Source organism: Camellia sinensis, chromosome 4 (genome assembly GCF_055761805.1).
Source record: "Camellia sinensis isolate YWXY chromosome 4, ASM5576180v1, whole genome shotgun sequence".
NCBI classification, from domain to species: domain Eukaryota; kingdom Viridiplantae; phylum Streptophyta; class Magnoliopsida; order Ericales; family Theaceae; genus Camellia; species Camellia sinensis.
Window position 1 is genome coordinate 50,376,721 of NC_138964.1, and position 72,089 is coordinate 50,448,809.

At 35.3% G+C, this 72,089-nt stretch overlaps 2 protein-coding genes and 2 pseudogenes across 2 annotated transcripts; 1 reads left to right on the forward strand and 3 right to left on the reverse strand.

The window, feature by feature from the left end:
- The first annotated feature begins 17,803 nt into the window (after positions 1-17,803).
- Positions 17,804-23,048, forward strand: LOC145824626 (BTB/POZ domain-containing protein At2g24240-like). The gene is made up of 2 exons (XM_082924839.1): positions 17,804-18,534; positions 21,730-23,048. The coding sequence occupies exons 1-2, from the start codon at positions 18,372-18,374 to the stop codon at positions 22,890-22,892; spliced, it is 1,326 nt and encodes a 441-aa protein (XP_082780965.1). The 5' UTR covers positions 17,804-18,371; the 3' UTR covers positions 22,893-23,048.
- An 8,027-nt stretch (positions 23,049-31,075) lies between these two features.
- Positions 31,076-32,617, reverse strand: LOC114295931 (BTB/POZ domain-containing protein At2g24240 pseudogene; annotated as a pseudogene).
- Positions 32,618-34,889: 2,272 nt separating this feature from the next.
- Positions 34,890-35,315, reverse strand: LOC145823746 (uncharacterized). The gene is made up of 2 exons (XM_082923269.1): positions 35,222-35,315; positions 34,890-35,101 (listed from the first exon to the last, which is right to left on the reverse strand). The coding sequence occupies exons 1-2, from the start codon at positions 35,313-35,315 to the stop codon at positions 34,890-34,892; spliced, it is 306 nt and encodes a 101-aa protein (XP_082779395.1).
- A 21,074-nt stretch (positions 35,316-56,389) lies between these two features.
- Positions 56,390-58,158, reverse strand: LOC114322238 (BTB/POZ domain-containing protein At2g24240 pseudogene; annotated as a pseudogene).
- Positions 58,159-72,089: the final 13,931 nt, after the last annotated feature.

The following is a 72,089-nucleotide window of genomic DNA, read 5'->3' on the forward strand; positions in this document are numbered from 1 at the left end:
TACACACACACATATATATATATATATATATATATGTATATACACACATAAATTTGTGTATGATGATGATGTGTTGTTGAAATTTTTTTTCAGATTCTACAAAAAAAAAATTTCTGATGATGCAAGAAAAAAAAAATTGTTGATGATTGTTGGTTGTTGTTGATGATGATGTGTTGTTGAAATTTTTTCAAATTCTACATTTTTTTTTTGGTGTGATTGTTGGTTGTTGTTGATGATAATGTGTTGTTGTTGTTGTATCTCTCTCTCTCTCGGTTCCCCCTCCCTCTTCTCTCTTTCTTCTCTCCCCTCTCTGTTTCAGAGAGAAAAGAAAAAAAAAATTCAAAAACAACGTCGTTTTTGAATTTGAGCCATTTCGGGCCAGCTCTGTTTTGAGTTACATAACAACGCTGAAGAATAAGTGACATATATAATATTGTCTTTGGGCCAAATTTAGGGACAATTTGGGAAGCTAACTAAAAATTAGTTTTTAGCTTTTAACTCATTTTGGATCATATTATCTCTCACATTTTTTACACACAAAAATATATTAAAAAAAAAGCAAAAAAAATAAACTTTTAACCAACTTCCCAAATCACCCCTTAGTTAGGACTGTAAACAAATTGAACTATTCATAAACAGTTCGAACTCGGCTTGTTTGAGCTCGATTTATTTACAATAAACGAGTTCGAGCTAAATTTTTAAACTCGTTTATTAATCAAGCTAAGCATGAGTGGCCTTAAATTTGGCTCGATAAGGCTTGTGAACACAAAGAAAATAAATTTGTATTTATTAGTAATAATATATCTGGTAAATTTTTATTAATTTATTTTATTTTTATATTTGTATTTGGTGTTTGTGTAATTTTATATATTTAATTGATGAAATTTATTATTAATATTCTTGTCTATTTTGCTTTTTTTTTTTTTTTTTATAATCTTATTAAGTAAATTGATAAGTTTAATTTTCTTTTTTTTCAAACTTAAGCTCGAGCTCAAACTCAGCTCATTTATATATTCTAGCTAGCTTGAGCCGAGCTTAAATTTCTCAAATATTTGACAAGCTGAACTCGAACTCAATTATTATGACGACCGAGTCTTTCCTTTCTTCTCTTTCCCTCCTTTCATCTCTTTGTCCTTCTTTATTTTCGTTTGGACTTGGAACGCTCGGAAACTGTTTTCAAAAAATTAAAGTCCTTGTCCTTGTTCTTGTTCTTCGCTCGGTGTTGAGTTTCAGTTGTTTCGAAGGGTGCGCGGTCAGGTCCGGAGTGCCCGTAAGCGAAGTGTAAAATTTCTGGGCTACTGGGCCAGGGCCGTACGTGCGGGGCTTTGGGCTGCACGTGCGGGATGGAGGCCGCACGTGCGGGAATGAACGAGTTGGGGAAGTTGCACATTGCCTAAAAGGCACGTGTGGAAGGAGGTGCGGGAAGAGCCCCACATGTGGGGGGATGAAGGCCACATGTGCGGGAAGGGGCGCTCCGCACGTGCGGGGTTGGGTGCTGCACGTGCAGCATTCTGGGCAGTCCGAGCTCTGTTTTTTTTTTAACCTTTTGGTCCGAATAGAACATCCATTATACACTTTTCCCTCTCACTCTAAACCCTATTTCTCTCCTCCTTCTCTCTAGAAAACTTTCTCAAGCTTCAAAACACTTTGATTTTTGCAAATTTTTCGGTCAAGATCTTATCATCTTCCTCTAAATCTTAAAAATCCAAAGTTAGGGCTTCACTTGGGGTGGTGGAAATCCAAGGTTTCTCTCATCTTTGAGGCTAGGGTTTCATCTCACCTTTCATCAACAAGCTTGAGGTAGGGACATTTTTGAGTTATATATACAAGTTTTGCTCTTTTGTTGATGATTTAAGAGTTTCCTTCTAGTTTTGATGATTTCAACGTTGTGGTTTTAAAAAAAAAAAATGTAGAGATTTTTTTAAAAATGAGTTTTTTTTTTTTTAAACTTTCAAATTTTTTGGTCAATCTTTGAGGGTATCATCTTGTTAATCTAAAAAAGATGTTTGATTAGGGTTTTCACCAAGAAATGAGAAAAGTATTTTGTATGTGATGAAGAACCCTAGAAATTTGGGGATTTTGAAAGACAAGAATGATGCTTAAGAAATTTCTTTTTATCTTGTGTCAATAAGGATGAATGAGGAAGTGTAAATTTTAATATGTGCTTTTATCAAATTGCAAACCTCTTGATATATGAGCCATGAGAATTATTTTGACATTGTTACTAGATCATTGTGCATGATTGGGAATTGTTGTTGTGTGTTGGAGACACATGGTTATTTTGTGAAGTAGTGTTGAGGTTAAGAAATGAGAAAGGTAATTGCGTTGTTATTGTTGTTAAGACATTTGAAATTTGAGATGTGTTATGAGATATGGAAAGGTCATGGCATTGCATATTCGTTTAATTATTATTTTTGCATTGTAAATTTCGATTAAATATATTTATTTCATGAAAGAAAATGATGTTATGATAAGAACTATGGAAATGTGGTATGGGGTAAATACGGTGGTAAATCTGGTTAGGGGGTGTAGATGAATTTGATAAGTTGGGCTGAGTGTCCATGGTGAAAGACCAGAAAACCGCGCAGATAGGTGTCGAGCCTTCCGGTTAATACCGGTAAAAATAACAGTTTGGTAGTACTCATAGAGTCTACTTGCAGACACCAGCCTAGGGATTACCAGTGTCGTATTTACTGCCTCTATTGATTAAAATTGAAAGTTTTGAAATGTGTTGAGATTGCTAACTTTTATTGAAATGGAAATTTTAAGAAGAGCATGGAAATGAAATTTTCTTTAAGTGAACATGGCATAGCATGAACATCTACATTTTCTTGAGATTTGGCATAACTGTATATACTTTGTTAGAATTCTCTATTGGGCTCTATGCTCACCCCTATGAGATTTGGTGCAGGTAAAGATGTGGTGATCCCGCCAAGTTGAGGGCGTGGATATGTTTTGTGAAGAGTAGATTACTCTTTTATTTTGTTGTAAATTTTTGTAAAGCCAAGGGCTATTTTTGTATGGGTCCGAGAGACCATTTTGTGTAACCGGGCTATTGCCTTGGAAGATGTCAGCCCTTAAGGGCATTTTATTGTTTTGAGATTAGATGTCTCACATGCTATAGATTCATGTGATTCTTTTATTGTTGAATGTATATCTGCACGTGAACTTTTGTATAAACTCTCTTATGGATTATGAAAAGATGGAAGATTTATTGTTGTGGTCTAGTGAAAGTTAATTAATGTGGGTCGTTCTTGTTGGATTATTTTCGTGGCGTTACAATTATTTAAGAGCATGAACACTCAAAAGTTCAGCTCCATTTGGCTCATTTACAAATCTAAATTTAGTAGACCAGTTCAAGCTAGTGTATTAGTTCAACTCATAAGTATTATAAATAAGTAAAAGACCCTACATAGTTAAAAATCTTATTTATTTATTTATTTATTTATTTAAATTTTTTTTTGTTGTCTTTGAAAAGTGGACGTCAATTCTTCTGGTGAATTTCTTTTATAGGGGTAAGGTAATTATCTATAGTATTTTCTTATTTATTATCTACAATGGCTACTTTCTTGCCATTATTTAGTATTACATGACGGATTTCGTTTATAATTTCTAATTGATCGTCTTTAAAATCTTTGTTAAGTTATTTTTATAAATAAATTAATGTATTATTTTATTCTATCATTATCTGTTATTATGTAACGCCCTCAAAATATAATATAAATCAACCATTCATAAAATCTATAGACATAATAGAAATGTTATATTTTCATTCATCAGAGTCTATATTACAAAAGATATTACATGCATTACACTTTCATAAATGTTCATCTTGAAACTATAGCATGTAACTCTAATTGATAACAACAAAATAAATGCCCTACGGGCTTACATCTTCCCAAGTTATCACTTGGTTACAACAAAAGAAAAGTCCTAGCTCTATACATATAAAGCCCTCGGCCTGAATTTACATTAAACACAAAACAAAATATGCAAAATGGAGCCTTCAGCCCCTAAAGCTCCTAAGATAAGACCTTGGAGGCGGCATGTCACCTGTACCTGAAAATGGTTTCCTAAGTAGGGTGAGCCAAAGCCTAGTAGAGATACGCTAAATAATATATGAGATTTAACTAAAATATTAGCATAAGATAAATGTGCAATATTCTTAACCAACACATATTCTTTACAAGGCCATTCAATACAGATAACTAATACTTCAATTCATTTCCATTTCATCCATTTTGAGTAAATCTATCAACCAAATTCATTATTATCAAAACAACCAAAATGAGACAACAACTCAATAATTCACAATTCAATACATTCATCAATCCAACACTTCTATTTCTTGCCATTTTACGGAATCACATCCAAGGGAACCGACACCCATAAATATATAAGATTTCGGGACTTTCACCCAGGACACTCCGGCCAACTTAATTCTCAATGGAGTACATCTCCTATCTCCTACCACACAATGTAGTACATCCCATATCTCCTCCCAAATAATGATACATATACAATGTATTTAAACACGTTGTCATAGACAATGACTAATCAAATCACATATTCAATGGTTTAGTCAAACCGTCATATTCAATGACATAGTTCAATGGATTAGTTTCAATCTTCCTAATCCTCATGCAGTTTCTATAACAATCATAACTATCCTCCACCGATAGCCCAAAACAGATATTTCTAAACAGATAAATAAATCTATCAACAGATAATTTATCAAATTCCCGTAAGTGAGTGATTTATCAAATCTAACTACACCATTCAATCACATATTCCCCCAATTTCATAATTCCCAAACCAATTTTGTTATTTATACAAAATAATTATTTAGTTCAAATTAGGGCAATCTTCCCCCTTTCCCAAATATTTCACCCAAGACCAAATTTCACCAATTATATCCAAGCAATATCATGTTCAAGACCTCTCATACACATACGGTACCAAATATGGAAAACCCCATTTTCAAACCTTAAGTTCAAACACTAGTATCACCCAAATGCTTCCAAATCCCATCATTTATACAAAATCACAAATACCTAGGTTAAAACTCATACAAATAGTAGAATATCCCTACCTCAAGGCTAGGAGACCAAAGGAGATGATGAAGAGCTTCAAGAATGCCCCAGATTCGCTTTTTGCTCAGATCAAAGGAAAGCCCTTGAGATGCTCCAACATTTTAACAAAGGGAATAGGGTTGAGAGGTACTTAGATCTAGGGTTATTTATAGAGAGAGAGAGAGAGCATTTTAGAGAGAGAGATAGTCGATCTAGGGTTTTTAAGAGAAAAGAAATCAAAAAGTGAAGCAAAATCACACTGCTACTGTAATAACCCGACCCTCGTTTATGTTTCTAGTATACTTTCGGTCCCTTATTTTGTGCATTTAAATGCTTATTGTGAAATTAAGTTTAATTAAGTGAATCATATGATTATAGGTTCATATCTATTTGATAAGAGAAATATCTGTTACAACTATAATGTTTGGATCAGAAATCGGAAGCCTTAGAGGCTTAATTATCCGAAATTGACTTTATATTTGAGATCAGCATAATTTTTAGGACATAATATGATTTTCTGTAAAAATTTGATTTGGAATGGTTAAACTGATTAATTTTCGTCCTTATTCACATTTTAGATATATATCCATGTTCTTTACTTATTTGGTTGAGAGCCATTATATAAAATATCTCCTGAGAGAGAATTGGAAGAGGAGAGTTTTAGAGGAAGAGGAGAAGTCCAACAAGGAGGAAGATTGGGGGATTTGAGAGGGTTTATGGAAATTTAAGCTCAAGGTATGTAAACTTTACCTTAAACAAACTCTTTCTTGGATTTGTGTAAGCATGCCCTTTTATTTGGGTGAGCTAGGGTTTATGTTTGAGGTGTTGTATGTGATCATTGTTTAATTGGAAAGTAGTACTTACCATGTGGTTGTCTTGAGAACTAAAGTGAGTTAATGAAGAAATTTCATCTTGCTACCTTGTTATTTCATGTGGAAACTCATTTATGGATTGGATTATGTGATTAGATGACTATATATATATATATATATGTATATGTTTAAGTGAACTAAAAAATAATTAGAACTTTAGAGGGAGTGAATTGTGTGCATGGATGTGAGAGTATTGAAGATTTAAAGGAACTTGTGATCCATATTTATGTATTGTTGAACCATATTCTTGCAATAAACTACTCTATTTTGAGCCTTATAAATGCTTACCAATGTTGGAATGTTGCTTGAATTCGGAGGCCACAAAACAGGGCAAATCGCCGCACGTGCGGGGGTCATGGCCGCACGTACGGGAGTTATGGCCTCACATGCGGAAAATAGAGCATTTTGGGTTTTTGGCTACTGGAAAAAAGGCACGTGCGGGAACCACCGCCGCATGTACGGGGCTCACAGCCGTACGTGCGACCCATGCTGAAAAAGTTCATCCGCTCCGTTTTCCCTGTTTAACCCTCTGATATTATTAAAATAATTATTTGATGTTCTTAAGAAGTTTGTAAATTCGTTGAAGCGAAACGAATCAGAAAATGATTAAAAGAGAAAGGAACTAATTTATGAATTGTGCATGTGTGTAGGTCACAACCTGGGAGGAACAACTGCTCCGCTATAGCACAGTGAGTATTAATACTGTAGTTGTACATTTACCTACCGTTAATAATTATTATTATTAATGCTCTGTTTTCGCGAGTTAATCACGCTAATATTTGTTAATGACTGGAAAATCGGCACACATTGGTACGACTCTGGAATTACTCTGTTCTATTGATATCTGGGCCAGAGGCCAATCTGTAAAATCTGTTGGGCCTAAGGCCAATCTGTAAACTCCATTGGCCTAAGGCCAATCTGTAAACTCTGTTAGGCCTAAGGCCGTTCTGTATGTTACTGGGCTTGAAGCCACTCTGTTTAAAATCTGGGCCCAGGGCCGTTCTGAAAACATTTATGAAATGAGCTTAATCACATAACCTCTGCACTTATATATATTATAATGCAAGTTGATCATTGAACTGTTTAAGTACTAATATTCGCTGAGCTTCGCTCACTCTGTGTTATGTCTGTCTCTATAGGTACTTAGTCCGGAGGTCAGTCCTAGTCCAGCGTGGACCACTGGTCTTTTGCCCATTACAACACGACCAAACATTTAGGTGAAGCTCATTCATTTTTGTGGAGTCCTTGCAGAGCTTTTAGCTTGGTGCACTTATCTTTTGTCCAATGTTATAAAACATAATTAACTTCTCTTGACTTAGTTTTGTTGCATCCTCAGGCTCGGGGATGGGTCTGTATATTTGTGTATATATATAACTACATGTGTGTTTGTTATGCGACAAATTACCTGATATTACGTGTTTGATCCTGGCATGTTAGTATAAGCTCAATGGATGTTATTTTGTATTGTTAAACGCTTCCGTTCAGGCCCCAAATATTATACATATTGAATTTGATGTCCGGTTCTGAAGTGATCATGCCTGAACTTTTAGGGGTGGGCTTGGGGTGTGACAGCTACGAACTGATATACGTGACCTTCGCTCGAGCAAAGGAGTTGTCGCTCGAGCGACCAGACACAACAAGTAACCTCGCTCGAGCGCAAGAAGCGTCGCTCGAGCGCAGAATGCAAAGCTTCAAGTCTTCCATAGACGCAGACGCACGCTCAAGGGCAAGAAGTCTCACTCGAGCGAAGAAATAATTTCACAAGGCTTGCCCGAGCGCAAGAAGCCTCGCTCGAGTGAAGAACTTACATCTTCCCAGAAAAGTTGTGTCTGGGAAAGAAACCTGAAGACCCTCAGTTCTCCCTCGAGCACAAGAAACCTTGCTCGAGCGAAGAGGAAAATTACACAAGGCTCGCTCGAGCGCAAGAAGCCTCGCTCGAGCGAAGAGGCTAAAATCTGGGCAACAACCATTTGAACCAACTAATAACCAACATGTCCCAAACTCGCCCAACAAGTCCCAAAACTCAAATTCAAAGAATCAAAGGAAAGAAACAAGATGTAGACAACAACATAGAGTCATGAAACCCGAGTCCGGAACACAATAAAGGTCGGGGTAAAACCGGGATCGCTATAACCTCCATTCTTAAAGAATTTCGTCCTCGAAATTTTATACAAGTTTCAAACCATGATTTTCCAATTTTCAAAATGATTACAATTCAATTCTCGTTATCATGACCTGCCCACCGGTCATTCCATCCCTTCTTAAGAGATCATTTTCACAAAATATAGCTCAACATATATTACCAATATGCAAATTCTGAAATTTAACAAATTTCAAGTTTTTCCCAAACATATTCAATGCTTATAATATATTTCCATTTCCAAAACTCAAACAACATATATAATGCTCATATTAAACTTGCATTCCCGAAACACATTCAACATTTACAATGCCTTCAAAATCCGAAACATATGCAATGTTTTTACGGTTCATAAACAAAACTAAAATTTGAACATACACTCAAACATCAACAAATAAGTCCGGATATTTCTCACGGACTTCCAATTCACGCTCCCAAGTTACTTTCTCAACCCCGTGATGTTTCCATAGTACTTTGACCAAGGGAATTGTCTTGCCTCGCAAGACTTGATCCCGCCTATCCGAGACTCGCCCTGGTCTCTTCTCATACGAGGCATCCTTATCTACCTCTAAGTCGGTCCAATCCAACACATGTAACGGATCCGACTCATATTTTCGAAGCCTACTAATATGAAACACGTCATGCACTCCGGAAAGTTGCGGAGGCAACGCTAAACAGTATGCAACCTCCCCAATCCGCTCAAGGATCTTAAAAGGACCAATAAATCGAAGGGATAACTTCCCACACTTCCCAAACCTCATCAAACCCTTCCTAGGTAATATTTTCAAAAAGACATGATCACCCACCTCAAATGACAAAGGTCTCCTCCTACGGTCAGCATAACTCTTTTGACGGCTCTGGGCTGTAACCAACCTCTTGCGGATAAGTGCCACTTTCTTCGTCGTTTCCCGAACTAACTCTGGACCTAACAAAGGTGCATCACCCACCTCGGCCCAACACACTGGAGATCTACACGGTTGGCCATACAAGGCCTCAAACGGTGCCATGCCAATACTCGACTGGAAACTGTTATTGTAGGCAAACTCCACTGAGGGTAGGTGTCTCTCCCACGACCCCTTAAATTCAAGGACACAACCTCGAAACATATCCTCAAGGATCTGAATAGTTCGCTTGGACTGCCCGTCAGTCTGAGGATGGTAAGCCGTGCTAAAAGTCAATCTAGTACCCAAGGCACTCTGCAAACTCTGCCATAACCGAGCAATAAAACGCGGGTCTCTATTTGAGACAATCGTCACTGGAACCCCCTGCAACCTCACTGTGTCCTGAATGTATAAGTCAACAAGGTAATCTACCGAATCTCTTACGCGCATAGGAATAAAATGCACTGACTTGGTCAACCGGTCAACTATCACCCAAATGGAATCATTACCCCGTTGAGTCCTCGGAAGGCCCACAACAAAATCCATTGTGACATGCTCCCACTTCTACTCAGCTATAGGCAAGGGTTACAACAAACCCGCTGGCCTTTGATGTTCGGCCTTCACTTGCTGACAAGCAAGGCACTTCGATACAAACACTGCCACATCCTTCTTCATACCCCTCCACTAAAACTGGCGAATCAGATCGTGATACATCTTTGTGCCTCCCGGATGCACCGCAAGGCGTAAATGATGAAACTCTCGGAGTACTTCCTCTCGACAAGACTCCAGTACGAACAAACGATCCCGGTATCTCACACTCAGGTCAAGATACATAGTTAAACCCTTCTTTATCTTCCCACTGGAGATCTTCTCCGGGAGGGTTTCTACCTCAAAGTCACCCTTCTGGGCTTCTAACACTCGGTTCACAAGTGTAGGTTGTGCAACTACAGAAAACAAGGCTGCAAACTCAACAGACTAACCCAGATGCAAATCAAACTCACCAAGAGCACCCAACATCTCCCATTCCCGGATGGCAATATAAGCCACACGGCCGATAGACTTCCTACTTAGGGCATCGGCCACAACATTGGCCTTTCCCGGATGATAATGCAACTCGAAATCATAATCCTCTATGAACTCCATCCACCTTCTCAGCCTCAAGTTCAAGTCCTTCTCTGTAAACAGATACTTCAGACTCTTATGATCAGAAAATACCTCAAATCTCTCACCATACATATAGTGCCTCCAAATTTTCAAGGCAAAAATTACAGCTGCTAACTCTAAATCGTGAGTAGGGTAGTTCATTTCTTGTGTTTTCAACTGCTGTGAGCCATAGGCTACTACTTTCCCTTCTTGCATCAATACACAACCCAAACCCTCTCATGAGGCATCACAATACACTGAATAGCCCAAACCCCTCTGCAGAATAATCAAGACTAGAGCAGTGGTAAGTCTAACTTTAAGCTCTTGGAACGACTTCTCACAAGTCTCACTCCACACAAATTTGACCCCTTTCCACGTCAATCTAGTCAAAGGCAAAGCTAGTCTGGAGAAATCTTTCACAAACCAATGGAAATACTCAGCCAATCCCAAAAAACTACGGATTTCAAATGCATTCTTAGGCTGTGCCTAATCTTGCACTGCCTCAATTTTGGATGAATCTACAGTCACCCCTTCCCCGGACAACACATGGCCTAAGAACTTAACCTCTTTCAACCAAAACCCACACTTCCCGAACTTAGCATACAGCTTATGGGTTCTAAGCAACTCAAGCACCACTCGCAAGTATTCCTCGTGCTTTTCCTCAGAGGGTGAGTAAATCAGAATGTCATCCACAAAGACGACCATAAAGCGATCTAAGAACTCCTGGAAGATCTGGTTCATCAAGTCCATAAACACAACTGGTGCATTGGTTAGCCCAAAAGGCATCACCAGAAACCCATTATGGCCATACCGCGTACGGAATGCCGTCTTCGGGATATCCTCCTCCCTTACCCTCAACTGGTGGTAACCCGATCTGAAGTCTAACTTAGAGAAACAACAGGATCCTTTTAACTGGTCAAATAGATCATCTATAGGAGGCATTGGATACTTGTTCTTAACCGTAACCCGGTTCAACTTTCGATAGTCAATACAAAGTCTCAAGGCCCCATCTTTCTTCTTAGCAAAGAGGGCTAGTGCTCCCCAAGACGAAGAACTAGGGCGAATAAAACCCTTATCTAGTAAATCCTGGAGTTGATTCTTCAACTCGCTCAACTCAGCTGATGCAAAATGATACGGTGCCATGGATATCGGTGTCGTGCCAGGCACTAGATCAATAGAGAACTCAATCTCTCGGTGAGGTGGTAAACTAGTAAGGTCCTTGGGAAAGACATCCGAATACTCACAAACCACCCTTGGCAACTCAACCCGGGCCTCATCACACTCACTACTCATAAAGCTAGCAAGACTCTATATACCGACGATAAGACTCTATCTACCCGGTCCCCCAAGAAATAAAAGCAATCACCGCTCAAGGTATATACAGTAACCCTCTGACTGTAGCAATCTATAACAACCCAGTATGACGATAACCAGTCCATACCCAAAATAACATCAAAACTAGACATAACCATCAACAACAAAAAAAAAAAAAAGGAAAGCCGACAATCGGCGACCTCTATATCACAGCCCCGACACCCCTGTTTCAAAACCATCTCACCCCTAATAGGTGACACTACACAAATAGGAGATGCTACTGTGCCAACTCCAATCCCAAAATAGATGCAAATGCAGACGAAATAAATGAATGAGATGCACCCGTATCAATTAACACATTAGCAACCGAGTTGCAAAACAAAAAGGTACCTCTCACAACAGATGGAGCCAGTACAAGATCTGGCGCGGTAACAACTTACATACGCCCCGTTGGTCTCTGATCAACCTGCTCACCTCTCAGAGCATAAGACTACTGATTGAGCTGAAGAAGCTCCCTGATTGGCCCTCGAGGCCTGTACTGACTAAGCTGGCTGGTGACTCTGTGTCTGTCTCAAACCACACACACCAGATGTGCCACCCAACTGTGGGCAAAACCTCTTCAAGTGCCCCGCCTGCCCTCACTGATAACAAGTGAGCGGCTGACCTCTACCCTGACTTTGGCCCTGAGAACAAGCTGAAGATGAAGCTTCTCGTTGCCCTCCTCTCCTCTGTGGGCAAGCTGGAGACTTGTGGCTCAACTGACCACATTTGTAACAAGTGATGTCTCCCTGACCACCTCTCCTAGAACCCAAACTCGGCATTGGAAAGGTAGATCTCGAATGCGCTCCCTGGGACTGCTGAGGGTTAGAACCCCTTTGCCTCTTACTATCCCCCTGACCATCCTGACCCCGCCTGGAGCCCCTCATCCTCTCCTCCTCTACATGCATGATAGTCTCAAGATGGGATGCAGCCTCCACAAGGCGCCCATCAAGATGGGTTGCAGCCTCCACAAGACGTCCATACTCCCTAATCATGGACCCGGCTACTCAAAACATGAGTCCGGTCCTCAATCTCTTCTCAAACTCCAAACAACAGCGTTCCTCAATCGCCACTAACTAAGGTGTAAACCTCAACAAACTAGTGAAGGTGGCCTCAAACTCAGCCACTGGTGTATTCAACTGCATCAACTTCGAGAACTGATCCCTCAACTTCGCCCTCACCGTAGCAGGTAAGTACTTGTCCTGGAAAGCTTCAACAAAGGCCTCCCAAGTCCCTCCAATGCGCGCCCGTACATACTTTCACTACTGACCTGCGTCTCCCTTCAGCTGGAAGGACGCCAAGGTCACCTTCAAACCTCCGTCTTCGATGCCGAGCATCTCAAACATCTTTGTCATCTGTTCTAACCACTCATCAGCCTTCAGTGGCTCCTTAGGGTCACCTAAAAACTTGTCAAGATTCGACCGGAAGAACTCCCTCTTCAGAAAGAACGGCCCAGCTTCAGCTACAGCTACAGCTACTTAGGCCTAGACTTGATTCTCAGCTCTGAGAATGTCCATAGATTCTCTCAATGCTGGCCATTTCACGCGCTAAGGTACCCATGGCCTGTTGACCTACTGGCTTGGCCACATTGGCCTAACCCACTCTTTCCTCATGCGCCGGAATCTCATCCGATATAAGCATCTCATGCCTCCTAGGCTTACCACGCCTACCACCACGACCTCGTCCTAGCACCCTAATCAAGGTAACAAAAAGATTAGCACATTTACAAATGTGCCGAAGCTATCTCATTCGCGTTCTAATACAATGAACAACTTTATTTCACTCCATGTAAGCATATAATCACATAAACACATACGAATTTCATTTCTGGATAATGACCATCCCGTGGCGTTGCTAGAGTTCCAATTAGAAACAGCAGTGATCAAGTGCCTTTCTAACGGGACTCCCAGAAACCCATAGACCTGATCAATATCCTAGAAACTAAATCCCATACGCATATAGTCACATAAACATGTTATCATATAAACACATAACGTCATACCTAAGTCTCTAACAAGCGAGCCAAACCCATTGGGGTACTAACCACTTCCCAAGTACCGAAAGTATTCAAACCCGGTACGCTTTGATACCAAGTTGTAACTCCCTCAAAATATAATATAAATCAACCATTCATAAAATCTATAGACATAATAGAAATGTTATATTTTCATTATTCAGAGTCTATATGACAAAAGATATTACATACATTACACTTTCATAAATGTTTATCTTGAAACTATAGCATGTAACTCTAATTGATAACAACAAAATAAATGCCTTATGGGCTTACATCTTCCCAAGTTATCACTTGGTTACAACAAAAGAAGAGTCCTAGCTCTACACATATAAAGCGCTCGGCTTGAATTTACATTAAACACAAAACAAAATATGCAAAATGGAACCTTCAGCCCCTAAAGCTCCCAAGCTAAGGCCTTGGAGGCGGCATGTCACCTGTACCTGAAAATGGTTTCTCAAGTAGGGTAAGCCCAAGCCTAGTAGAGATATGCTAAACAATATATAAGATTTAACTAAAATATCAGCATCAGATAAGTGTGCAATATTCTTAACCAACACATATTCTTTACAAGGCCGTTCAATACAGATAACAAATACTTCAATTCATTTCCATTTCATCCATTACAGGTAAATCTATCAACCAAATTCATTATTATCAAAACAACCAAAATGAGACTACAACTCAATGGTTCACAATTCAATACATTCATCAATCCAACACTTCTATTTCTTGCCATTTTACGGAATCACATCCAAGGGAACCGGCACCCATAAACATATAAGATTTCGGGACTTTCACCCAGGACACTCCGGCCAACTTAATTCTCAATGGAGTCCATCGCCTATCTCCTCCCACACAATGGAGTACATCTCCTATCTTCTCCTAAACAATGATACATATACAATGTATTTAAACATGTTGTCATATACAATGACTAATCATATCACATATTCAATGATTTAGTCAAACCGTTATATTCAATGACATAGTTCACTTGATTAGTTTCAATCTTCTTAATCCTCATGCAGTTTCTACAACAATCATAATTATCCTCCACCGATAGCCCAAAATAGATATTTCTAAACAGATAAATAAATCTATCAACAGATAATTTATCAAATTCTCGTATGTGGGTGATTTATCAAATCTAACTACACCATTCAATCACATATTCCCCCAATTTCATAATTCCCAAACCAATTTCGTTATTTATACAAAATAATTATTTAGTTCAAATTAGGGCAATCTTCCCCATTTCCCAAATATTTCACCCAAGACCAAATTTCACCAATTATACCCAAGCAATATCATGTTCAAGACCTCTCATATACATACAGTACCAAATATGGAAAGCCCCTCTTTCAAACCTTAAGTTCAAACCCTAGTATCACCCAAATGCTTCCAAATCCCACAATTTATACAAAATCACAAATAACTAGGTTAAAACTCATAAAAAAGAGTAGAATATCCCTACCTCAAGGCAAGGAGACCAAAGGAGATTATGAAGAGCTTCAAGAATGCCCCAAATTCGCTTTTGCTCGGATCAAAGGAAAGCCCTTGAGATGCTCCAACACTTTAACAAAGGGACTAGGGTTGAGAGACACTTAGATCTAGGGTTATTTGTAGAGAGAGAGAGTGTTTTAGAGAGAGAGACAGTTGATCTAGGGTTTTTAGGAGAAAAGAAATCAAAAAGTGAAACAAAATCACACTGCTGCGAATTGATATACGCGACCTTCGCTCAAGCGAAGGAGTTGTCGCTTAAGCGACCAGACACAACAAGTAACCTCGCTCGAGCGCAAGAAGCGTCACTCGAGCGCAGAATGCAAAGCTTCAGGTCTACCATAGACGCAGATGCACGCTCGAGCGCAAGAAGTCTCGCTCGAGTGAAGAAACAATTTCACAAGACTTGCTCAAGCGCAAGAAGCCTCGCTCGAGCGAAGAACTTACATCTTCCCAGAAAAGCTGCGTCTGGGAAAGAAACTTGAAGACCCTCAGTTCTTACTCGAGCGCAAGAAACCTCGCTCGAGCGAAAAGGCAAATTACACAAGGCTCACTCGAGTGCAAGAAGCCTCGCTCGAGCGAAGAGGCCAAAATCTGAGCAACAACCATTTGAACCAACTAACAACCAAACTATTCCAAACTCACCCAACAAGTCTCAAAACTCAAATTCAAAGAATTAAAGGAAAGAAACAAGATGTAGACAACAACATACAGTCACGAAACTCGAGTCCGGAACACAATAAAGGTCGGGGTAAAACCGGGATCACTATATATTATTTAAATTATCTAATATTACTTATTTAGTTTATCTAATACTCGTATAATTTTATTGGCAATGCTAAGAAATCAGAGCTCTACTGCTAATTTAAACATACAGTAAAATAAAACACCTTTTAAAAATAAAATAGAAATTTAGATTTTCTAGGACAAAATATTTATGGAGAAATTACAAAAAATCAAAAAAAAAATTTCGAGTTTAAACCTTATAGCAAAATAAACCCTGAGTTTTTAATTTTCTCATTTAAACCCTAAACTTTTGATTTATTTTTAATCTAAACCATTTTCCTATTTCCATTAAGTAAAATTGATAAAAGAAAAAAAAAGAAAAAAAAGAAGCATTTTAGTTATTAAACTCAATGAAAATTTTATATATTTTATGAATACCTACATTGAGTTTAATGATTAAACCACAATTTTTCTATCAATTTTACTTAATAAAAATAGACAAAAAGTTTAAATTGAAAAGAAATTAAAAGATTAAGGTTTAAATTAATAAAATTAAAAAATAAAAATTTATTTTGTTTGAAGGCTTAAACCTTGAGTTTTTTAGGTAATTGCCCCAATCTTTATTAGATAGTGTCTATTATTAATTTATAATACTTATACTGACATTCTATTTTTGTAATCATTTAAGAGACTAAATAAGTTTGAATTTATTACTTTAGGAATTTAGTAGATTTAATTGATAGTACAGAAAGTAAATAGATTTTGATTTATATATTGATAATTTATACATTAAATAGATAATTTGATAATAGTTTAAACGTAGAAAGAGAAATAAACTCTAAAAACAAAAATAGAAGTGAAGTATAATTTAAAACAAAAATATTTATTTTAAAATAATAAACATAATTAGATAATATAATTATAATTATCAAAGGGGAATTTTTTTTAAGATCCTGATATTAAAATTTTATAAGATAAATGACATTCAATATTTTCATAATAGTTGGGATCCCTCAACATTTTCACAAAGAAAATTCGACACAGTGAAATTTCGCTCCAACATAGAGAAATTTTAATTTTTATAGAGAAATTTATCTGATATGATCACAGAGAATTTCTTTAGTCTGATCACAGAAAAATTTTATCGATGGACTTTAACTAATAAAAAAAAAATTAGATCTTTTCTATTACTTAAAGTTAGAGATGAATGTTTCACTAGTTTTCTATTATAAAATTAATTTGAATTTTTAAGAAAGACAGTGTTTGGAAAGTCAACTTTAGACTTTTTTTTTGGCTAAAATTCATATAAAAGATAAAATAAATTAAAATAGTTAATAAGATAAAATATTATACTAAATCTATAATCACTTTACTTTTTTTTCTCACAAATATCGTATTTAATTATAAAAAAATTTAATTTTTCTTTAAATATAAATATTTTAATCTATTAAAATAATTGAAAACTAAACAGTCATCTTTTAATCAAGGCCAGAATTTGAAAGGAGAATCATCCAATCCAAACAGAGAGGACTATGAATGGCTAAAGTGGAGCCTACCAACGGCATTGATTTTTTAAAAAGCGTAGTTATGTCCGGACCAAAGTAAGACCGAGGAGTGTTTGGGGAAGAAGTTTTTTAAATTTTTTTTAGATAAAATAGTATTAAAAAATAAAATAAATTAAAATAATTAATAAAATAAAATATCATATTAAATTTATAATTATTTTATTTTTTTTCTCATAAATATCACATTTAATTATAAAAAAAATTTAATTATTTTCTTAAACACAAAAATTTTAATATTTTAAAATAATCAAAAAACTAAAATAACCTTATAAGATAACAACTTTCTAAACACTCACCAAGTACTGGTTCTGTTTGGCATTGATTATTTTGATTACTTTAACTATAAAAAATAAAATGTAGTAAAAAATTAATGAAATAAAATATTATATCTAAATTATAATTATTTTATTTTTCTTCTAAAAAAACCTATTTCAAATTATATTTTTTAATCTCAAATTAAAATAATTAAAAAATCAAAAAATAAAAATAAAAACCAACCTCCCAAACGAAGAGGAGAGAGAGAGAGAAAGAAAAGGCAAAGGAAGAAGAGAGGGAAGGTGAGAGAACAAAAAAAGTCATCAATTGTTGTTTTGAAAATTCAACTGCTCCAAATTCTCCAATTCCTTTTCACAAATCCCTCAAGAATAAAAACCCCCCTCCCAAACCCTTCATCCTTCTGTACCCAGATCTCATTTTCATCTGATTTCTATCAAATTGCCTCTGCATCCGATCCATCTCTCATGCCTTTCCAATGGTGTTTTTGGCTTTTTTTGCAACAAGAACAAATCAAATTCTTCACCTGTTTGTATAAAAATCTGCTCTTATCAGTCTTGTTGTAGCCTTTAATTCTTCTCTCTTTCTCTCTCTCACAATTTTCTTCTGATTGTTTTAATTACTCCTTCGTTTCTTTAAAGTCTCCCGGTTCAATTTCAAATTTTCAAACCCATTTCATTAAATTCAGCTCCTTTCACAACCCAACTATTTTCCCACACTTTGCAGGAAAAACAAATAATTTTCTCCACAAGTGGACTCTTCCTGTTTCTCTTAGCCTCCCAACTTCAAATTCCCATCTTGATCTGCCTAACTTGTTGGCAATTGAGCAATGGGAATTCAAAAAGACACAGTTAAATTCAATGTTGGAGGCAAGATCTTCGAAACCACAGCAACAACACTTGCCAATGCCGGCCGAAATTCCCTCTTCGGCACAATGTTCGACGAGAATTGGAACCTCCAAACCCACAATTTCGATGAATACTTCATCGATCGTGATAGAATTCATGTATTATTGATTGATGTATTGATATTTTTCTGTCTATTACAAATGGTTCCTTATATAGATGTAAGTGTAGTGGATGGTGGTGGTAGGTGAGTGTAGTAGGTGAGTGTGTGGTAGGTGATGGTAAGTGTGTGGTAGGTGATGGTAAATTATACAATGTACATTAACAGCCCCCCTCAAACTCAAGGAGGATAGGTACTAGCCAACTTGAGTTTGGAGAGAGTAACAAAACAGAAAAATAAGCTGACAAATAAAATTAAAAATGGGATAGGAGACACTGTATGGTTGTGTCAGACCGTTGTAGAAGACACGGTATGGTCGTGTCGGACCGTTGTAGCAGACAGTTTACGGGGTCATGTCGGACCGTTGTAGCAGACAGTTTACGGGGTCATGTCGGACCGTTGTAGCCGACACTGTGTGGTCGTGTCAGACCGTTGTAGAAGACAGTTTATGGGGTCATGTCGGACCGATGTAGCAGGACAGTTTACGGGGTCATGTCGGACCGTTGTAGAAGACAGTTTACGGGGTCATGTCGGACCGATGTAGCAGGACAGTTTACGGGGTCATGTCGGACCGTTGTAGCAGACACTGTGTGGTCGTGTCAGACCGTTGTAGAAGAGGTTGTGGTGGTGCACAGTGCGCCATAAGCGACTTATACATGATACTGTGTATAACCCCCCCTCAAACTCAAATAGGTGTGAAGATAGAAACCTATTTGAGGTTGAAACAAAGGGATTGATAAAGCTGACCGGTGTAGAAGACACTGTATGAGTGTGTATATAGGCGGCCCAAAAAAAAATATACATGGATGTAGATATCGAGCCCTCAAAAGTCGTGCCCTCAAAAGGTGTGCCCAATCTGTCAAAAGGCGTGCCATCAAAAGGCGTGCCCGATGCATCAAAAGGCGTGCCAGATATGATGGCGAGGCACGTGAGTGCCTTGGCTGGCGTGCCAGGTTTGTCTGGCGTCAAGAGGCGCGCGATGCGCGTGGCTGCCTCGGCTATATAACCAAGACTGAACCTGAGGCTGAGGCAGAGACTGAGACAAAAAACCTGCGAATTTCTCTGAAAAACTCTTCGTTGTGCTGAGAGAGAGAGTCTGTAACACTCTGTTGCGAGAGATAGTCTGTAATACTCTGTTGCCCAGAAAATGGCCTCGTCTTCCCAGAGTCTGCTCACTCTCTTTCCAGATCTCAACGAGTCAACAAGAGAGAAAACTGGTGCGGTGTCCCGTGAACCTCAACCAAACACCACTGGGTTTGCTCCGTTGAACTTTCCGATGCAGTCGGTGGAGCAAAAAATGGCAGTGCAAACGGATGTGGAGGCGAATCAGTATACTTTGAAGGCATGTGTGGAGTCCATGACGGCGGTCACAAACTTGTCGCACCGGCTGCAGAGTAGGACAAATGAGGTGCAGCAATTAAACTCCCAGCTGGCTCTGCTCCAACGCATGTATAAGGATGCGCGAGCAGAGATAAGTGTGCTAAAGGCGGAAAATAAGGAGCTGAAGCGGAAGGCTACCGTGATGTTCCGATTTGGAGGTCCACCAGATGCGGGAGTGGAGGAGCAGAGAGGAGGCAACTGGCTTGGTGGTCGAGGAAGCACAGAGGCAGCACCGGCAAGGGACACCCAAGAGAAAAGCAAGAAGAAGAGACCCGCAGCAGAGTAGAGAAGAAAAATCCCACTGTGGGTGTGGTTGTTTTGTTTGTGTGTCTGTTTTTGTTTTGTTTTTTTTGTTTTGTTTTTTTTTTGTTTGTTTGTTTGTTTTGTTTTGTTTTTTTTTGTTTTTTTTTTTGTTTTTTTGTTTTTTTTTTTTTTTTTTTGTGTAAAATTGGGATCGGGGTGGATCCCTGAGATGAATAAAATATGGGTTGTTGTGTAAATTGGTAAAATTTGTTTTTGTTTTTGTTTTGTTTTTTTTTTTTTTTTTTTGTGTTGAGCATGAGGATGATGAATAGATAAAGATGAATAAAAATAAGAAAGGTGAGAGTGGGATAATAAAAATAATAAAAATAATAATAATAAAAATGTATGAATGGAGGAAGCATGTGCGCGGGTGGGTGGAAAAGGGACCAGAGAGAGAGGAATGTGAGTGGTGTGGGTCGGTGTCGTGTTGTCTGTATTGGGGTGTGAAAGTATGGTGTGTGGGGGTTGTGGAGTCTGACAAAGTAAAAAAAATGAGAATCAGGAGAGGGGTGCGACTTTTGTCTGTGTAGAGAGAGGGTTGGTTGGGAAATAATAAAAATAATAATAATAAAAATATATGAATGGGAAAGCCTGGTGGGAGAGAGATGAGTGGGCACCCCGGTTTTGTTTTCTCTGTGCGTCTTTATTCTCCGCAAGAGAGAGAGAGATGGTGAGGTCCCCCTCTCGCCCGTCTGTACTGTCTTCTCCAATCTGCGTCAGAGCTGTGATTGCCGAAGAGGGCTTCGCGATTCCCTCAGTCGAATCGCTAGCAACGAGAGGAATCTCTGGCACCGACTCGATGCGGTGGCCGCGAGCCATGACGAGGGAGGGAACGGCGGAGCGGTTCTGGTTGATGGTGATGCGGCGGTGCCAGCGGTCGCCAGATCTTCGTCGGAGCGAACATGCGGCCGCCGCGACACATGGTTCCGAAGGCACCTGGGAGACGGCGTAGGGCTGGCGACTGTGCTTGGACATGTTGGTGTGGACGAAGGTGATGATATCGGGGCGGATCGAGGATTGCATGACGTCCGGCAAGGGGAGGGTGTTGGTGGCGCCGTCGGTGACTATGTCGGAGTCGAGGTTGTGGACGGAGACCCGAGGGCGGGCCGCGGCCATTGCTGGTGGCGGAGGCAGGATGGATAGAGGAGGAGGGAGGTGATCTAGGGTTGTTGAGTACAGAAAGCGAGAAGGTGATCTAGGGTTGGTGTGTAGAAAATTCTAGCGGACTAGGTTGAGGTCCGGCGGGCGGCTAAGGCGAGGTTGCCGCCCGCCGGTGAAGCGAAAAAAAATACTAAGTTCTTAACCTTGCTCTGATACCATGATAGAATTCATGTATTATTGATTGATGTATTGATATTTTTCTGTCTATTACAAATGGTTCCTTATATAGATGTAAGTGTAGTGGATGGTGGTGGTAGGTGAGTGTAGTAGGTGAGTGTGTGGTAGGTGATGGTAAGTGTGTGGTAGGTGATGGTAAATTATACAATGTACATTAACAGATCGAAACCCGGATTGCTTTGCAGTCCTCCTAGACCTACTCAGAACAGGGGAGCTCTGTATCCCCTCCAACATCCCTGAAAAGCTCCTCCACAGAGAAGCCCTGTTTTACGGCCTCCTCGACCATGTCCGGACCGCGAAATGGGGCCAATTCGATGGAAACAGGCTCCGGTTTTCGCAGTCTGTGATGGGCCAAGCACCTGGCGACGGCACCGCCATCCGGGCCGGCCCGGATGGCGGGTGCTGTGTAGTACATGGTAGTATGGTACATGTCTATGATTGGATGCTAGAAGAGCACCCCCCAATCAATCTTGACTACCAGAGAGTTAATGATGTCGGTTGGATCGAATCGGAGACTGTCGTGGTCACCGCATGTGAGCGGTTAGGCCGCGGCGGTGGCGGGATGGGTCTGTTTAGTGCAGGAACAGGGGAGCTCAGGCATAGATTTCAAGTAACTCATGATGATCAAGTGAAAAGCTACACTGCTGGTGCTTTGAGTTTTAGCTCAGATTACAAGATTTTTAGTAGTTGTAAAGGTAGGAGCAATGAGTATGGGATTGGTGTTTGGGACCAAATCACTGGAAAACAGATTGATTTTTACTATGAGCCAATTGGGTGGTCACTGGGTGAGGCTGATAGGCTGCAATTTTTACATGGCACTAACTGTTTGTTAGTTGCAACTCTGTTTCCCATGAAGGACAATTGTTACATTAGTCTGTTGGATTTTAGGGATAAAAGTATGGTTTGGTCTTGGTCTGACGTTGGAGCTCCGGCAACTGACGAGAGACGGGTCCGGGACGCCATAGCAATGGAGGAGACCGGATCGATATGCGTGGTGAATGAGTATGAGGATTTGGGGTTCATGGACTTGAGGAGTAGTGGTGGGAGTGTGAGGTGGTGCTCGAGGAGCCGGTTGATGAAGGGGAAGATGCCCGAGGAACCGTGTTACCCTAAACTCGCCTTGCACGATGGGCATCTTTTTTCGTCGATGAATGATAGTATTTCAGTGTTTTGTGGTTCGGATTGGGTGTTAACATCGAGGCTTCGCCAGAGTTATGGTGGCTCAATTTGTGATTTTTCGGTTGGTGGTGATAGGCTTTTTGCTCTTCATAGTGAGGAGAATGTGTTTGACATATGGGAGACGCCACCTGCTCCGATCACTTAATTGCGTGTTTTTTTATTTTGATCTTAATTGGTTTTCTAGCCTTTTTTTTCTTTAAATTTGTAGAAGATGGAGTTGGAGATGATGCTTATAGGTAGTATGTGCTGTGTATAAATGACAAAGTAATGAAACTAATTGCTCAACTATCATAATTTGAAATCTTTGTTTCCCTCCACTAAATGCATTTACAGGTTAAGGATCTACTTACACAGTTGCATTTATTGTCATGTATTTTTCTTCTTTATTTTGCTTTTTTTTGTTTTGTGTAGTACAAGGCACTCTCATTCTCTTTTGGACCTTATTTTCTTTTGACCCCTAGCTTTTACAAAGTTGATTCCTCTTCTTATTCCCGAGAGAGAGAGAGAGAGAGAGAGAGAGAGAGAGCAGTTCAACTGCTTGGGTGGTGAACAGATTTTGAGGTAGCTCACTTGGAAAAAATTTGGTAGGGTTTGCTTTGCTTTCATTCCAGTTTGATGTGTCAGTTTGTGAACTATATGCAAGATCACATATACCTTGAATCTTTCTCTTGAGCGTTTTGGGGGCACCAAATCTGCATATGATCACAACCACATCAACAAATCATGACTGCTTTCTTTTTAATGTCTTTACCATTCAAGCAGTCATCCTTTGTTCAAGGGTACCTTTGCTTTTGTCAATTTTTTATGACACTAAACTAAGAGGACTATCACTTAGGGTTGGCCTAGTAAATAAAATGCTCCCTTATCAGCTGTGATGCTCATATTGGAGTTTGACCACATCACTAAGGGTTAACTTAATAGATGAAGTGCTCTCTTATCAAGTGTGATGCCCAAATTCGAGTCTTATCATTACGTAAATCACTTAGTGCACGAGACTTATACTATAGTGAGATTTGAGAAATATAATATGTACACCATGCTACTTCTAATTTTGGAGAAACTGTGTTATTTTTGTGACTCAAACCCATGTTATGAGTGACGTTAACGACAAGTCTTACTGTTAGGCCAAACTGTCCTTTTGTTATATTTAAAAATAAAAAATAAAAAATTAAAACTAATAGGGCTCCCTCTATCCTTGTGCAACTTTGAAATATTCATCAAACTGCAGTAGATTAAATTATGTTCGAACTCCTACAAAAGGAACAAATCCCAATTTAATCAGAGCCCCATGAAGCAATATAAAACTCATTTTGCATTAAAGCCAGCAGTTTTTCAACTAAACAATAGAAAAACAAGCCTACTCTAGTGAATTTTTAAAAATTTCTGTCATTAATGTTGATAATAAATTATGCTAAAATATGATTGGCTTAGTTCAAGTCAAAAGATTTGTTAGCATTGCACCTATATACAAGTCAATAGCATGAATATTTTAATAAAAAACGAAACTCTGGAAGGAGAAATCATTGTCTCACAGCAAATGGTTCCAAACAATGTATCTTACATTTTGTATATATATAAATTCATAAGCTGAGAGTTCTGACATCAGATCAATGTCTGTAGAAATCAATATTAAAAGCCAACATTTACTGATAATGTCGCGAGAAAGTTTTGTTAATCCAACAAATAATCCACGCTCAATGTGCAAAATTCAGAAGTTGTGCCCGAATCACAACATGAAGCTTCCTACAATGTTTCTTTTCTTTTTTTTTTTTTGAAGCATGCAGTTAATTTGAACAGAAAGGAGAAGAACAGCAGATAAGAAAGAATGAATGGACAACATGAGGCACATCAACGAATCAAGCATAATCAGACATTGTAATTTTGCTCGAAGGCAAGTTCGTTGAAAGGCGATGTAATTTGCTCCTTGTTGTAAGCGTGGCATATCGTCAATATGGTCTTCATTAGACGCCAATTCCAAGTAGGCTCGTTCAGATACTGTTGGTGACAAGAAAAACTAGATAGATGAAAAGAACAAGTTTGTCAGCATCATTAGGGAACTTATGGACACCATTGTGATTATTTGTAATTATTTATTTTTTGTGCGTAGCGCGCATTTGTGTATGGAGAAGGGAGTGCTTCATGATTCATTCAAAGGATGGAATGTGCTTTTTAATGTTGACATAAATAAAAAGGAGCAAGTTCAAACTTGAAATAAAGAAATGGAAATGTAACATAATATTCAGGCATAGAGCTGTATTTTGAGAAAGAATTTCAAGAGATTCATTTGTGTCGAAATATCAAACAAATAAAAAATTTGACAAATTTAAAATTGACACAAATGCGTATAGAAGCATTCAAAATAGACAAGGAAGTAGATTTTTACCCACCCAAAAGTGAAAACCCAACCATGGCATTATCCAGAACTAGATTCATCGTATGATCCCCATCTGATAGACAATCAACAGCGATCCAATGGTGATGAATGCAAAAACACAAGCCAAGATTATCTTCATCCTCTTAACTTCATTTGGCCTGAACTTTGTTTTTGTATTGAAGTGCCATGTCAGCTTATTAACATGCTTAGTAATGTTAATGTAAACATATCATGAAATTGGACTGCTTAAAAAAATCAGTAATGATACACTAGGAGACAAATTGCAATTCTAGTAATATCATAATGCTTCATTCATTTTCTTTAACAGTGAGCTATAGACATCCAAGGCCGAAATGGGACATAGCCACATATAACGGCCTTCTGTAAAACTGGAGATGAATCAAACTCCTCTGTCCAAACAAGTTGCCAAGCTGTAACTTCAAACAACATAGAATGATAAGGGATACAAATGTGAATTTACAGAATGTAGAAGTGAAGATGAATAAAGGATACATGCATAAATGTGCACATGGACTGTATGGATTATACACATTGATGTGCAAGTAAATGTATGTTTCCAAAAACAATCATTTCAGGGAAAGAGAATAACAACCAACGCCTTTGCGTAGCTACTATAACTTCTGATTAAATCCTGCTTTCATCCACATTTTCAAGAATGATTTGTGTGCACAATCATGGCCTATAACAACGAACTTAACAATGGAGAGAAGCAAAAAAAATTTAGAGATTTGGCTGGATGTGCAGAAGGACATATTACTCATGGAAAGCAAAGCGGTGACAATTGCAGTCCCCGTCCATGCCCAAGCTAGAGGTAGTAGAAACCATGGGGCTTTGGAGATCCTGGAAAGCCCCAAGACATTAAGAAGTGGCAGATATTAAAAAAGACTTCCATGCTTTCACATCATCAATCTCAAACACTTTAAACAAATTTTAAGCAGAAAAAAGACTTTAGAAAGCCACAAAAACTAAATACCGATCAGCTTTGCGTTTGCAAACTAGCAAGTACATGAGACGGGTATCTTTTGTAATTTATTTTGGACATGTTCCAAAACTTCTCTGTCAAAATGATGGAAATAACAAAGAACTGAATGAAAGAAAACAACAAATGAGCAATTAAAAGTTTGTTATAGAAACCAACTCTCAGTTTCAACATTCAAGATTTGATTTGGTTTGCTAATAATTAAAGTGAACAAGTCTTTTTAATTTATATGAATTAGAAAACAAAATATTTTGCTGAGGAATGAAATTGACTTAGGGGAAGGATCAAGATTGAATTTTAGCCAAATCAATTTGTGGGAAAGGAAATATAAGCTTTGTATTCACTTCATTTTTTAAAATCAATGAAGATATTACAATGTGACATTATCAACGTGGTGCTCCCAATAAATGAGGAGGCCTAAAACACGCCAAGGTGGGTCATTCTTTGTCACCCAACTATCTAATCAAGGAGATGTAGAACTTTCATGGATTTTTATAGAAATTTTATAATTTTATTTATTTATTTTAATTTATAGTTTGATTAGAATTTTAGTGGGTTTGCGGGCTTTTTTGGCTATTTTAGTCATAACAAACAAAACATCACATCCAACCCATAATCATTACATTCTTCTCTCACAAAAAAACTCAAAAAAGCCAAAAAGCCAAAAAGCCCTTCCCAAACCAAGCTTTTAAGCTCAGGCTAAAAAAGCCAAAAAAGCCAAAAAGCCAAAAAGCCAACCCACTTCCCAAACGGAGGTTTAGTTTCTTACTCTAGGGATTCTAATTACAAAATAATTTTATGATTTAGTTTCCCACTGTGAATTAGTGTTTCTAGCCTATAAATATTAGGTCTTTGCATTGTACTCGTTGACTTTGAATTATTGATATTGAGTATTAGGTTGTGGCAGTTTTTGTTTGGAAAAGTCTGGGAACCCAAACATATCTATCTAGAATTTTCTGATGAAGATTAAATTTGTGTAGTGTAGTGTCTATATGTAAACTAAATTTGAACCACAAGGTAATAATTGTAGATAATTTTTGAACAGTTAAGTTTGGGTTTGTAATATGGTTTTGTTAGGGATGTAGCCTTGTTCTTCTTTTTCCTCTGCTTCTCTCTCTTCTCTTTTCTTAAGGTGTTCTACATGATAAGGTAGGCCAACATTGTCCCATTCGTTAGGTTTTCCGTAATGTCATTGGTTAGGAGCACCATGTGGACAATATCACATGATTCTTTAGGTTTATTGAATAATTACACCTATTATTTTGGCACTATATTTAAGATTTGTTTAAAATGCAACAGTTTGCTCTCTTTAGTGTGATTCAATGAATTCTTCATCCGGATGTTGATAATTATCGTTCGTTTGTTTTGATCATGTTCAATATTTTAGTTCCAATGTGTTTCTGTAACTATTATCAGTTTTGCTTAACCTACTTATTTAGCAGTCCAACATCATTCATTTGATTTTAATATCTTGCAAAATATTTAACTAGAAATCTTAGCCTCTATCTTTCCCTCCAAATCAACATCAACTGGAATAAAATTGTCCATTTACCCATCATGCCATTTTTATTTTAAAATTGTCCAACTCATTTGTAATTTTTTCACAAAAAAAAAAAAAAAAAGGACACCACCAATTGATTTTTCTTGAATAAAAGCTTACTAAACTGTCCATTTTTACCCATCATGCCATTTTTGTCCAAAACATTGTCCACCAAATACCCTATCTCCCTTATCATCCTTTAACTGAAATTGAAAATACATCTACAGTTGTCTTAATCAATAAGCTTATAAGTTGCCAATTAATTTCAATACATCATAGGCCTCTGCAGAAAGATGCAGCATGGCACCCCACATTCAATCCCATTGTGAACTATCTCAATAAAATTGCAGATCCACCTTTCCCATTGTAACACAAAAGGTCACTGTAGTACAACCAATTTGAAACAACTGATACCATAACATAACTACCTTTTTTCTTCAAATTTAAAAACAATCTGATACATGCTAACTAATTGAATACAAAAGCAACTTGAGTAATTTGTTTGAGCAAAAATAGTTCAAATTTCTCCCACTTGCATATAGGTCTTATTCCACGTAAGAATGGCTATATCCCCCCACCCCCACATCTCTCGCCTACCTTGCCCCAATGAAGAAGTAGGGCAGGGGACAAGTTTTGCTTCCCCACCTTGTTCTAACCCACCCTTGCCTTGTTTATATTTACTAAATAAATATATTTATATGTATACAATATATATATATATATATAAATGGGCAAATTACAAACGAAAATCTGGGTTTGATTGAACGAAAATCTGGCTATTTCCACCCACTGATGTTACTTCTGTGTCACAATTTAGCCTCTCCATCCATCTCCGTCTGATTGAACTAACGAAAATCTGGGCAAAATTTTTAGATTCAAACCCATATGTTCAAGCCATTGTATCTCTCTCGTCATAACTCCATTTCGCTTCATTTTTGTATCGTTAGATTCACCTCATGGCATAGTTTTGATTCCACTTGTTCCACCTGTTTTTGCATGTCATTGGAGCTCCGAAAGTTGGCCAAAAATAAGATTTTTCTCTTCTTTTTTTTTAATATTCAAACCCACATGTTTAAGCCCTTGTATCTCCCTCATCAAAACTCCATTTTGTCTCATTTTTGTGTTGTCGGATTCACCTCATGGCCTAGTTTTCATTCCACTTGTTCCACCTCACTTTGCATGTCGTTGGAGCTCCAAAAGTTGGCCACAAATATGATTTTTCTAACTTTTTTTTTAGATTCAAACTTACATGTTCAAGCCATTATATCTCCCTCGTCGAAACTCTGTTTTGCCTCATTGTCGCTTCGTTAGATTCACCTTATGGCTTAGTTTTTATTCCACCCATCATACGCCTTGTTCCATCTCTTTTTACGTGTCATTGAAGCTCCGAAAGTTAGCCAAAAATAAGATTTTTTTTTTTTTTCCGAATTCAAACTTACATGTTCATGCCCTTTTATCTTCCTCATCGTAACTCCATTTCGCCTCATTTTCAAGTCATTTGATTCACCTCATAACCTAGTTTTCGTTTCATCCCTCATACGCCTTATTCTACCTCTTTTTACGTGTCGTCTTAGCTTCGAAAATTTGCCAAAAATAAGATTTTTCTCTTCTTTTTTTTTGTCGCCAAATTTTGGACCTCCAATGGCATACAAAAAGAGATAGAACAAGGCGTATGAAGGGTGGAATGAAAACTAGGCCATGAGATGAATCCAACGATGCAAAAATGAGATGAAACAGAGCTACAACGAGAGAGATACAAGAATTTGAACATATGGGTTTGAATGGGGAAAAAAATGGAGAGAAAATCTTATTTTTGGCCAACTTTTTGAGCTCCGACGACACGCAAAAAGAGGTGGAATAAGGCGTATGAGGGCTCCAACAACACGAAAATGAGATGAAACAGAGTTTTGATGAGGGAGATACAAAGGCTTGAACATGTGGGTTTGAATCTAAAATTTTGTTTAGATTTCCGTTAGTTTAATCAGACGGAGATGGACGGAGGAGGGGCTAAATTGTGACACAGAAACAACATCAACGTTTTAATTGTTAAAATTGAAATCCTTGGATTTAAATTGAAAAACACGTAAAATCCTGAGTTTTTTTTTTTTTTTTTGTAATTTTCCCTATATATATTACTTAATTTTTTATAATATGATAAAATCAAAACTTAAAATATTTTACCTAGTATTGAATTTTACTCATTTATTTTTCATCTTACACATTAGTTTTATTATTTATAAATCACTATCCATAACATATTATATTACCTATCATTTTTATTAATATTTTAATTTTTAAATTATAAAATTAAGAGTTAATACTTAAAAGTCTTATTTACAAATGTTATGATAGTTCAAGTCCTATTTAAGATTTTTTGAACCAATAAGTCCTATTTAATAAAATTGAGAATATTATTAGTTTTTCTAAAATTTTAAAACTAAGAACATTATCAATTTTGCATAGTAATGTTCCAGATAATTGTTTCACTAATTGATGAAAAAAACAGAGTATGATATTAAACGTTTTTGCCCTTCTACTTATTGGTTTGATTCAACTATCTAATAAAACTGACAACATTAATAGTTTTTTTTTTTCCAATTTTAAAACAGAGAACATTATCAATTTTTTATTTTTATTTTTATTTTTAAAGTGTTTTCTTTTTAAGTTTTGCACATCAATGTTCCATCATCGTGCTCTTTTATAGATACAAAATTTCAAATTTTGCACAAAAATAAAATCTGTTTTTTCAATTTTTTTTTTAAAAAAAAACATTAGTTTTTTTTTTTTTTTTTTGCACACAATTTTTTTTTTTTAGTTTTTTCTATTTGAAAGTTGATGTTTTAAAGTTTTGAAAATCAAAATAAATCTTAAATCTTCATATTCCTTTATAGATAATCATAAATGATGAACAATCATTGTTTGAAAGGCAATTCCGATTATTAAAAATTTAATGGGATTTGAAGGTCTAAAAAATCTTAATTAGGACTTAATAGAGTATAAGTTTATAAATTAGAACTTGTGTAAATATTCCTAAAATTAACTTGCCTCCGCCCTGCCCTCGCCATCAGCCAGATTTCCATTTCAACATGTTGAGCCTGATCCATGTTTGTTGGGCTTCTTTTTTTGAGAATTTCTTTATATTAATTATGCACTGTTTTTAATATTCAAACACACAAATGAGTCAAAAAAAATAAAAATAAATAAATAATAATTCTACACAAAAACACCCATGTACGCATCATATGCAACTTCATCTTCTACAAATTTTAAAAAACAAACTGAAAACGAGTTAGATCAAAATGAAAGACACCCAGTTGCAAACTAGAACGCCACTAAGGTATGTTTGAGAACCTACTTAAATTAGTCAAAATAAGTTACTAACAAAAGTTCAAAAAAAAAAAAAAACATAAAGGTTCCTTCCCATTCTCTTTTGGTAAAAAATCAAAAATCATTCCTATACATTTCAATTTTTTTTCACCTCATATTATAGCGAGAAAACTAAAAGCATCACTTCCCAAACAAAGCCTAAGCAAACAACTAGCAGATTGGCTTCTGTGGCGTCTCCCATATATCAAACACATTCTGCTCATAGTGAAGAGCAAAAAACCTATCACCACCAACCGAAAAATCACAGATTGATCCTCCATTGCTTCTGCCAAGCCTGGATGTCGGTACCCAATATGGACCACAATACACCCAAATACTATGATTCATAGACAAGAAGAGCTGCCCATTATGAAATGCCAATTTTGGGTAACATGGTTCCTTCATCTTCAACTTCACTGTGGAGTTGTTTAGGCACCACCTAACACTCATGTCAATACTTCTCAAATCCAAGAACCCAAAATCCCCACATTCATTCACTAGGCATATAGAATTAGTCTCCTCCATAGCTATGGCATCTCTAAACTGCCACTAGGTTGTCGGATAATCATCTTCATTGTCTTCGTTTTTCGACCAATAAGACCAGAGCTGGATCATGTTTTTAACTCTAAAATCCGACAAATTAATGAAAGAGGAGCTCTGCCTCCTAGGTGACAGAGTAGCAACCATCAAACAATTGGTACCATGTAACCATTGCAACCTGTTTGCTTCACCAAGTGACCACCCATATTGGTCATAGTAAAACTCAATCTGCTTGCCAGTTAATTGATCCCAAACACCAATCCCATACTCCTTGTTGTTCTCACCTTTACAACTAGAAAAAATCTTGTAGTCTGAGTTAAAACTTAAAGCACCAGCAGTGTAGCTCTTCACTTGATGATCCTCATTGGTGACCTTAAACCTGTGCCTGAGCTCCCCTGTTACTGCACTGAATAGACCCATCCCACCACCGCCAGCGCTGACAACGATGGTCTCTGAATCGACCCAACCGATGTCATAAACTCTCTGGTAATCAAGATTGATTGGTGGGTGTTCTTCGAGCATCCAATCATAGACGTGTACCATAATATCATGCACTACACAGCAGCCACCATCAGGGCTGCCGCGAATGGCAGTGCCATCGCCGGGTGCTTGGCCCGTCAGGAATGTGTGAAAATTGGAGTCTGTTGCCATCAAATTAGCCACATTTGGCAGAGCAGACGTTGTCGAGGAGGCCGTAGAACAGGGCTTCTCTGTGAAGGAGTTTTTCAGGGATGCTGGAGGGGATATAGAGCTCCCCTGTTTTGAGGAGGTTGAGGAGTACTGCGAAACAATCTGGGTTCCGATCGATGAAGTACTTACCATCATCATCAGCAGAATTATAGGTTTGGAGGTTCCAATTCTTGTCGAACATTTTCCCGAAGAAGGAATTATGGCCGGCGTTGGCGAGGGTGGAGGTGGGGGTTTGGAATATTTTGCCACCAACGTTGAATTTTACTTGTATGTTATTGTGAATTGCCATTGTTGAAACAAGAAAAAAAATTTGGCAGACCCAGATGGGAATTTGAAAACAGGCTCGGCATTAAATTTATATTTTAGTTTGTCCTTTCGAATTCTTGTATCAAGCTTCAACACTTAGCTTCTTGGGATTCTAAATTTTACTGTTTTTTTGAATTCCTATGTCAAACACTTCATCTGTGTTTCCTTATACAGTTTCCCACCAAAAGCCATCACAATTATTGGGGGATCATTACCCCATACTATACATTGACAAGTTGTGCCACAAATTGAACTTCTTCTTGATTTCGGTAAAATAAAATAAAAATAAAAGGGTAAATTAGAAAATACAATTAGCGATGTTGAGGAAAAACATAGTGTTTTTCTGAAATGGCCCAAAAGTCAAGTTGCTTGAAATTACCAAGAGGAAGGTCTCGACGAAAGAAGTCCAGACCCAAAAAAATAACCGTAAACAAAGACTGGGGTGGAGCTTGTGCGCCCTCTGAAATTAGCGAGTGAGGACCACTCTCGGACACGTACCACACGTTCGTCTAGAGATTGAAGATGAGCAACTTTCACCAAAGCCAAAGTGTTTAAATATTATTTGAGGGATAATAAATACAAGGTGTGCCTTTGGCTGAGTAGATGAGACGCTGTAGTTTGTAATTGGTCAGGGGTTCAAAACCCCCCAGCTGCGCCCTAAAAGTTAATATTTTTTAGTGGAATATTATGCAGTGGTGGCGTCAGCGCTGACACAAGTAAACGGTGGCTGACAGGTGAATAGAATATTCCTTTGGTATAAGAGAATATTCCCTGAGTTTCTGAAAATTGCAGAGAGTCCCAAATTTTCAGAAAATTGTGGTGTGACCCAACTTTCGGGAAGTTTTTCAATGAGGGCCCCGGAAGTCCAGCGAAGGTTGGTCCTAGCTAAACAAACCATTGTAGACGCAACCACGAGGTCTGAATTGTAAGATTTTGAAGGGTTTTTTGAAGATTGCCAAAACATGGGAGTTTGTCATCTTTAATAGCCGGAGGAAAGTTATCGGATGTTATGGAACGCTGCAAATTCATTGAAGAGGTTAGAATAGGTAGATTCTGATCGGATTGGACAACCAGATGCAGATCGAGAGATAGATCATTGGAGATCAGGTTTGATCAAGTGGCGGATCAAGGGAAATCATGATTGGTCATGGGTGATTAGAGGATTGATGATTATCTCAGGAGTTGATCAAAAAATCTAGTTCAATTAGAGAGGAAGTCCACTTCATCAACGAACAAATGATTTGGATGAAAGTTTGGGGGAAAAAAATTTTATTTGAAAAAATAAATTTTCAAAGATACACCACCTGATTACATAATCTAAAATACCTCAATCCAAGCGTGTTGTTGTTAGTACAAGTGTATCGCCTCCAAAGTGATTCACCTTGCACCCTCTTGCTTTTGTTTTTGTGTGTGTTTTTCTATAGATCTTAAAAATTCTGATGGGCAATTTTTTGTATCAAATATGTTTGATATATATACACAACACATGATAAAGTTTGTATGCAGGTGGGATCCTTAGGGATCTCTATCTTTTAGTTGTGAGGATAAAATAAAAGATGTATATTTTATCTTGAATTTGTAGGATACAACTTATCCAATTTTTCATTTAATTATCTTTTAAATAGATAATATAGAACTGCCACTAATTGTAATAATGTTCATCAACACATTACAATTAAACCCCTAAAAGTAGAGAATTACAAGTGAGGTTCTTTCTTACAATTGGTCACAAACTTCCTTCCACCAAACTATATTCCACATGAGCTATTAGGTATGGACAAATTTATCACTATCAAAAACCCTAGCTCATGCAGGTGAATTCTAAATTTTTCCTTCTTCTAATTGGACCCCCAAAACATTTTTCAAAATATACTATAATAATTATACATGCACAAATAAAATATTTTTATGAAAAAGTTACCGGCCGGTTTTCTTTTGGTCTAACATTAATAGGAAAATTACTTGAATATACTTTCTCACTTTGAGAATGGTGGATTCCATCACATAACCCAACATGTCCGTGTATAGCCTTTGGTTTGGCATCACCGATTGACAATATCAAAGTAAAATGAATAGTTAATTAATTTATACAAATCTCTCAGGTAAAAGGAAAATAAGTACATTGTAACCTTCTAAACTAACAGTGATCATTTCATAGGTGTTCTCAAAACCGATCATGTTTAGTGCATGTACTTGTTGCATAGCACCAACATATTTTCCTAAGGTCACTACCTCAATGATGAAGTTAATCATTCTATCATATAATAGCAAAACAGGCGTAAGCCATAGTAGTGCGATGCCCAATCAACACCCATAGACTAGAACATTAATTGGGCTTGAATTTTCTAAGAACTTCCTTCTCACCCATCATCACAGTGGGTTGGCTCTTTTTAATAAGATCCTCTGCTGCTTGCAACATATTGAGCAGCTTTGATGGTGCAACAATCATCTTATTCATATTGTAATTCAAAATAAACTGATTATAAGAATCTGGTAAAGATGAAAGGATCGCATCAATTTTAATTTCACCAACAATATCTGCACATAAAGTTTACAGTATGTTAATGAAAGACATCATTTTCAGAACATGTTCCCATATTGAAGTACCTTCCACCATTTTGGTGGACATCAAACCTTTCATGGCAATTTAGCGTGCACTTCTGCTCTGTTCTCCAAACATTTCTTTCAAATTAACCAACATGTCTTTTGCAGTAAGAACACCCTCATGTTGCTTCTGCAACACATTGGTCATTGAGGCCAATATGTAGCATTTTGCATCATAGCCTCATGCCACTTTCTAGCAGCCTTACGTTGTTCATCAGTGGCATTCGCCCCAAGAAGCGCAAGTGGATGAGTGGTTAGAACATGGTTCAGTTTTTCAGCAGTGAGGACAATTGTCAAATTTCTCTTCCAATCCACATAGTTTGGTCTAGTCAAACGATTATCATCAAGAATTTTGGACAAAGGATTAAAGTTGGTCATTTTGAACTGCATATGTTAAAAATTAAAACATGTGTCAGAAGAATATAAGTATTGCATTATATATAAATCCATAGGATGCGGGATTTTGAATCTACTATGGTAATGCTCACTAGAATTATCATTCAAACAATCATAAACAATTTAGAAGCCCAACAAATATAACACTTATATTTAAAACATTCATAGTGAGCATTGGGAAACTAATCTTGCATGTACAAAAATTTCTTTTGAAATAAATGAACATACCTTGAATGGGTGGGTAGCTACTGCCCATCATAATATCATCTCATGTTATCATTTTTTTTTTCTTTTAGAAAAATTAAATTTATTTATGACTCCCATTTTTTCTTTTGGCCTCCAAATCAACTCATATGACACCTTTTGGTTACCATATAGTATTTGTCTAAGTGCAAACCATTGTTTAGATACATAGCATAAACATGTAAGATTATGCCTTCATTTTAGCCAACACTCCCACTAGTCAGACTATATTTTTCACAAATAAATAAAACAAACTAATTAATTAAAACCCAACCGACCCTTTTGGTATCACTTGAATCCCAATTAATAAGAATTTTTATTTACCAAAGGGCCATAGGTAATATTTTCTTAAAATAATCATATTCAACGCTTAATCATTAAAATGTGGTACAAATAACATTTATAACTTATTTATTCCCATAAATTAACAAACTAATTTACATGCTATCATCAACAACATGAAACCCACTAATATATATATATATATATATATATATATATATGTGTGTGTGTAATCATGAATATGGCTACATGCCATCAACAGTAAAAAATAAAAATTAAATAAATAAATAATAATTACATGCGAAGGTTTACCTTACACCAATCCAGCAACAAAAACCAAAAACAAGAAATAGCGTGGTGCAAACAAATCAGCTATTAATCATGTCCATTATAAACAGTAACCGTTTATTTTATTTTATTTTTCTACTGTTTCGGTCCTTCTTTTTGTTTGTTTATTTATTTATTTATCTTAAAATTCATATTGCATGTGAAAAGAATATAGATTATATATTCACAAATTGTATAATCGGCAATTGTGCAAGACAACATTGAATATTCAATCAAAATATGAAAAAATAAAAATATATAGATTCATGCAATCAAATTAACATGGCTCTGATACCAATGAAAGTTTGTGGAAAAAAAATTTATTTGAAAAAATAATTTTTCAAATATACAACTCCAGATTACATAATCTAAAATATCTCAATCCAAGCGTGTTGTTGTTAGTATCTCACCAAGCGATCCAAGTGTCTCGCGTCCAAATTGATTTTGTTTTTTGTGTGTATTTTTCTATAAACCTTAAAAATTCTGATGGCCAATTTTTTGTATCAAATATGTCTGATATATATACCCAACACATGATAGAGTTTGCATGTAGGTGGGATCCTTAGGGATCTATATCTTTTAGTTGTGGAGATAACATGAAAGATGTATATTTTATCTTGAATTTGTAGGATACAACTTATCCAAATTTTCATTTAATTATCTTTTAAATAGATAATATAGAACTTCCACTAATTGTAATAATGTCCATCAACACATTACAATTAAACCCCTAAAAGTAGAGAATTACAAGTAAGGCTCTTTCTTACAATTGGTTATAAACTTCCTTCCACCAAACTATATTTCACATGAGCTATTAGGTATGGACAAATTTATCACTATCAAAAATCCTAACTCATGTAGGTGAATTCTAAATTTTTCCTTCTTCTAATTGGACCCCAAAAACATTTTTCAAAAATATACTTTTATAATTATACATGTACAAATAAAATATTTTTATGAAAAAGTTACCAGCCAATTTTCTTTCGGTCTAATGTTAATAGGAAAAATTACTTGAATATACTTTCTCACTTTGAGAATGGTGGATTCCATGTTAAGCACCTATATAAATCAATTACCACTCACATAGGGGTGTAAATCTAGCCGGCCTGGCCCATGTCGGGCCTTGCGGGCTCTCGCCAAAATTCTGGCTGGGCGGGGCCTGGCCGGGCTGGCCCACGGGCCAAAAAATTAGGCCCAGGGGTATTCGGGCCTTGGGCAGGCTGGGCCTGACCATTTTTTTTTTAATTTTTTTTTACCAAAATTTTATTATTTTCCACTAAAAAAGACACTAGGCCTTGGCGTAGGCCAAGCCTTGAGTGGGCCTTAAGCGGGCCGATAGACCGGGCCACAGTTGGGCTCGCAGGCCGAACCGGGCTTCAAAATGATGGCCCAGGCTCAGGGGCTCGGGCTGGGCTCAGGCCCGAGCCCAAACGGGCCTAAACTGCCCAAGCCGACCTCGGGCCGCTTGCCATTTTTACACTCCTACACTCACATAACCCAACATGTCTGTGTATAGCCTTTGGTTTGGCGTCACCGATTGAAAATATCAAAGTAAAATGAATAGTTAATTAATTTATACAAGCCTCTCAAGTCAAAGGAAAATAAGTGCATTGTAATAAAACTACCTTCTAAACTAACAGTGATCATTCCATAAGTGTTCTCAAAACCGATCATGTTCAGTGCATGTACTTATTGCATAGCACTCACATATTTTCCTAAGGTTACTACCCCAATGATGGAATTAATCAGTCTATCATATAGCAGCAAAACAGGTGTGGGCCATAGTAGTGCGACGCCCAATCAACACCCATAGACTAGAACATTAATTGGGTCTACAAGGCACTGAAAAATCATAACTCCCAGTTTTTGGTTCATTAACCATTAGCATGTCTTTCTACAATGTTACCCAAGGGACCTTATGTTCACATCATATGTAACATTAAATATAACATTACCCAGAACAATAATATACAAAAGTGCAAAATAAAATGCCAAGCAATTTATTTAATCCGTTAATAAAGTCAACTAATTGATTTTTGAGGTCACAAATACTAAACCAGTACAGGCACAAGGGAATGTTGTGACAATTTGAGCTACTGTCAAATAGAATATGAGTAGTACTAGTAGTATGTAGACGTGTAGAACAATAGTTGTAGAGGAGCACGCTAAATGCAAGAGCATAAATGCAGACATGCAGTAGTGTAATAGTACGCTAGAGTGTCGTACAGAGCCGCGAGAAGAGTGTGCAGCAACGAGTTGTTGAAAGTTCACTGGTAAAAACTCCGAGCAAAGAAGACAAAGGAAGTTGACCAGGCAAAGCGCGTTGCTTGGAACACAAAGGGTGTTTTATTTTGCTCCAGTGTTAGCTATGCAAGGTGATGCATGGCAATGGGAATCCCAGGAAGGAGGTGCAGGGCATCCAATTAGGGAGTGTCAGATATCTTAGTTACTCAAGTTCAAGCAGGTGAAAACATTCGAGACAAGAAAGCATGGAAGAGATTTGTAAGAGATATAAGCAAAGGCTCTCTCTAAAAGAGAATCAGTGAGTGGTGTGAGTTGAGTTGAGAATGTAAGATTCCCTCATCTTCTTGTATCTCTGTATTTTCCTCAGTGTATTATCTCTACCTGCAAGGGATGCAGACGTCTCAGTGAGGAGATGCAAACTATGCTGGATTTTGGGTGTGATACGATTGGCAGTAGTTTTTGCGGCGACTCACCTCACATGGGTTGAGGAAGTGATTTGTTAGATATCATCCCATGTGAGGGGTGATCTTTCTCTTCTACTCATGTAAAACCAAGTTGGAGTTTGGATGAAGAAGTTATGAATGACGACACCAAATTCGGCGAAGTACAACGCATGCGGGCAGGTGTTAGAGGCATCAGATTTGGTACAACAAATCTGGAGTGATTTGTGGGATAGTGTCGGCTAGCCTTCCTCTTCTTTGGTGTATAAATAGAGAAGTTGAGGAATGAACTCAGTGTGAGCGTGGAAACCGTTGAGAGAGTTCAATGTGAGTGAGCTGAGTCTTCTCTGTGTGAGAGAGGGAGATGTGTGACTATCATGAGAGAATGAGGCAGAGAGAGGCTTCCTTTGTGTGAAAGGGGAGCCTTGTAGGAGTAGAGTGAAGATGTGGATTCCCTCATTCTCCATTGTAATCTCTTTGTAGTCTCCATTTATAATGAATCTCCGGTTACTTTCCCGTAGACATAGGCATTGGGTCGAATCACGTTAAATATTGTGTCTCCTTTAGATGTGTGTGCTGTTTTTCTACTTCGTATGATTTTTGGAACTTGGGTGGGATCTCGGAACCCCAACACAGACGTTATCGAGGAGGCTGTAGAACAGGGCTTCTCAGTGAAAGAGATTTTCAGGGATGTTCGAGGGGATATAAAGCTCCCTTGTTCTGAGGAGGTCAAGGAGTACTGCGAAGCAATCTAGGTTCCAATCAATGAAGTAAGCACCATCATCATCAGCAGCAAAATTATGGGTTTGGAGGTTCCAATTGCTGTCGAACATGGCTGCGAAGAAGGAATTACAACCATCGCTGGCGAGGGTGGTGGTTGTGGTCTCGAATATTTTGCCACCAACGTTGAATTTTACTCTTTTTGTGAATTGCCATTGTTGAAACAAGAAAAAATTGGGCAGGCCCAAATGGGAATGTAAATTGCCATTGTTGAAACAAGAAAAGAATTAGGTAGACCCAGATGGGATTTGAAAATAGGCTAGGCATTGAATTGATATATTTTAGTTTGTCTTTTCGAATTCTTGTATCAAGCTTGAACACTTCATTTGATTAGGTTCGTTGGCTCCTCTCCAATTCGTTATTGGATTGGAGGGTAGTGTTGGGATATTTTGGGCTCTAATTCGAGTCCATCTCGATAATTCAAACCATTGAATATGTAGAGCCCATCGAGTATATCATCTATGTAAAAAATCACGGTGATTGAATATTGATAGACACTTGATCAGATCACGTTTCTATCACAATTTATTTTGAAAATTATGCCATTGACGAAAATGTGATCTAATAAAATGTCTATTGTAGCCAATTAACGTGATTTTTTGCAGAGATGATATACTCGACGAATTCTACATATTGAATGGTTTAGATTATCAAGATGGGCTCGAATCAAAACCCACAGCAACCAAATAGTGTCCTTCGTCCAATAGAAAAGCTAACTTCTTCTAAATTTTACTGTCTTTTTGAATTCCTGTTTCAAACACTTCATTTGTGTTTCCTTATACGGTTTTCTCACCAAAAGCGTTCACAATTATTGGGGGATCATCACCCCACCATATAGTATACCAATGAGAAGTTATGGCACAAATTGAACTTCTTATTGATTTCGGTAAAATAAAATAAAAATAAAAGGGTATATTAGAAAATACAATTAGCCCTAACTTTTAAGATAGGTTTTTGTTATCAGGCACTTGTTAAGAATTCATTAAATACACTTAATTACCTCTACTATCATAGAAAAGATAAAATATAATAAATATATTTTGTTAAAGACTAAACTACCTCTTATTTAATTCCTTCTATTCTAACATTATATATTTTTATAATGGGGGTTTTTTTTTTTTTTAAACTTTTGTTTTATCATAGAAAAAATAATTGCCTTTATTTTTAAATAACATTTCATGGATTTTTTTAAAAAATTTTAAATGTCATTTATTTTTAATCATAATTAAATTATATGATGTAATAAAAATAAAGGATATATAATTTTCGTGATTTTTTAAAAAATATTTCATGTCCTATATTTTTATAAAAAATAAAAAAAAATTACATGCTCTTTATTTTTATTTTATTTTTCAATTTTTAGATTCATTTTCTTTACACTGTATAATTTAATTATGATTAAAAATAGATGGCATTTAAATTTTTTTAAAAAAATCCAAGAAATGTTATTTAAAAATAAAGGCATTTATTTTGTTTATATGATAATAAAACAGTTTAAAAAAGAAAACTTCATTATAAAAGTGTATAATGTTAAAATAGAAGGAATTAAATAAAAGAGTAGTTTAGGCCTCGTTTGGGAACAGGCTAATTTAGTAACTTTTTGGCTATTTGGCTAAAATATGAGCTAAAAAAAACTAGTATGTTTGGGATGACTTTTTGACTTTTTACGAAAAGATGTGGCAAAATAGAGAGAAAAGAGAATCTTTGACTTTTTTGTATGGGTTGTTGGCTTTTTTGGCTAATTTAGTAACTTTTTGGCTTTTTGGCTAAAAATGAGGGTTCCCGAACGAGGCCTTAGTCTCTAACAAAATCTATTTATTTTGGGAATAAAGATTGGGACCCCCTTTCCCCCACCCCCTTTTGACCCCCTTTCTTTTTTAATTGGTCACTTTTTCTTTTTCTTTTACTTTTTTTTCTCCTCCTCCAATCACCACCCGCCACGTGTGTGTGGGGATAGTGGGGGTTGAAGTTTGAGGGGGTCTAAATCACTGCTGTTATTTTGGTTTGTCTTTTCTATGAAAGTGGAGGTAGTTAAGTGTATTTAGAGCTTTTTTGGGATGTAGGTTGACGTTTTGACTTTTTGGATTTTTGACTATTTTAGCCTGTGGTTAAAAAGTCTCGTTTGAGATAGGTTTTTTGGCTTTTTAACTTTTGTGAGAGAAAAAATGTAATGATTATGTGTTGGATGTGACATTTTGTCTTATTTGGCTAAAATAACTTATTTTGTCTTATATGGCTATTTTAGCCCCAATGCGGCATCCTAAGCGAGCTTAATGAATCCTTACCAAAACCCTTTAATATAATAGTGGTGCTACATGCATCAATTAATGTACTAACCAATGTACCAACACTAGTTATGACATTATTATTGACATCGCTCATTATACAAATTACAAATACCAAAAACATATTAAATTATGTCACAACATCAATTGGTATACTAGTTAGTGCACTAATTGATACATATAGCATTAGTCTTAATATAATTACATTAATATCTTCTTTAGTATAGTTACGAGATCAAAACTAATGTCAATGTGAGTAGATACTGAAATAAATAAAAATAAAAATACATTTTAGTAGAAAATATATGATAACGTCATTTTTTAATCCATATAACTAACGAATTGCTAATAAAAAAATGGGCCTAAGTGTTTTGTAAATTAAAAATATGAGAAAAGTCAGTGTAATTATGTCAAAATTAAACTAACTATATTTTTTTTTTCAAACTTAGGGGAGGTGAATATAATTTACCCAACATAAAAAGTAAAGTGGATATTTGTTTTAAGCCAAAAACATTCTAACCATTTGGCTGCAATTTATTTAGGTTACGTTTGACAATCAGTTAAAAAAGTTATATACGTATTTTAATTTTTTTTCTTTTTAGTGATCTTTTTAAATCTGTATTAATTATTATTATTTTTTAAAACTTTTTTAGTTGGTCTAGTGTAGAATAATTTTTAAAAAAGTAAGAAAAAGATTATGCCATGTTTGGTTTGATTTTCAAAATTTTATTTTAATTTTTTTTTTGGGCTAAAAAACAAAAAATTAATTTGTTGAAAGAAACAAAAAAATATATATATTTAACATTTTTATATAATTTTATCTTTTGAGAGGCCAGATATAATTTAAAATTTTGAAATTTATTTTTCATATATTTTTTTTCAAATTAGTTTTTACTTTTTCAAACAAATTTCTTAATTTGTTTTTGAAACACAAACAAAACATGGACTTAAATTTCTTTTAAAAAGTTTACTAGATACAAAAATAAAAAATAAAACTAACAAAAATCGAATTTGCCTTGGATTTTTTTTTTTTTTTGGCTTTTATATTTAAAGAATTTTTAAAAATTATTTATTTATTACTTTTCTGGTTCATCTAATTGAGTAGAATTTAAAAGTATAAATTGTTTTTGAATTTTTTTTCATAAAAAGTTCAATAAAGAACCAAAAAAAAAAAAAAAAAATCAATGAAAAACACTCCCTATTTAACAATGCAATTTTTTTATAATTTTTTTTAAACATGATCTACATACTATTTGACAAAGTTGTCTTTCAATGAATTTTAAATTACTTTTTTTAAACTTAGTATAAAATAATTCAAAGAGTATTTTTTTTTTTTTTAATTCACAGAATGCTACATACTAGCAAGGAATAGGTCAGTACAAAAGGAATAAAAGGCCTAACCACATAGAGGTGATCTTTGGGGTTAGACCTCAAAACTCAGTTTGTTTAGAATGAAATTGGTGAAAAGTGAAAGAAAGAGAAAAAAAAAATTAACTTTTATAAGTTTTTTTAGCTTGAAAATAGGGGAAAGTATAAGAAAACTAATTTTTTTGCAGAACTTATTTTTTTGCATTGTAACTAATTTTTATTTCTTGAAAAAAAAAACACAAGAAAACACAAGTTATCTACATCTAAACATTTAATTTTTTTTTAAATTTTTTTTCTTACAAATTTTCATCTTAATCAAATGCTTGCAAGAAAAATATATTTTATTTTCTATTTCTTTTCTTTTACTTTCATTTTTTACCAAATTTTTTTTCTAATCAAACGGAACTTAAAGAGCCAAGAGCCTAGAGATCACCCTTATGTGGTGCTATATAGTAGGGTTATTCAATTATATAGCGATAAGTTGCAAACTCGCACATAGACAAGGATTTGAATCCACATTTCTAATACTGAGTATGATTCACATAAGCATGGAAGATTTGTCTTATCAATCATATGTGCTATTGCCCGAGTAGCTGACCCTTTGGAGAGTGGAAACTAAGATTTCAACATTTTTATCTCAAGATCTTATCAAGTTGCCATATCTATTGGGTTAAAAAGAACAAGAGCATGCATGTTGTCATCAAGTAATTTTAATATTTGGAGAGCAAGAGACCTATCGAAAGGAAATAGACTTATACTGTTGGACAATCTTCACTGTATTTAAAAAGATTTAATTCTATTGTGTACACAACAACAAATAGAATTTAAAGAAATAAAGAAAAGGAGAGAAATTGTTTGATTACAAAAATCAAACTCGAAATAAAAATAAATAAATAAAAACAGATTTTATTTTGTTACAAAAACAAAATTAAAATCTGATTTAAATAAATAAAAACAACACTGAAAATAAATTAAATAACTTACTTGATTTAATTTCTTCGAATTATTTTCTGATCAAGTCCAGTGTTTGACACTGTGTCCTTAAGACAGATTCGTCCTCTCCACGGTGCTTTCAGAATTTGGACGTCTATCTCCCAGGATAAAATGATCTACTACAAACAATAGCAGCACTACAAATTGTTTGCCTTACGAACACACTAAGTGTTTATACTCTCTCTGACAAGAAAATAATGCAGCAAAATGAAGAGGAAGTTTGCAGAATTATGAAGAACGAAAATTAGAGTTACAAAATCCAAATGAGGGTGGTCCTATTTATAGATGTGAAGGTGACTCTTTGTTTTGAATTGAACAGGTATCATACCTGTTGGGTTTTGAATTCAAACAGATTTGAATCAATTCAAACAGATAGTAAAACGGGAAGGGCCCTGTTTGGGTGTGCATTAATTCCAAAACAGTTTATTTCTGTTTGAAAACGGGAAGGGCTCTGTTTGGATGTACACTAATTCCAAAACAGTTTATTTCTGTTTGAAAACGGGAAGGGCCCTGTTTGGATGTACAAAAAATCCAAACCAATTTAATTTGAATTCTGGATTTTATTTTAATAAAAAATAAAATTAAATCCAAAAACGACCGGACGGACGGCGGCGGCGGCGCGCGCGCGCGTGTGGTGATTTTTGGGTCCAATGGGTCTAGCCCATTTTGCTCATAACCTCTCCCTCTAAAACACTTGGGTACCCCTTGGGGCACACCCCAAGTATCAAACCCAAGCCTTATAAACCCTTTCAAAACTTCCCACCAAATCAATGTGGGACAAGCCAATACAACCTTAAGGAATTTCCACCAAAACTCAATTTCCATGGAGCACCCTTTGGCTTCAATTTCCCATTCACTCGGTAATGGTTTTGATCAACCAAATATACCACGTGAATCACAACGCGGCATAGAATGCGTTACCACTTTGACCCGAGTAAATCGACACTCGGGGCCCACCTAAAAAATAGACCGAACTTAGGAAAAAAATTTTGGTTTTATCCAGAATTTTATAACCATTTCCAACAATCCCCCACATGAATGGAATTTGATGACAACGGAAATGCAACAATATGCAGACTTTAACGAAAGAGTATAAGTCGAAAATATCTTGCATCAGGATAGGTAGTTTTCGGCTTTGAACCTTCCCTAGTGATAACCTATCGGACTTACTGGCTAACCAATGGACGCGATGCCTTGAATTGTTCAGCCGTTTGTGTAAGCCAAGACAATAGATTTCACACAAAATATCTTCTAACACATCGTGGTTCTCACTGTTGTGTTCATTTTGGCCTTGAACGCGCCTGGTTTTCATAAGTGTTTCTAGAGAATTTAGCCTTTTCATTCTCATAGAACCGGCCCCAGTTCAACACTCATATAGGTGATTCTTATTGTGAGTATCTCTTTATACTCGTCTTGATTTTATGCCTTAATCAAGATATAAGTAATCATTAAAAGCAAAGCTTATCCTTATACCCCTGCAGACAACATATGTTGCAGATATCACTCTCACCATAGGAATGGGTAGGAATTTTAATCCCTTGGTGATTTCTGGCGAGCCATACATAACTTAGTTGTCCCTTTGAACTTAGTTCTTGGGATCTCCAGTCATATAAGTAGGGTTACCATTATGACGACTCTTATGTAATAGGCTTTAATCCCATCCCCTTTGATGAACTATACACTAGCTCTTTTGTCAAACCTTTTGTTAACGGATCCGCAATATTCTCTTTAGATTTTATATAATCTATTGAGATTATTCCGTTTGACAGCAATTGCCTTACGGTATTATGTCGACGACGTATATGTCGTGACTTACCGTTATACATGTGATTCTGTGCCCTGCCCATTGCAGATTGACTATCACAATGAATGCAAATAGCTGGCACAGGTTTTGGCCACATTGGAATGTCTTCTAAGAAGTGACGAAGCCATTCTGCTTCTTCACCTGCTTTGTCTAAAGCAATGAACTCGGATTCCATTGTGGATCGTGCGATGCAAGTTTGTTTCGTGGACTTCCAAGAAACAGCAGCGCCTCCTAGAGTAAAGACATATCCACTAGTGGATTTTGAATCTTTAGTATCCGATATCCATTTGGCATCACAATAACCTTCAAGTACTGCTGGATATCGAGTAAAGTTCAAACCATGATCACGAGTAAATCTTAGATATCTAAGAACTCGAATGATCGCTTTCCAATGGTCTTCTCCAGGGTTACTAGTGTACCTACTCAATTTACTGATAGCATAAGCTATATCAGGACGAGTACAATTCATTAGGTACATTAGGCTTCCAATGATTTGGGAGTATTTTAACTGAGACACTGCATCACCTTTATTTTTTGATAAATAAAGACTGATATCTACAGGTGTTCTAGCTAAATTCAAATCATCCTTGATAAATTTATCAAGGATTTTCTCAATATAATGAGATTGAGATAATGCATATCCGTCAGATGTTTTAGTAATTTCCATTCCTAATATAACATCTGCGACCCCCATATCTTTCATATCAAATCTTTTGTTAAGCATCTGCTTAGTTGATTTGATCATGTTTTGACTGCTTCCAATGATAAGCATGTCATCCACATAAAGACAAACTATGACATATCCTTGGTCAGTGTTTTTAACATAGACGCATTTGTCACATTCGTTTATCTTAAACCCATTAGTAAGCATTGCATGATCAAATATTTCATGCCATTGCTTAGGTGCTTGTTTTAATCCATAAAGGGATTTTACAAGTCGACAAACTTTCTTTTCTTGCCCTGATACTACAAACCCTTCGGGTTGTTCCATATAGATCTCTTCATTTAGATCACCGTTTAAGAAAGCTGTCTTATCATCCATTTGATGTATTTCTAAATTAAACAACGCTGCTATAGCAATAAGCATGCGAATGGATGTTATTCTTGTCACAAGGGAATATGTGTCAAAATAATCCAGACCTTCCTTTTGTCTGTAACCTTTAACAACAAGTCTTGCTTTATACTTGCCAATTGAACCATCTGCTTTCATTTTTCTCTTGAATATCTATTTATATCCAAGAGGTTTAGAACCTGGTGGAAGATCCACCAATTCCCAAGTATGATTTTGCATAATGGATTCAATTTCATTATTAACAGCCTCTTTCCACAAAGGTGCTTCAGGACCTGTCATTGCTGCCTTAAAGCTTTGAGGTTCATTTTCTAACAAGTATGTCAGAAAATCTGGACCAAAGGATTTTGATGTTCTCGCTCTTTTACTCCGTCTTGGTTCATCATTAGTTAAATCCTGTTGGTCAAGACTATTACTAGTCTCTTGTGTTTGATTGTCATTAGTCTCTTGACTTTGTGTACAATCATAAGTTCTTTTCTATGAACTTAATTCCTGTCCTTTCTTGTAAGGAAAGACATGTTCAAAAAACACAGCATTCCTTGACTCTATAATAGTGTTCACATTTATATCAGGTATATCTGATTTATAAGTCAGAAACCGATATGCACTACTATTCTGAGCATAACCAATAAACACACAATCTACTGTTTTTGGTCCTATCTTAGTCTTTTTAGGAACAGGTACTTCAACTTTTGCCAAACACCCCCACACTGTTAAGTATTTGTAGGAAGGTGGTCGACCTTTCCACAATTCATAAGGAATGCTTTTGGTTTTCTTGTGGGGTATTCTATTAAGAACATAATTAGCAGACAATATTGCTTCCCCCCACAAGTTCTGTGGTAAGCCTGAACTTAGTAACATGGCATTCATCATTTCTTTTAGGGTTCTATTCTTCCTTTCAGCAATTCCATTTTGCTGTGGAGAATAAGGGGCTGTAGTTTGGTGAATAATGCCATGTTGTGCACAAAATTCATTTAAAGGTGCATCATATTCACCACCCATATCACTTCTAATATAAATCAATGAATTTTAAAACAAATTCAAGAAAAAACCAAAATAATTATGACTACTCAAGTCAGAATTAATGTTTTGACAAAATCATATCCTCATAAAAAATTTTGCCTAAGAATCAAACATAAAAAATTTTGCCTAAGAATCAAACAATTCAAAACCCATTTGATTGTATACATTCTTGCAACTTAATAACAAATAAATGTCACTGTCATAAAAATATTTGTGACAGAAGAAAATTAAATTATCTCAACTAATGCAAGAGATACACTCCCATATTAATAAAACGGTTCATGGTTTAACAAATTCTACTACGCAAGTAAAATAATTATTAATGACATCTCATGTCACATAATTCAATAATAAAATAAAAATCAACATAAAAGATTTCTTAAATTTACTTTCCAATTAAATGGAACGATATAATTACATACATCTTCATGTTTAAATTTCTCTGGTGTTTTAAACACCCATTCAAAATTGATTAGAAATATTCAAATTAACCTGCTTATGTCCAAAATCGACATAACAATTTATCATTCCAAATCACTTGAAGTTATTGTTAAGAAATAACTTGAGTTGATAACATACATGCATATCAAACGTATCAACTAAAAATAATGAATTAACAAAATAAATTAATCATGCACAATCCCATCACTTGCATCATGAAATAAAAATATATAAATAAATAAAACCACAGATTTTATTTTGTTACAAAAACAAAAACAAAATCTGATTAAATAAACAAATAAAAATAAAATTAGTTTGTAAAACTAATATTTTTACTCTAGAAACAAATTCTTCCATGTATACTCACGATGAACTATGATAAAGTCAAAATAATTAACACATTTTCACAAAGGGTTCAAAAATAAGTGGTCTACCAAATGAAACCATAAGTTACTTACAAAATTAACAGATTGTGACCGAGTCACAAAGTTACATGATTGATTAACAAAATTAATTTTCTAGTTACTAAAATCAGAAAATAAATTACAATACAAAATAATTTTATTTTCCTTGTTACTAAAACTAGTGAAATAAAATACCGAAATAATATCTGATCACAAAAATCAGAAAACCAAACCACAAATTAATTTTCTAGTTACTTAAACCAGAAAATAAATTATAACACAAAATCATTTTATTTTTCTTATTACTAAAACTAGAAAATAAAATACCACAAAACTATCTGATTACAAAAATCAGAACAAACACAAAATAATTTTCTAGTTACCAAAACCAGAAAATAAATTAAAACACAAATTAATTTTCTAGTTACTAAAACCAGAAAATAATTATTACAACAAAATAATTTTATTTTCCTTGTTACTAAAACTAGAAAAATAAAATATAACAAGAATTTTCTGTAATACCAAATAATATTCTGAATTGTTAATGACACCAGTATCGTACTACTAGTAGTTGTCAAAGAAAAGAGACAGTATATTACTACTATCTGTCAAATAGCATAAATCACTATTTGTTTTTCCAACCAGAATATTAATTTGAAAACACAGAAAATTAAATACAATGAAGATACCCAAAAAGGAATCTGTCTTAAGATTGTTGGACAATCTTCACTGTATTTAAAAAGATTTAATTCTATTGTGTACACAACAACAAATAGAATTTAAAGAAATAAAGAAAAGGAGAGAAATTGTTTGATTACAAAAATCAAACTCGAAATAAAAATAAATAAATAAAAACAGATTTTATTTTGTTACAAAAACAAAATTAAAATCTGATTTAAATAAATAAAAACAACACTGAAAATAAATTAAATAACTTACTTGATTTAATTTCTTCGAATTATTTTCTGATCAAGTCCAGTGTTTGACACTGTGTCCTTAAGACAGATTCGTCCTCTCCACGGTGCTTTCAGAATTTGGACGTCTATCTCCCAGGATAAAATGATCTACTACAAACAATAGCAGCACTACAAATTGTTTGCCTTACGAACACACTAAGTGTTTATACTCTCTCTGACAAGAAAATAATGCAGCAAAATGAAGAGGAAGTTTGCAGAATTATGAAGAACGAAAATTAGAGTTACAAAATCCAAATGAGGGTGGTCCTATTTATAGATGTGAAGGTGACTCTTTGTTTTGAATTGAACAGGTATCATACCTGTTGGGTTTTGAATTCAAACAGATTTGAATCAATTCAAACAGATAGTAAAACGGGAAGGGCCCTGTTTGGGTGTGCATTAATTCCAAAACAGTTTATTTCTGTTTGAAAACGGGAAGGGCTCTGTTTGGATGTACACTAATTCCAAAACAGTTTATTTCTGTTTGAAAACGGGAAGGGCCCTGTTTGGATGTACAAAAAATCCAAACCAATTTAATTTGAATTCTGGATTTTATTTTAATAAAAAATAAAATTAAATTCAAATGTTTTTGGCCCAAAAAGATTAGAAGCCCAACCACACACCATGCACCCGCGCCCAGGCCCAGCCCGCCCGACCGGACGGACGGCGGCGGCGGCGTGTGGTGATTTTTGGGTCCAATGGGTCTAGCCCATTTTGCCCATAACCTCTCCCTCTAAAACACTTGGGTACCCCTTGGGGCACACCCCAAGTATCAAACCCAAGCCTTATAAACCCTTTCAAAACTTCCCACCAAATCAATGTGGGACAAGCCAATACAACCTTAAGGAATTTCCACCAAAACTCAATTTCCATGGAGCACCCTTTGGCTTCAATTTCCCATTCACTCGGTAATGGTTTTGATCAACCAAATATACCACGTGAATCACAACGCGGCATAGAATGCGTTACCACTTTGACCCGAGTAAATCGACACTCGGGGCCCACCTAAAAAATAGACCGAACTTAGGAAAAAAATTTTGGTTTTATCCAGAATTTTATAACCATTTCCAACAATACTCCCAAAGGTTAAAACGTACAACAATACAACCATTCAATAGATTGTTCTATTTGAGAATTGATTTTTTGATAATTTTATATAAATAAATATGTAAAAAAATAAAATAGTTTTTATATTAATTTTAAATTTTTTTTTACTAAAATTCTAAATTTCCAAACATAGTGTTAGTGGATTCAAATTTTGGAACAACCATTTTGTACACTATACCAAAAGTTAAGTATTTACCTAATCTTTTTTCTCTCAAACACATATTAATATGTACTAAATGAGTATTATTTTTTTAGTGTTAGGGTTTGTATCAAGGGCGAAGGCAGTGTATGCCTGGGGGGGGGGGCACGTGACTCCCTCAAGTTTTGATAATTATATTGGTACGCCTATATATGTAGATTATATCATATATATCTTCTATAAAATTATAATAATATCCCTTCTTCAAATTATAATAGTCTCTTTACTATAAATTTTCTTTTTAATTACAATGAACCTGCTAAAATAAGTCCTTCTATTATACACCTCCAAAAGAGGTGTACCATATACTAGTTATTACTTTATGATATTGATATTATAAATTTTCATAACCAAATTATTTTTATTCATAACTGAAATAACAACTATATAAATTATAACCAAACAACAAATTTTCAATTATAACCAAAAAATATATTTTTTTTTACAATAAGTCATAATTAATATCAGAATGAGTCATTACGAATAATTACTTGATGTATAATCAAAGATCTCTTCAATCATAACCAAAATAACAACCACAAGAAGTTATAACTAAGGTATATCTAACATTATAATGTGTCATAACTAAAGATCGTAACTGCGACTTATGATAGACAATTTTTTTTTTGCGGTGTGTTTTATAGAATTTCTCTACTAAAATATATCATTTCTATCTCAACTTATCTCCTTTTTTAATTTTTCAATCCACCTAAAATAGTTACTCCACAATATTTGTATAAAATTTAACTTTAAATCCTTTAATTTAAAATTCACATCTATCCAAATAAACTCTTAATATTTACGTTTAGTAATATCTCATTATTGTTTAATATGAGGGAAAAAAAAAATCAATATTGTCATTAATTTGTGCCCCCTCTTCACTGAATTCCTGGCTCCGCCATTGGTTTGTATGTTATCATAAGTGACCTCTACCGGGAGTAACGCCAAAGACTCTAAAAGTTCTACCAAAATTTCTACTAAATGTTTGTGGGTCCCATGTAGGTCCCACACCTATGTGAGACATTTAGTAAAAATTTTGATAGAACTTTTGAGATCTCTAACATTTTTGCCTCTACCGGCCAAAGTTAACAGTGTGTGGTGAGACTCTGGCTAGCTTTATAATCTGTTATTTTCATCATCCCTTTTCGATTATTGTCTTCCAAGGGGAGAGGAGGTGTCAATTCAACCTCCCTCTGTCTTTTTCTTCTCACCCCTGTTTTTGGTCTTTCTTACATTTGTTGAGCAGGTATTTCTTTCTCTCACTTCCTCTAGTTCGATCTAGACCTTTTGCACCTCATCTAGCAAGGCATTGATTAGCAATAGTTTTATATTTCGACGACGTTGATCGACGATAAAAACATATTTGTTGCGAGAGAGGTTGAGTTATGATTTGTTCTTTTTTATTATTGTTTGTGAGTGGGTTTCCTTTTAGATTGTTGTAGTGATAGTGGCTGTGGGTGCTGTGTGTTTCTACAATATTATTCAGTTGTTACTGTGGTTGTTGGTTATGTGCTTCTTGTTTTTTGGCATTGCAAAGACATTTTCTCATCAACTTTACGTCATTTTTGTTGAATCTATCAACATTTAGATATAGATTTTTTTGCCACCATAGTATGGGACTCGGGTGGCTGCTGTGTACTTTGTACAACAGTCAGTTGTTTGAGTTCACTTTGGGTGTGTTTGATTGGACGGACTGGAAAAGGGGGGATTAGAATCCATCGGACTTGAATCCTGGGACTGTGAATCCCCCGGACTATTTGGTCGGATTGGATATGTATCCTGTGTTTGTTTTTTCATGGGATTAGATGTCTGGATAGGACTATTTTCAGTGAATCCAACGTTTGGTTGGACGGACTGGATAGGATAAATGAACAAAAGACTATTTTACCCTTTGTTCAATTGTTTACTATGTAATAGCAATATTAAACATATCTTTAATATTTTAATTATTTTTAGTAAACATTAAACATACTAATGGTTAAATTTTGTTTAAAGATATTTAAACATACTAATATTGATAAAAAAATTTGACTGGTATAGATTATTTTTATTTAAACAAATAAAAATTTATTGTTGAAATTAAACATACTAATGGTTAAATGTTTAAATTTTTATTTAAACAATTAACATTGAAATTATTTTGATGTACAGATTATGTTTAAACAATTAACAATTAAATAAATGTTGATGTATAGATTATGTTAAAACAATTAACAAATGTTGATGTAATTAACAATTAACAAATGTAGATGTAATCAAATGTTGACGTATTAAAACATAATTTAATAGATGTTAAATAAATATACATGTTGATGTACAGATGTTGAAATAATTTAATAAACATGTTGATGTACAAATGTTTAAATGTTTAAATAAAACATAATTTAAATAAATGAAATTATTTATTGTTGAAATTAAACATTTAATTGTTTAAATAAAACATCTATTAAAACATCTATTAAATTTAAACAATGAAATTAAATAAAACATAAACAAAATTTTAAAATAAAACATCAATAAAATATCTATAAAAAATTATTTTAAAAAATTAAATAAATAAAACATTAATAAAAAGTTAAATAAAATTATTTTATTTTTAAATTGAGACATTTAAATTTTATTGAATTTTATTAAATATAATACATAATTAAATAGTAGAGGGTCAAAATGGTCATTTTCGCATCTAATCCAAACAGTGATTAGTCCCCCACTTTCTGTCCCACCCCCCCCCCCCAGGACAGGATAGTCCCCCATATGGGGGACATGGAGTCCGGCCGGACATGGAGTCCGCCGGACTAAAAAAAAATCAAACGACGGATAAGGTGCACTATTTGGATTACAATCCAAATAGTGGATAGTCCCCCCTCCTAATCCCCCCAATCAAACACACCCTTTGGGTTCTATTTTGATATTTTTTAAAAAATTTTGAGATTGATCAAATATCACAGCCCTTTCATCAAATATCATTTATATTTAGTTTTATTTTTAAAATTATATTTACCATTCATTCTTTCAGATACAAATGTGATTTGATGGAAGAGTTATCGATATCTGATTAATTTGATTTTTGACAAACATATTATTACACTTGATGTATTGCAAAAAACAAATTATTTGAATTATCAAAATAAGATTTGAATTGGGCTCATGTGACGATCTAGTATGCAATCCGTCTTTTTTCCTTTGTTTAACCTTGGTTTTTGCCATGCTAGTGCGTCGTTTTTTACTTAGGGCATGTTTGACTGGGTGGATTAGAGCATGGGATTAGGATTATTAATCCGTGGGTCCAATTATCCAATGTTTGTTTTAACATTTTGGTTTAGGATTATTAATCCAATGGATAATTAATCCAACAAATTTGTAGGATTATTAGTAATAGGATAGGGGTGGGATTATTAATCCAATGGATATTAATCCAATTGGATAGTGAATACCACACTAATTTAATAGGATTATTAATACTTCACTATTAGTCTTGTGAATTAAACATGACCTTAAAGCCTTGTTGATCATTTGAGGTTTGTAGTGTTCGGGAGTTTTCTCTCAAGATCTATTCCGGTGTTGAGTTCCACTTGTTCCGGGGAGTGCGGGGTTAGGTCCAGAGTGCCGAGACTTGAGCTCAGAATTTTCTGGGCTATTTTGGCTTAGCCGCACGTGCAGGGGCCACAAGTCGCACGTGCGAGATGCAAGGGAGGTTTTGGGTCACACACTGAAATAAATGCACGTGCGTGAAGAAGGTGCGGGAAGGTGCCGCACGTGCAGGAGATGGACGGAGGAGGGGCTAAATTGTGACACAGAAACAACATCAGTGTTTTAATTGTTACAATTGAAATCCTCGGATTTAAATTGAAAAACACGTAAAATCCTGAGATTTTTTTTTTGTAATTTTCCCTATATATATATATATATATTACTTAATTTTTTATAATATGATAAAATCAAAACTTAAAATATTTTACCTAGTATTCAATTTTACTCATTTATTTTTCATCTTACATATTAAGTTTTATTATTTATGAATCACTATCCATAACATATTATATTATCTATCATTTTTATTAATATTTTAATTTATAAATTATAAATTAAGAGTTAATACTTAAAAGTACTATTTACAAATGTTATGGGTAGTTCAAGTCCTATTTAAGATTTTTTGAACCAATAAGTCCTATTTAATAAAATTGAGTTTATTATTAGTTTTTCTAAAATTTTAAAATTAAGAACATTATCAACTTGCATAGTAATGTTCTAGATTATTGTTTCACTAATTGATAAAAAAAACAGAGTATGATATTAAATATTTTTGCCCTTCTACTTATTGGTTTGATTCAACTGTCTAATAAAACTAACAACATTAATAGTTTTTTTTTTCCAGTTTTAAAATAGAGAACATTATCAGTTTTTTTTTTTTTTTAAAGTTTTGCAAATCAATGTTCCATCATCGTGCTCCTTTATAGACACAAAATTTCAAATTTTGCACAAAAATAAAATCTATTTTTTCGATTTTTTTTTTTTAAAAAAAAACATCAGTTTTTTTTTTTTGCACACAATATTTTTTTTAGTTTTTTCTGTTTGAAAGTTGATGTTTTAAAGTTTTGAAAATCAAAATAAATGTTAAATCTTCATATTCCTTTATAGATAATCATAAATGATGAACAATCATTGTTTGAAGGGCAATTCCGACTATTAAAAATTTAATAGGATTTGAAGGTTCAAAAAATCTTAGTTAGAACTTAATAGAGTATAAGTTTATAAATTAGAACTTGTGTAAATATTCCTAAAATGAACTTGCCTCCGCCCTGCCCCCGCTATCAGCCAGATTTCCATTTCAACATGTTGAGCCTGATCCATGTTTGTTGGGCTTCTTTTTTTGAGAATTTCTTTATATTAATTATGCACTGTCTTTAATATTCAAACACACAAATGAGTCGATAAATAAATAAATAAATAATAATTCTACACAAAAACACCTTTTAACCTGTTGTACGCATCATATGCAACTTCATCTTCTACAAATTTTAAAAAACAAACTGAAAACGAATTAGATGAAAATGAAAGACACCCAGTTGCAAACTAGAACACCACTAAGGTATGTTTGAGAACCTACTTAAATTAGTCAAAATAAGTTACTAACAAAAGTTCAAAAAAAAAAAAAAAAAACATAAAGGTTCCTTCCCATTCTCTTTTGGTAAAAAATCAAAAATCATTCCTAAACATTTCAATTTTTTTTCACCTCATATTATAGCGAGAAAACTAAAAGCATCACTTCCCAAACAAAGCCTAAGCAAACAACTAGCAGATTGGCTTCTGTGGCGTCTCCCATATATCAAACACATTCTACTCATAGTGAAGAGCAAAAAGCCTATCACCACCAACCGAAAAATCACATATTGAACCTCCATTGCTTCTGCCAAGCCTGGATGTCAGCACCCAATCTGGACCACAATACACCCAAATACTTTGATTCATAGACAAGAAGAGCTGCCCATTATGAAATGCCAATTTTGGGTAACATGGTTCCTTCATCTTGAACTTCACTGTGGAGTTGTTTAATCACCACCTCACACTCATGTCAATACTCCTCAAATCCAAGAACCCAAAATCCCCACATTCATTCACTATGCATATAGAATTAGTCTTCTCCATAGCTATGGCATCTCTAAACTACCACTGGGTTGTCGGATAATCATCTTCATCATCTTCATTGTTTGGCCAATGAGACCAGAGCTCGATCATGTTTTTAACTCTAAAATCCAACAAATTAATGAAAGAGGAACACTGCTTCCTAGGTGACAGAGTAGCAACCATCAAACAATTAGTACCATGTAACCATTACAGCCTGTTTGCTTCACCAAGTGACCATTCATATTGGTCATAGTAAAACTCAATCTGCTTGCCAGTTAATTGATCCCAAACACCAATCCCATACTCATTGTTGTTCTTACCTTTACAATTACAAAAAATCTTGTAGTCTGAGTTAAAAGCACGAGCAGTGTAGCTTTTCACTTGATGATCCTCATTAGTGACCTGAAACCTGTGCCTGAGCTCCTCTGTTGCTGCACTGAACAGACCCATTCCATCACCGCTAGCACTAGCAACGATGGTCTCTGAATCGACCCAACTGTCGTAAACTCTCTGGTAATCGAGATTGATTGGTGGGTGTTCTTCGAGCATCCAATCATAGACGTGTACCATACTATCGTGCACTACATAGCATCCACCGTCAAGGCTGTCGCGGATCGCGGTGCCATCGCCGGGTGCTTGGCTCGTCACGGAGTGTGAAAATTGGAGTCTGTTGCCATCGAATTGGCCGCATTTGGTAGAGCAGACGTTGTCGAGGAGGTCGTAGAATAGGGCTTCTCTGTGAAGGAGTTTTTCAGGGATGTTGGAGGGGATATAGAGCTCCCCTGTTCTGAGGAGGCCGAGTAGTACTGCGAAACAATCTGGGTTCCAATCGATGACGTAATTACCATCATCATCAGCAGAATTATAGGTTTGGAGGTTCCAATTCTTGTCGAACATTTTCCCGAAGAAGGAATTATGGCCAGTGTTGGCGAGGGTGGAGGTGGTGGTTTCGAATATTTTGCCCCCAATCTTGAATTTTACTAGTATGTTATTGTGAATTGCCATTGTTGAAACAAGAAAAAAAATTGGGCAGACCCAGATGGGAATTTGAAAACAGGCTCGGCATTAAATTTATATTTTAGTTTGTCCTTTCCAATTCTTTTATCAAGCTTCAACAGTTAGCTTCCCCATATGGGATTCTAAATTTTACTGTCTTTTTGAATTCCTGCTTTAAACACTTTCCTTATACAGTTTCCCACCAAAAGCCTTCACAATTATTGGGGGATCATTACCCCATACTATACATTGACAAGTTATGCCACAAATTGAACTTCTTCTTGATTTCGGTAAAATAAAATAAAAATAAAAGGGTAAATTAGAAAATACAATTAGTGATGTGGAGGAAAAACATAGTGTTTTTCTAAAATGACCCAGAAATCAAGTTGTTCGAAATCAAATTTTAAACATACCAAGAGGAAGGTCTCGACGAGATGAGTCTAGATCCAGAAAATGAGTCCAAACGAAGACTGGGGTGGAGCTTACACGCTTTCTGAAATTATCGAGTGAGGACCACTCTCAGACACATACCACACGCTCGTCTAGGGATTGAAGATAAGCAACTTTCACCAAAGCCAAAGTGTTTAAATATTATTTGAGGGATAATAAATACAAGGTGTGCCTTTGGTAAAGTGGATAAGGCACTGTAGTTTGTATTTGGTCAGGGGTTCAAAACCCCCTAACTGCGCCCTGAAAATTAATATTTTTGAGTGGAGGATGATAGAGTGGATGACATCAGCACCAGAATAGAGGGGTGGTCCGACCCAACCCAGATCCGACCTAGGTGGGGTCTGGTCCAGATGGTGTCAGCAAGCCAAGTGGGTGGGTTAACCTGACTCAGGAGGGGTCCAGGCGATGAAGTCAGCGTGACGCAATGGTGGCGTCAACGCTAACGCAGGTAGACAGTGGCTGACAGGGGAACGGATATTCCTTTAGTATAAACAGAATATTCCTTAAATTTTTGGAAATTGCAGAGAGTCCCAAATATTTAGAAAATTGTGGTGTGACCCAACTTTCAGGAAGTTTTTCAGTGAGGCCCCCGGAAGTCCAGCAAAGGTTGGTCTTAGCTAAATGAACTGTTCAGACTCAACCGCAAGATCAGAATTGTGAGATTTTGAAGAGTTTTTTTGAAGATTGTCAAAACATGGGAGTTTGTCATCTTTAATAGCCAGAGGAAAGTTATCGAATGCTATGGAACGCTACAAATTCATTAAAAAGATTAGAATAGGTAGATTCTAATCGCGGATTGGATAACCAGATGCAGATCGAGAGATAGATCATTGGAGGCCAGAGGAGATCAAGCTTGATCAAATAGCGGATCAAGGAAAATCATGATTGGTCATGGTCGATTAGAGGATTGTGGATGATTATCTCAGGAGCCGATCGAAAGATCTAGTTCAATCAAAGAAAAATTCCACTTTATCGATGGACAGATGATTTGGTAACCAGTACAAGCTCAAGGGAATGTTGTGACAGTTGGAGCTACTGTCAAACAGAATACGAGTAGTACTAGTAGTATGTAGACGTGTAAAACAATAGTTGTAGAGGAGTATACTAAATGCAGGAGCATAAATACAGACATGCAGTTGTGTAATAGTACGCTAGAATGTCGAACAGAGCTACCAGAAGAGTGTGCAGAAACGAGTTGTTGAAAGTTCACTGGTAAAAACTCCAAGCAAAGAAGAAGGATGAAGTTAACTAGGCAAAGCATGATGCTTGGAACACGAAGGGTGTTTTATTTTGCTCCAATGTTGGTTGTACAAAGTGATACGTGGCAATGGGCATCCCAAGCAGGGGATACAGGGCATCCAATTACGAAGTGCCGGATATCTTGGTTACGCAAGTTCAAGCATAGCAGGTGAAGACATCCAATATAAGAAAGCGTGGAAAAGATTTGTTGGAGATATGAGCAAAGGTTCTCTCTAAAAGAGAATTAGTGAATGGTGTGAGTTGAGTTGAGGATGTAAGATTCCCTTCTCCTCTTGTATCTTTGTATTTTCTCCGGTGTATTATCTCTACCTGAAGGGGATGCAAGCATCTCAGTAAGGAGATGCAAACTATGCTAGATTTTGGGCGTGACAGGATTGGCAATAGTTTTTGCTGCGGCTCACCTCACATGGGTTGAGGGGGTGATTTTTTGGGTATTAGCCAATGTGAGGGGTGATCTTCTTTCTCTTTTACTCATGTAAAACCAAGTTAGAGTTTGGATGACAGAGCTAGGAATGACGGCACCAAATTCGGTGAAGTACAACGAACGCAGCATTTGTTAGAGGCGCCAGATTTGGTACAGCAAATCTGGAGTGATCAGCGATATAGTGTTAACCAGCCTTCTTTCTTCCTTGGTGTATAAATAGAGAAGTTAAGAAATGAGCTCAGTGTGAGCATGGAAACCGTTGAGAGAGCTCAATGTGAGTGAGTTGAGTCTTCCTCTAAGTAAGAGAGGGAGACGTGTGACTATCATGAGAGAGTGAGGCAGAGAGGGGCTCCCTTTATGTAAGAGGGGAGCCTTGTGGGAGTAGAGTGAAGATGTGGATTCCCTCATCCTCCATTGTAATCTCCATTTATAATGAATCTCCGGTTACTCTCCCGTGGACGTAGGCATTGGACCGAATCACGTTAAATATTGTGTCTTTTTTGGGTATGTGTTGTTTTTCTGCTTTATATGATTTCTGAAACTTGGGTGGGATCCTGAATCCCCAACATAGACGTTGTCGAGGAAGCCATAGAACAGGGCTTCTCTGTGAAAGAGATTTTCAAGGATGTTCGAGAAGATATAGAGCTCTCTTGTTTTGAGGAGGTCGAGGAGTACTACGAAACAATCTGGGTTCCGATTAATGAAGTAATCACCATCATCATCAGCAACATAGTTATGGGTTTGGAGATTCCAATTGTTGTTGAACATGGCTGCGAAGAAGGAATTACAGCCACCGTTGGCAAGGGTGGTGGTTGTGGTCTCAAATATTTTGCCACCAATGTTGAATTTTACTCTTTTTGTGAATTGCCATTATTGAAACTAGAAAAAATTGGGTAGACCCAGATGGGAATTTGAATTTGAATTGCCATTATTGAAACAAGAAAAAAATTGGGTAGACCCAAATGGGAATTTGAAAATAGGTTAGGCAATGAATTGATATATTTTAGTTTGTCCTTTCGAATTCTTGTATCAAGCTTGAACACTTCATTTGATTAGGTTAGTTAGCTCCTCTCCAATCCACTATTGGAGTGGAAGATAGTGTTGGGTTATTTTGGGCTCTAATTTAGGCCCATCTCGATAATCCAAACCGTTCAATGTGTAGAGTCCATCAAGTACATCATCCGTGCAAAAAATCACATTGATCGGATATTGATAGTCACTTAATCAGATCAAATTTCTATTACAATTTATTTTGAAAATTATGCCATTTACGGAAATATGATATAATAAAATGTTTATTGATATCTAATCAACGTGATTTTTTGCAGAGATAATATACTCGACAAGTTTTACAGATTGAATAATTTGAATTATCAAGATGGGTCGGAATCAAAACCCACAACAACCAAATAGCATTCTCTCATTTGATAACGGACTGGAGTGAAGCTAATTCCTTCTAAATTTTACTGTCTTTTTGAACTCCTCTTTCAAACACTTCATCTGTGTTTCCTTATACGGTTTCTCACCAAAAAGCGTTCACAATTATAGGGGGATCATCACCCCCACCACATAGTATACCAATGAGAAGTTATGGCACAAATTGAACTTCTTGATGTCGGTAAAATAAAATAAAAATAAAAAGGCAAATTAGAAAATACAATTAGCCTGACTTTTAATAGAGGTTTTTGTTATCACGTGTCGCTTGGTAAGGATTCATTAAATACATTTAATTATCTCCACTATCATAGAAAAGATAAAATATAATATGGGTATGGCTTCTGTGCAGTTCGGGATCGGACTGGACCATGTTGTTGGGCCCGTGGGGGCCCACCACGGGTCCCGTTTTGATAATTTGAACCGTTCAATGTGTAGAAATCGTCGAGTACTATATGCCTGTAAAAAATCACGTTGATCGGATATCGATAGCTATGTGATCAAAACAATTTTTGTCAACCATTAATTTGTTCACCGTCCAATTTTTTTAATACGAAACTGATTTGATCATATAACTATCGATATCTGATCAACGTGATTTTTTATAGGTCTATAGTACTCGACGAGTTCTACACATTGAACGGTTCAGATTATCAAAACGGGACCTGTGGTGAGCCCCCACAGGCCCAACAGCACGGTCCAGTCCGATCCTGGACTGGACAGAAGCCATGCCCATATAATATATATATATTTTGTTAAAGGCTAAACTATCCTTTTATTTAATTCTTTCTATTTTAACATTATATACTTTTATAATAGATTTTTTTTTTAAGCTTTTGTTTTTATCATAAAAACAAAATAAATGCCTTTATTTTTAAATCTCATTTCGTGGATTTTTTTTTAAAAATAATTTTAAGTCATCTATTTTTAATCATAATTAAATTTTATGGTGTAATAAAAATAAAGGATATATAATTTTTGCATTTAAAAAAAAAATTCATGTCCTTTATTTTTATAAAAAATAAAAAAAAATTATATGCACTTTATTTTTTTTTCCCCCAATTTTTAGATTCATTTTCTTTACACCGTATAGTTTAATTATGATTAAAAATAGATGGCATTTAAATTTTTTTTAAAAAAATCCATGAAATGCTATTTAAAAATAAAGGCATTTATTTTGTTTTTTTGATTAAAAAAAAGTTTTAAAAAAAATCCATTATAAAAGTGTATAATGTTAAAATAGAAGGAATTAAATAAAAGAGTAGTTTAGTCTCTAACAAAATATATTTATCGTGGTTTATCTTTTGGAATTTTTTTTAAGATCCCTGGTATTAAGATTTTATAGTATAAAAGATACTCAATATTTTCATAATGTCTCAGGTCTCTCAATATCGATTTAGAAAAAATTCGATCCAGAGAATTTATCTGGATACATCACAGAGAAAATCTCACCAGAGAATTTCTCTGGGTTCAACCTAGAGAAATTTTTATCTCCACCCCAGAGAAATTTACTTAATCCCAGAGAAAATCCCCTCAAATTAGAGAAATTCACTTGTGTTGTCTGCAGTTTGATGGCTTCAGTGATTTGGATGCATATTCACAGAGAAAATCTCACCAGAGAATTTTTCTGGATTCAACCGAGAGAAATTTCCCTCTCCACCCCAGAGAAATTTACTCAACCCCAGAGAAAATCCCCTCAAACTAGAGAAATTCACTTGTGTTGTTTGCAGTTTGAAGGCTTCAATGATTTGATCCAACATTATTCTTATACTACAAAAAGAGACTTGATCCAATAACCATATTTATGTCTATATTCATAATTAATTCAACATACAAAGCAATCCTTGGAAATTCTTTGGGTCCAAGATCTTGAACATTCAAATTTCTTTAGACTAACATTCAAATTTCTCTGGATCTCTGGACTAACATCAAAAACCTTTGAACCTTTTTCAAATTTCTCTGAACTAACATTCAAATTTCTCTGGATGTCTGGACTAACATCAAAAACCCTTGAACCTTTCACAAATTTCTCTGGACAAATATTCAAATTTCTCTGGACTAATATCAAATTTCTCTGGATCAACATTCAAATCCCTCTATCTATCTAGAGAAAATTGAACACCAAAGAAAAAATTAAACAAGGCAGAGAAAATTAACCAAACCAGAGAAATTTTAGCACAAATTTCTCACACAAAGTATTGAGAAAGGTTTAACAGCAAGGTGGTTTTGTTTTCACTGTCCTGAGATTATAAGGAAGGGTTCCTAATAACAAAAAATTAAATAAGGAAGAATTTTTGTAAACTTGCACTATTAGTAGCTTATGATCATAATAAACAGATTGAAAAACTAGCAAGACTACCTTGTTATTTCTTGCATCTTCAATGATATCCTCAAGTAGATCAATTCTACAAACTTGCCCAGATCAAGTAACCACAATGTTCAAGGTAGGCTCATTCTCAAAATCAACCATTTCACCAGAAGAGATGTCTTTTGTTGAAGCGTCATTGAAACTACCACTTGATCCTGGTTTCTCGTGATCACTATTTATAACGGCTAATTGAAAACTGCCTTCGGGAGCATCTGGTGCTCATTCTTGGATGGGTGATGGAACCACTTGAACCACAAAATTCTCTATCTCTGATTGATTAACATCTAACCATGATTGTTCTTAATGGCTTTCTTCATGGACCGTAGCGAGGAGGATGAGAGGTGATGGGATTGGGGGATCAACGCTCTGAAGAAGCTTTGAGAGTGGTCGGAGATTGTCGCCGAGCCATGGTGGAAGACCTTCACACGGCGTATAGCGATCCCGGGTTTTCTCCTTTATGTACAGTATTCCGGACTTAGGTTCCGTGGTGGTGGTTGTTGTATCTATCTTGTTGTCATCCTTTAATTCCTTATAATTGAGTTTTAGGATGTGTTGGGTAGGTTTGTAATAGGTTGGTTGTGATTGGGAACAAATGGTTGTTGCCCAGATTTTTGTGTCTTCGCTCGAGCGAGACTTTTGTCACTCGAGCGAGCTCTGTGTTTTAGATCCTTCGCTCAAGCCAGGGTTCCTTCGCTCAAGCGAGAGTTAGGTGATGTGTCTGGTGGCTCGAGCGAGGAGTCTTGCGCTCGAGCTTGCGTCTGCATCTGGTTCTGGACCTAAAGGTTGCAATTCTTGGCTCGAGCGAGCTTTCTTTCGCTCGAGCAAGCGAGGTGTATGTTTTGAGTTTCTTCGCTCGAGCGAGCTTTTCTTCGCTCGAGCGTGCTTCTGGTTGCAGACCTGAAGCTTCGAATTGTTGGCTCGAGTGAGGCTTTCTACGCTCGAATGAGATTTCTTTGTGTCTGGTCGCTCAAGCGACCACTCCTTCGCTCGAGCGAGCCTCGAATATTTCAGTGGGTAGCTACGAGTTACACTTCACTTTTTCACCATCTTCTTTCATTCAAACCCGAGGCCAGTTGCTGCTTCTCTCTCTATACACCTTCTCTCTAGGGTTTCATCTATTTTTAGTGTGTTTCTACCCTTAGTTCTTTGTAAGAAAGATAAAAGGTGGTGTGGACTTCCTTTTAATATAAAAAATAGTGGATTTGGAGCACTTTGAGTTTGCATCATCTTCTCCTTTGGTCTTTCCATCTCGAGGTAGGGATACCCTACTCCATCTTATGAGCTTTGTCATAAATTTTGGTCATTTTGATTAGTTGGTGTTGTTGGGTAATTTTGGAAAAAGTTAGGGTTTGATTCGTAATTTATAAAAAAAGGGGGGTTTTCAAAATGTTAAATCCCATGGGTATATGAGACCTTAAAAAAAATGAAATTATTGTTGTTATATTGACGAAATTGAACCTTAGGGTTGATATTGAGAATTAGGGAAAAATGCCCAAGCTATGTGATAAATTAATTTGAATAATTAATTTGTGGGAATATGAAATTAAGTTGGAAATTATGAAATTGGAGAATTATAAAGTTGAATGGTGGAGTTGGATGAATTAATCACTAACCTATGAAAATGTTGATATTATATCTGTTTAATGCATTTATTTTCTATTTAGAAATAATTACTTTGGGCTATTGATAGAGGATAGTCTTGATTATTGTTGACATTGTATATAGCGATCCTGGTTTTGCCTCTCTTTATTTATTGTATTCCGGACTCGGTTCCGTGGATGTGTTGTTGTCTCATTCTCACTTTCATCCTTTACTCTTCGTATTTGAGTCTTGGGTTGTGTTGGGCAGGTTTGAAACAGGTTGGTTGTGCTTTGAAACCAAAAGTAGTTTTTCAGAATTTGGCCTTCACGCTCGAGCGGGGATTTTGACGCTCGAGCGGGCCCTTTATTGTTGCTTCTCCGCTCGAGCGGGAGTTTTGACGCTTGAGCGTAAATTTCCATCTCCCAGTATTTTCCTCTGTAGTGTTTGATGCTCGAGCGGGCGTTTCGACACTCGAGCATAAGTTTGTGTGTGAAGCTCGAGCGGGAGTTTTACGCTCGAGCGGGGACCTGGTTCTACAAAAGTTCTGGAAACGTGTATCCGGAGCTCGAGCGGGGGTTTGGACGCTCGAGCGTGATTCTGTGTCTGACGCTCGAGCGGGGAGTTCCACGCTCGAGCGAGGAGATGTGTATATCACTCCGAGATTTAGCTTTTTGGATCACTTTTTCAACTCCATTTCTCTCTCTTACTTTTCAAAACAGCCATTGGAGAGCTTCTCTCACTAAAACCTCCATTTCTCTCTAAGGTTTGATCTAGTTAGAGTAATCTCTCACCCTTTGGCCTTTGTAAAAAGTGTGTTGATCGTCGAGGGCTACATTTTGATCCGAGAATTTTGGGATTTGGAGTATCTTCGTTTTCTTCATCTCCTTCGTTGGGTTTCATCTTTTGAGGTAGGGATTCCTACTCATTCTTATGGGTTTTAACCTAAATGTTGGGCTTTTGTATAAATGGTTTGGTTTTAAGATGTTAGGGTTTGAGATGTATAGTGTTGAAAAAGGGATTTTGTTTATTTGGCTCATACATATGTGTTTTGGGTCTAAAAAGGGGATTATTGCGGTTGTTGATAATATTTGGACCTTTGGGTCAATATTGAGAAAATGGAAAAAAATGCCATGTTTTGGTATATTTGGGTCATTAGTGTAATTAATGACATTTGTTATGAAATTGAGTTGGGGACATCAAAATTTGCTCATTATGAGATAGAATGGTGGAGTTGGATTTATGAATCGCTCACTTTTGAAAATGTCAATTATATATCTGTTGAGGCATTTATTATCTGTTTAGAAATAACTGCTTTGGGCTATCGGTAGAGGATAGTCTTGATTGTTGTAGACACTGCATGATGATTATGTGAATTAAAACTAATCAATTGGTGTATTGGTTGTCATTGTATATGATGAGTATTTGAATACATTGGTGCCGAGTCTTGCGGATGAAATTTCCATAAAATGGCAATATGAAAACATCTATACATGGGTGCCGAGTCCTGCGGATGAAATTTCCGTAAAATGGCAATCCGAAAATATCTATACATGGGTTCTGAGTCCTGCAGATGAAATTTCCGTAGAATGGCAATTCAAACATAATTATACATGGGTGCCGGTCCCGCGGATGAAATTTCCGTGAAATGGTAGTTTGTAGCATTGTTGGCATGAGTTATAATCTTATTTCTGTTATTTGGCCAGGTCCTGAGCCATGTTTATAAGTTGAGTTTGTTAAGTTAAACATTTATCAAGTACTAATGTTTTAGTTATTGCTCATATTATGTTTAGCATATCTCTACTGGGCGTTGGCTCACCCTTTATGGGACATCATTTTCAGGTCCAGGTACTATGCCGTCCCCGAGGCCTTAGCATGGGTCGTTGTGGTAGTTAAAGACTCTTCTTTTTGTTAATTTTTGTTGTATTACATGTATATCAAGCCAAGGGCTTCTTTTGTGTAGAGTTAGTACTCTCTTCTTTTGTAACCAAGTGTTGACTTGGAAAGTTATAAGCCTATAGGCCATTTACTTTTGTCGTCAACATGTAATACTTTTTGTAAGAATACTTTGATGATTATAATATGAGATCCTTTTTCTTTATCGCGGTTGTATGATATTATGGGTTTATTTTGAGGGCGTTACATTGTATGTTGATTAGGGAAAACTGAAACTAATCACATTGAATATGTCATTGAATACGACAGTTGGAATAATACATCAAATATGTGTATTGATTGATCCTTGTATATGATGAGTGTTTATATACTTGGAATATGTGTATTGTGTGGGAGGAGATAGGAGATGCACTCCATGGTTTGAGGGAAGATAGGGGATGGACTCTCAAACCTGTTTGGGAGGAGATAGGGGATGGACTCCATTAATACAGCAAATATGTGTATTAAATTGAAGTATTGATACAGCAAATATATGTATCATTTGAAGTTTGGAAGTGTTTTTAATGTGAGTTGTAATCTCATGTAAATTGTGAAGTATGGAAGTGTCTTTATATGAGTTATAGTCTCATTGAATTGTTTGGCCAGGTTTTGAGCCATGTTTATGAAATGATTTGGATAAGTAAGGAAAGTGGAATGTAACATGGACATGATTGTCATGGAACTATATTGTGATATAAATTGGTTTATAAGTGTTAACCATCTATCAAATGCTATTGTTTTAGTCATTGCTCATATTTGGTTTAGTATATCTCTACTAGGCTGTGGCTCACCCTATATAGGACATCATTTTCAGGTTCAAGTGACATGCTACCTCCAAGGACATGGCTTGGAAGGTTTTGGGAGTTGAAGACTCTTTTAGTTGTTTTGTTATTTTGATATTACATGTAGACTCAAGCCAAGGGCTTAATGTGTATGAGTTACAACTCTTTTTTGTAACTAAGTGCTGGCTTGGAAAGTTGTAAGCACATAGAAAATTTACTTTTGTTGTCAACATGTAATACTTTTGTAATGAATACTCTGATAAATAGAAATATGTTTTATTCTCTTATGTCTATGCATGTCATGAATGTGGGTTTATATATATTATTTTGAGAGCGTTACACGGCGGTTCAATCGGAGCAAGAGTGGCCGAGGAGTTCTTGACATAAGGCTTCTTGGATTGATTGAACTGGATCGACGAGAGAGAGAGAGAAGAGCAGTGAGGAGAGAGAAGAGGTAAGGCGTGAGTTTGAGGGAGAGAAGAGAGAGAGAGAGGGGTGAAGGTTTGAAGCCGTGAGGTATACCAAATTTCTTTGTAATACATGGGTGTGGGGTTAAGTGGCCTTAGATATCATAAAATAATATTGTGGATCTCTTCCATTACTAAAAATAGGAGAGTGACCTTAGATTAATTTTAAAAATCCATTACTAAATTTAAAAAAAAAAAATCCATTACTAAATTTTTTTTTAAAAAATCCATGAAATGTTATTTAAAAATAAAGGCATTTATTTTGTTTTTATGATAAAAAAAAGTTTTTAAAAAAAAAACTCCATTATAAAAGTGTATAATGTTAAAATCTATACTATATATTAAGCAAAATGGGGTTTTTAACCCCAAGCCTTGTGGGAGCTCCAATCTCCCAATCTAAATTTCTTGATTTTTTGATTTAAAAAAAAAACCTTAGCATTTATTAACTTGTCCCAGCCCCCAAGTCTTACTCTCATAATAACACTTTAATGCATTGAGAACAAGTATAAAAAAAATTCTTTGAAATCCAACACATATGAATTCCTTGAAAAGTCCCAACATATATGATTATTATCCCTCATAATAACACTTTAATGCATTAACAACAAGCATAAAAAAAAAATTCTTGAAAAGTCCAACACATATGATTATTATCAAAATATTAAACTTTAATATAATATAATTAAAAAAAAAGACATTTAATTCCTTGAAAAGTCTAACACATATGATTATTATCAAAATATTTAACTTTAATATAATATAAAAAAGAAAAAAAAGAAGACATTTTAAAAAAAAGACATTTAAAAATCACAATTTATATAAATAAATAATTATAAATACAATCCGTGCATAGCACGGGTGATATGCTAGTCTATACTATATATTAAGCAAAAGGGGGTTTTTAACCCCAAGCCTTGTGGGAGCTCCAATCTCCCAATCTAAATTTCCTGATTTTGTTGATTAAAAAAAAAATAATCTTAGCATTTATTAACTTCTCCTAACTCCCAAATCTTACCCTCATAATAACACTTTAATGCATTAAGAACAAGTACAAAAAAAATTCTTTGAAATCCAACACATATGAATTCTTTGAAAAGTCCCAACACATGTGATTATTATCCCTCATAATAACACTTTAATGTATAAAGAACAAGCATAAAAAAAAAAAATTCAATAATGACTCGGACCCTTTTTTTTCCCACCCCCTTGACCCCTTCTTCACCTGATTAGCCACATTTTTTTTTTCCTTCTCCTCCAATCACCACCCACCACGTGTGTGCGGGGTGATGATTGGAGAGGGTCTCAATCATCACCCAATTTTTTTTTTTAAAAAAGTCCAACACATATGATTATTATCAAAATATTAAACTTTAATATAATATAATAAAAAAAAGACATTTAATTCCTTGAAAAATCCAACACATATGATTATTATCAAAATATTAAACTTTAATATAATATAAAAAAGGAAAAAAAGAAGACATTCAAAACAAACAAAAAAAATTTAAAAATCACAATTCACATATATAGATAATTGTAAACACAATCCGTGCATAGCACGGGTGATATGCTATCTATACTATATATTAAGCAAAAGGGGGTTTCTAACCCCCAAGGCGTGTGACAGCTCCAATATGTCAATCTTAATTTTCTAATTTTTTGTTTTTTTAAAAAAAATTAACCTCAGCATTTATTAACTTTTCTCAACCCATAAGACTTTTTGATTTCTTTCATAATTATTGTAGTACATTTTTTAAAACAAATAATTTGTATATTAAAAAAAATTTAAAACAAATATAAATATCCATATCTATATCTATCTATTTATTTATATCAATCTCTAACCCACAAGTTTTGTGGGAGTTCCAATATCTGAACCTTAATTTCTTAATTTTTTTGATTTTTTTTGAAAAAAAAAAACTTAACACTTATTAAATTCTTCAAAGTCTTTTTAACTTCTCCAATACACACACTCTATTTAACTTTTTACATACCTATTGCAAACAGTGAGTTTCTTTTTTGTTTTCTCCTTCTTGACTTCTCACTTCTACACTTTCAACTTCAGTGACCACGTATACAAACAGTAAGTCTTCTTTTTGTTTTCTCCTTCTTGACTATTCCTTTTGTTTACTATTTTAATATTGTCGTTAGATAGCGTATACAAATATTTGTGATTTGTCTAGCGAATAAAAAATTATAATTTGATTTTTTAATATGATTGAAGTTAGATATATATAAACTCTCACAAAGAGAAAAATGTTATTATAATTAATTAAATGATTCTTTTTTTTTAATGTGATTGTAGTTAGTTTAATAGTTCTTTTTTTTCATTTATTTATTTTATTATGGGAAAAATGTGATGTGATTGTAGTTTGTTCAATAACTCTTTTTTTTAATATGATTGTTGAAGCTAGTTCAATGGTTTTTTTTTTTTTAATGTTATTTAATCTTTTTATTTACTATTTTCATTTTATTTTTAATATGATTGAAGTTAGATAAACATAAACACTCACAAAGAAAAAAATGTGATTGTAGTTAGTTCAATTGTTCTTTTTTTTTTTTAATGTGATTGTAGTTAGTTAATGATTCTTTTTTTCATTTATTTATTTATTTATTATTATGAGAAAAATGTGATGTGATTGTAATTTGTTCAATGGTTCTTTTTTTTAATGTGATTTAATCTTTTATTTACTGTTTTAATAGTTTTTCTTTACAATTATTTATGAAAAAAATATGATTGTAGTTAGATAGCATAAAAATATTTGTGATTTGATTTAATTTTTTTCTGATTTGATTTTTAAAGTACCAATTATTGATAATGATTAGATTGTATTTTGAAAAAAAAATTGTAATTGATTTTTTTAACTCACTGTATTTTTTGAAAAGAAATTATTGTGTTTTTTTTAACTATCAATTCACTTAATTTGTGATTTGATTTTTAACTCACTGTGTTTTTTGAAAAACAAAATGGATTGTACTCATTAGGGTCACATAATGTACCAATTATTGAGGATGATTAGATTGTATTTTGACCCAAAAAAAATTGTAATTGATCTTTTTAACTCACTATGTTTTTTGAAAAATAAATTATTGTGTTTTTTAATTATCAATTGACTTAATTTGTGATTGATTTTTTTAATTATTGATGATGATTAGATAACATTAAAAAAATTGTGATTTGTATGATTGAAGTTATCTCCTTTTGTTTATAATTTTATTTTTTAATATGATTGAAGTTAGAC

Coding starts and splice junctions, on each gene's coding strand:
- LOC145824626 (XM_082924839.1), top strand. CDS start 18,372: ATGGGAATTCAAAAAGACACAGTTAAATTCAATGTTGGAGGCAAGATC. Junction 18,535..21,729: donor CGATGAATACTTCATCGATC/GTGATAGAATTC, acceptor GTACATTAACAG/ATCGAAACCCGGATTGCTTT.
- LOC145823746 (XM_082923269.1), bottom strand. CDS start 35,315: ATGACCAATGTGTTGCAGAAGCAACATGAGGGTGTTCTTACTGCAAAA. Junction 35,102..35,221: donor GTTTGGAGAACAGAGCAGAA/GTGCACGCTAAA, acceptor CTTTATGTGCAG/ATATTGTTGGTGAAATTAAA.